This window comes from Diceros bicornis, chromosome 27 (assembly GCF_020826845.1).
Source record: "Diceros bicornis minor isolate mBicDic1 chromosome 27, mDicBic1.mat.cur, whole genome shotgun sequence".
NCBI lineage: Eukaryota > Metazoa > Chordata > Mammalia > Perissodactyla > Rhinocerotidae > Diceros > Diceros bicornis.
Window position 1 is genome coordinate 28,066,262 of NC_080766.1, and position 72,089 is coordinate 28,138,350.

The 72,089-nt window shown below is 39.6% G+C and overlaps 1 protein-coding gene across 1 annotated transcript; it reads right to left on the bottom strand.

The window, feature by feature from the left end:
* Positions 1-10,650: 10,650 nt before the first annotated feature.
* Positions 10,651-56,408, bottom strand: ADAMTS5 (ADAM metallopeptidase with thrombospondin type 1 motif 5). Its single transcript, XM_058522967.1, has 8 exons — positions 54,590-56,408; positions 43,427-43,559; positions 32,058-32,225; positions 23,293-23,576; positions 21,391-21,574; positions 20,840-21,015; positions 19,084-19,259; positions 10,651-14,133 (listed from the first exon to the last, which is right to left on the bottom strand). Exons 1-8 carry the CDS (start codon positions 55,691-55,693, stop codon positions 13,566-13,568), a joined length of 2,793 nt encoding a protein of 930 aa, XP_058378950.1. The 5' UTR covers positions 55,694-56,408; the 3' UTR covers positions 10,651-13,565.
* Positions 56,409-72,089: the final 15,681 nt, after the last annotated feature.

A 72,089-nucleotide genomic window follows, 5' to 3' on the forward strand; every position in this document is an offset into this window, starting at 1 on the left:
GATGGAAATGAGAACTTGAATCAATTAGAAATGCTTTTGTCTGCAAAAAAGAGAAAATCCAATTTTTTATAAAAATATTCTTGTGGGCCAGTCCAGTGGCCTGGTGGTTAAGTTCAGTGTGCTCCATTTCGGCAGCCTGGGTTTGGTTCCTGGGAGCGGACCTACACCTCTCGTCTGTCAGTGGCCATGCTGTGGTGGCAGCTCACATACAAAAAGAGGAAGATAGGCAGTGGACATTAGCTCAGGCGAATCTTCCTCAGCAAAAAATAAATAAACAAATAAATAATAAAAAACAAAAAAATGTTCTCACTAAACAAGAATTCCAAAGATGGTTGATTGTTGGCATTGGTTCAGTTGCTCAAGGACCTAGTCTCTAGCTGAGCATCTGCCCTACCATTGTTAATACGGAGCAAGGAGAGAAGGTGGAATGGATGTTAGCATTAGCAGCATCTGCGACATCACTATCAATGCAGAAAAGGAACAGAATCACTGTGTATAACTGTATCAATGCAATTCAAGAGCCTAGCTGCTTCTTTGGCAACTATATTACGTGACTGACACCACCATAGAAACTATTGCACTGCAATATAATTTCTTGTCACCTATATATGCATCTCCCTGGCCTTAGGTCCTTGAATAGTGGAATTGTTATTATTTACTATTGCACTCTAATATTATTACAGTCCATATTACTTAATTAATCATTAAATGTTTTTAAAAATCATCAATGTATACTAAATATGTCTTAATCTTCAGAGCAAAATGTTCACTTGCAAGAAGCCGTTTATTAGAAAATTTCCATTTACAACATATGTATTTTTCTTTCTGTTACATTGGAATTCCCTGTTTGGCTTCAGAGGTCCACAACTTCTCTAGAAATTGTACATGACATTTTGTGTGCATGTGCATTTATTAAGTGAACCACAGCTTTAATCAAATTCTTAAAGTGCTATTTGGCTTAAGAACTTTTAACTCCTTATACAATATAGAGTTTTCAAAATAAGGGTAAATGGAAGATCAAAGGAAAAGTATTCTGAAAAAAGATTTATTTTCAAGAAAATAAGACAACCAGAAACACCTATTTTGGAGAGATTTCTGTTTCTTCCTATGACCCCGAAATTAAAAAAAAAGTCACCTGCATGACAGTCTTGGATTTCTTGTCAAATTCTGTCAGCGAGCTCACATACTGGAGACCAATCAATGACAAAATTCAAAAGAGGTTTAGGGGTCTATCTCTATTGGATTGTCGGAATAAAAATAATGGGCTGCAGAAACACTCTACCAATATTAAAATGGTTTTGTTCTTTCAATAGGAGAAAGATGCAGCATATAAGCTGTCCTTTCTATAGGCTCCTGACCCGTTTTAAGCAGTAGATGCCTTTTAAAGTCTATGTTGACGGATTTATATTGATTCGTCCATAATCTCTGACTGGCCCCCTGTAGGACCAATGGCAGGGGAACTGGTAGGAATTAGGAGAGAGGCCTATCACTTTAAAGGAACTGGAACTTGATTATGGCTTCATTATATAGCATCAATTAAGGTGCTGTATATAATTCCTAAATAGTGCATTTCCAAAGTCTTCATCTTCCTAATTAGAGGGATTTTAGTTCATGAAATGACCTGCAGATGATCGAGCAATTTAAGATGCTATTGTATACATCTGGCTTAATATATTTTGGAAAATAAGGATATCCAACTCCATATGTACAACTGATACCAAAAACTTTCTTTGCAATCTTAAATTTGAGGCCTCCTTAAGTCAGACCCTCTTGGTCCACAGAATGACAATAGCAACTTTTTAGACATGTTGAAATGTTTTTCCAGGGAAACTCATGCAGACTGGGAAAACAAAACAAAACAAAACAAAAAACAATAAAAATCAACTCATCTTCCCCACCCAATGAGGAAGATTCCCCAGAGTCAGGGCTGGTGCACCAAGTTAATTACAAGACTGTGTGACTTACTGTCTGAAGCTTGCTTGTTTTATACTGAAATGAACATAAAGGGTAATGATTTCCTCTTAATTGTTAACTATTATGCCTTTGTAATTCTAGACATTATTGTTTCTGAAATGGAAACCTCCATTTATTTGTGTGTAGAAATGACATGGTTGCAAAAAAAATTAAATTTAAAAGGTTGATAACTAAACTATAAAGAACGACATATTGTAAAATCTTTCAACTTCTGGAAGAATCAAGAAAGGATCCTTGAGTGTTGCTGATTCACACATAGTGAAATTTTTAATTAGTTGTATTAAAAAGGGATGCTCTGGAACTTCCAAGTCTCAGCCATGAGAAACCTTGTAGTTTCCACTTGGTCCTCTGGAAACACCTGCTCTTGGAACCCTAAGCCACCTTGTGAAAAGACTGACTATAACTTGCTAAAGAGACCACAAGAAAAGGCCCATGGGCCGGCCCCGTGGCTTAGCAGTTAAGTGCATGCGCTCCACTATTGGCGGCCTGGGTTCGGATCCCGGGTGCGCACCGACGCACCTCTTCTCCGGCCATGCTGAGGCCGTGTCCCACATACAGCAGCTAGAAGGATGTGCAACTATGACATACAACTATCTACTGGGGCTTTGGCGAAAAACAAAGGAGGAGGATTGGCAATAGATGTTAGCTCAGAGCTGGTCTTTGTCAGCAAAAAAGAGGAGGATTGGCTTGGATGTTAGCTCAGGGCTGATCTTCCTCAGAAAAAAAAAAAAAAGAAAAGAAAAGGCCCAAGACTACATGAAAAATGAAGAGACCAGCTGAGACTCACCTTCTAACTGTCTCTGCCAAGACACAAGGGATGTGCATGAACCTGTCTGGGATTCTCCACCCCAGTCCAGCCACCAAATGACCCAGGTGATGTGGAGCAGATGTATCACCCAACTGAGCCCTGACTCACGAAATCACGAAGTTCAATAAACTGCTGTCTTAAATCACTAAATTTTGGGATGGTTTGTTAATAGCAATATATAATCAGAATATCCCTGTTAGATTTTTAACTTATTTGATCAAAACCTTTATTCATTTGCTTATTGCCAACAAAGGATTTCTTAGCTGCGTTTTGGAAACCATTGTTCCAGGCAATAGATTTCGCCATCCATCCATCAACTCCTATCCGCTTTGCCCTTATTTTCAGCCTGTTTCTGCTTGTTCTTATCACTGTGGCTACAGATTCTCGCTTCCCACCAAGCTTTTAGCTAATCCTGTCTTGAGTCAGAGTGTATGTGTGGACCTCTTGTCTAGCAGCCCAAGTGACTCCATATCAAAGTAGCTTAGATGAGGGTCTTATCCCAAACCTTGTGCCAGTTCTAGTAAATCTGATTCTGTGTTTTTCTTGTGTTCTCTCCTTGTACTGTAACCCCAATCACTGGGTCTTAACCTTGTTCATTCTGCTTAAGGGTCTAACCTGATAGCCTTTCTGACACTCCACTCTAGACTGGGATCCTTCCTTGTTTTCATTTTCTATAAGTACCATAACAAATTGTTTCACATTTAGCAGCTTAAAACAATGCCAACTTATTATCTCACAGTTCTATAGATGTCTAGGCTCAGCATGGCTTAGCTGGGTCTCTGCTCTGGGTATTACCAGGTAGGAATAAGGTGGCAACAGGACTGTGTCTTTTATGGAGGCTCTGAGGATGAATCTGATTTGAAGCTCCTTCATGTTGTTGCTAGAATCCAGCGTCTTTCAGTTGTAGAATTGAGACCCCTGTTTCCTTGCCAGCTGTCAACTGGGAGTCATTCTCAGCTTCTAGACACTGCCTTCATTCCTTGGCTTGTGGCTCCCTTTCTCCATTTTCAAAGCTAGCAATGGTGCATGGAATCCTACTCATGCTTGAAATTTCTCTGACTTCCCCTTCTGCCTTTCTCTTCTGCTTTTAAGAGTTCTTGTGATTACATTGGGCCCTCCAGTTAATCCAGGTTAATCTTCCTATTATAAGGTTTATGAGTTAGTAACATTAATTCCATCTGCAAAATACTTTCATAGCAGTATCTGGATTAGTATTTGATTGAATAATCAAGGGATAGGAATTATGGAGGGACATCTTGAGAATTTTGCCTTCCACAACATGTTATCTCAGGAATGAAAGATCTGTCTTAGAACCAAGGAGCTGAGTTCTTGTTACCATCCATCTACCTTGGCTCTTCTACTTCCCTGGCCTAACCTTGGCTTGCTTTTTCTCTAAAATGTGTGTTACCTGTTAAAATATTTCCATTACCATGTTTTTCCCACTTGCTGAGACACCATTGACCATTTTCAGAATCCTCTTATTGAGGATTATCTGCCTGGATTGTCATCTATTCATTCATTCATTCATTCATTCATTCATTCAATAAGTACTTATTGAGTACTTGTTATATGCCAGGCACCTTCCTAGGAGCTGGTGATATGGTTGTAGGGAAAAAAAACAAAGACTATGCCCTCGAAGTATGCACATTTATATCCATATATATATATCCATATATATATATCCGACATATACAAATGAGTATATAATGAAAATCTCAAGTGTTGATAAGTGCCATGAGAAAAAATGAAGGAGGAATGCTTCTATTTGATTTAGGGTGATCAGGGGTGGCCTCTCTGAGAGTTAACGTTTAAACAGAGACTTGAAGGGGGAGAAGAAGCAAGTGTATATCTGGAGAAGAATTTTCTAGGCAAAGGGTTCTGGACAGAGTTCGTGCTTGGTATAGTGAGGACAGCATGGAGGTAAAGCTGCTGGAATAGTGGGCCAAGGTAAGGGGAACAGGAGAGGGAGTCAGAGAGGAGACAAGAACCAGATCTGGGGGACTTTGAAGGTCATGGAAAGGACACTGTTTTTTTGCTTTGAGTGAGCTGGGAAGGCGCTGAAGAATTTTTGGCAAAGGAGTTAAATGATCTGACTTATGGTTCTCCATGATCAGTCTGCCTGGGGAAGGAAGCAGGAGGCACTGTTAGGAGGCATTTGCTGTTGTTCAGGGTGGAAAGGTTGGTGGCTTGGACTAGGGTGCTAGCAGTGGAGAAGCTAAGAAGTGGTTATTCTTAGCATAGTCTTGAAGGAGGAGACATCAATTGCTTGTTCCTGTACACCAACATTCTGTCTGACATTCCCACTGTGGTCACAGCTCCAGGTACTTCCTCAGGGTTCCATCTATGTAGGCTCTTGTGTCTTTTGTATCTTCTTCCTGATCCTATCCAGCTCTAAAGTCTGAGCGCCCATCTTGAAACTGCCTAAAGCAATACGACTAAGATCCAAGGAGAAAGAGAAAACATCTTTGAACAGGCAAAGAGATAATAAAGGGGCTCAAGAGCACAGAAACAATCTGGATAAATTCTTCTCAGGGTCTAGTAGGTACCAGACTTATTTGGAAGATGAGCTTAATAGTTCCCAATACTGTTGTAGATGAAGAATTCTTTTAACCTAAAACTAGTTCAGTCACTGTTTTTGGAATGAGTTTACTTACAAGCAATTAACAAATATACTTCCCTGCTTTCCAAGATTTAGATGCTTTTAATAAGTAACAACAACAATAAAAGGTCTATAACTCCAATTCAAAACAAACCCCAATGGAGGCTCAAATAGGGAGACAAACCACTGTGGGCAGCCAGAAGTGGAAAGAGAAATGTATCTTACAACAAATTTTATGAATTCATGTTGGAGTAAGGTCCTGGTACAGCTTCTTATCTCCCTCCATCCCTGGGAACTGCCCTGGGGTTAATCATTCTGGAAGTTGATTCTCTTCACCTATCCGACGGACGTGGAGGGGAACTGAGAAAAGCAGAGCTACACTCCTCTGCTTGTGTCTACACTGAGACATGTAATCATTTATTCTGTGGGAAAACATGAGTTGAATTGAACAGATAAAACAATATATACCAAGAAAGATTCTCACAGCATCTAGGAATTAAAGATCGTTTGGATTTAGTGCTGTTTCTAACCATCTTCTTTGTTCATTCTACTCCTAATCTAAAAGCTACCCCCAGGAGCTGTTTTACGCCTTGACCTTGTCTGAACCAGCACACTATTAGCTGTGAAGCAGTTTGTAAGGTTAAATACCACATTTTTTTTTTACCCTTCCCAGCAATTTGCCAGTTTTCTAAATCAAATTCTCTCTCCTCAAACAACAGTCCTTTGTACACTCTAAGCTCTTGCCTCTGCTCTCACTGCTTGCCTGATTCTCCCTAGTTTTCTTGCCAACTTTATTGGAATTTTAAGACTGCTCTTTGCTTTTACTCAGGGGGCCCACACATTAGGGCATCTAAATGCCTCCCCCCATTTCTCCAATCTCACACAGTCCTCCATCCACCCTACAATCCCTCCCTCAGACTCACAGTCCATAAGGATTTAAGACTCTCCGTGCTTAAAGAAGCCAATAATTGATAATAAATATCTAAAGTGCTTATAATAGTGTCTGGCATTTGGTGACAGCTAGATCACCATTAACAGTTATTATGATGTGATGGTCGTGTGTAATATTGGGATCTTAAGACCAATGTCACAAGGCTCATGGAGAGAAACGTGGGAGAAAGTTTGTGAGGTGTTTACCGCAGGGCCTGACCCAGAGATGTTCAAACTTCAGCCATATTATGATGTCTGTTTATATATCATGTTTTTAAAAGTATAGGCATTTTAAATTATTTCTTTAAAAAAGTATACATCCTGGGCCAGCCCTGGTGGCCTAGTGGTTAAGTTCTCGCACTCTGTTTTGGTGACCTGGTTTCAGTTCCCGGGTGCAGACCAACACCACTCGTCTGTCAGTGGCTATGTTGTGGTGGCAGCTCTCACACAAAAAGAGGAAGATTGGCAACAGATGTTAGCTCAGGGTGAATCTTCCTCAGCAAAAACAATCTTTTTAAAAATATACATCCTACTAAAAAAAAAATTTAAAGTTCAACAGTTCTGAAATATTATTTGATATGAGAAATTCAATGTTTGCAATGTACAGTAAACTGTAATGATTTTAGGTTAAGAAAGAATTGATGTCCTTAGGAACCTTAATACCATAAATTTGTTAGCAAATAATTAGGCTTTTGCAAGTGAATGTCAATTCTTTTCATATTTCCAGGTCTACCCTATTACCTTGACTCTTTAATTTTGTGTCTAGAATAAGTTTATCTTTAAAAAAGTAAAGATGAAGAAAGTAGATTATGTTTCTTGCTGTTTCTAATTTAACACCAGAAGTTCAATTCTAGACAGACTTATGGGGTGATAGTCTGATAGCACTTTAAGACGGAGAAAGTATTAATTGTCTGCGCCAAAGTGGATGAAAGATGGTAGAAATTATAGAGAGCCTATGGCTTCCTTAAGACCTGGCTTGGTCCTGCGTCTATTATGAGAAAATTAAAAATAAATGGACAATAGTTTCCAACTCTAAAAAATATTATATGCAGTACATTCTTTAACCTAGTTTACAATGAATATTTATTATGCCCACTGAAACCACAAAGCCGATATTTAGTTTTACAGTTTAAAGTCACACATAGGGAAATGCTTTACAAAATAATATATTGTGCCTCCATGAAAAATATTACAGTATAGGTCCCAAACGACTCAGTTCAATTGGTTTACCTGAATAACAGAGCTGTTGTGGAATACAGGCTACAAGACACAGTAATGCTTTCAATAGCTGATTCAGGTTTGAAATTTGCCAAAGCTGAAGAGACATTTTAAACAAGACCCGTCTTAGTTTTCCAAGATTTTTGGTTTTTCAATTGCATTATATTTACCGAAAAATACCATCCCTTCTGGAAAATTGAGGGTAATAAGCAGTTTACATTTTACTGCTTATCTACAGCATGTAAATCCTCAATATTTTACTCTACTTTGAAAGCATGTTTCAAGATTTAAAAATCTCAGTTATACCTACTTGGGTTTATTACCTGACTTTATTCACAGACTCTAATACAGAAATCAAATATTTGTGCCACTGCTTACATCAAACTGAACGTATTTCTGCAATCTGTTTAGTTATCTGCAGTCTATTTACAAAGCACGTGCATGATTTCTGCTGGCTAATACGTCATACTAAAATGTAAGCAGTATTTGTCAATTCCTATGTGTATGTCATGTCTGAGTGTGCAATGCAAAAATACCATCCAGAGACAATGTATATTAATCTGAAGTCTAGCCTCACAAAGTCACACACAGTCTGATCTTGTCTTCTAAATAAACTCTCAGTATGGGTTGAAGTGTTTCTATGTTGTGAATTGTTAAAGAAAAGATTGAGATGTACTAATAGCCAAGGGTTTACTACTGATATAAAACATTGCAAAGCTTAAAAAAGTTAGGCCAAATACACACGAAAGTTTGTTTGTGTATAGGAAATAAAAGTTTGTTTGAGAGGAATGTTTGAAAGGAACTCTGATGGCTTAGTGATGAAATATGTCTCATCTAAAAGTCTGCGATTCCAGCCTGACCCTCTTCAAGTTTTAATGTGACCTTAAATATTTTCGATGTTCCTATACCTTATGCCACTGAACACTGATCAGAATGACCATGAGATGCAATTTCCCAAACTTTGAGTAATAAGTCGTGTCCAGTCTTGACAAAAAACTTAGACCTCTTTCTTGCGAACTGAAAAATCATGTAGAATAAAATAGCAACTCAGAAAGACATTTGACAATTGATTACTGATGTTAGCACCTTGATACAAATGACCATTGTTCATTGGATGTGCCAAAGAGAAATGAAAAAAAAAATGCCCTGTTTTATTTATAAATCACAGTTTTCCTCACAGTGTTAGACTCTGGGTCACTAAATGTGGCAGTGCCTTGTAGGATGATGGGCTAGTCCTTGTTTTTTCATTTGACCTATGGCGGTGCATATGGTGGAGCTCTGGGATAAGGACCACAGATAGCAAACTTACTGCTAAAGTGCTAGTATATTACGAGGGTGCAATTAACTGGGTTAACTAATATGGATGTTTCAGTCTTATTCTCTTTTAAACCAACATCTTCTAACAACATATTCCTTTACTTTTCCACAAAATCTGCACTGAGAATTAGCGTATCATGGCACCAGAAAGACATTTGCCAGATTGAATGCTTTTTTGATCTAAACACCATGTATATTTCCATTTTTTGTATCACTAATACATGGGCTCTTATTTCAGTATGTTCTCATTAATTGACAAGAACACAGTTATGCATTACAGACTGATGTGTTTCGTGGTGATAAAACTTGAGACGTCATTTCTGTAGTTCATGCAAGTAGAAGTCACTTCTGTAGTTCATTTCTTAGGAAGATTGTTTTTTTCATTGGACTAGTCAGTTAAGCTGATCTACCTGTTTGACAATCTAAAATACAAGGTGTTGGCAAATGAGAAAAATAATAGAGAAAATATGCAAGATCCTTTTCTGTATGTCTAAATCATGGATCACCTTGACCTTGCACTTGGTTCTATTATAGCTTTGGATGATCATTTCTGTACTCAGTCTTATTCATTTATTTTGTAGCTTTGAAATGTTCAAAAATAAAAGGTATTTTTATAGCCTCAAGTTTGATTATAAACGTGATATTCACCAATCATGCCAATGGGATTTCACACTCAGCCATAAACAATCAGTAAATTTGGTCATTATTCAATTCAATCTTATTTCACAAACAGTGAACTATAAGTCATAGCACAAGTCCTGGACTTCTTTGAATCTGGCTTCCGTCCTTGCCTTAACCATGACAATGCCCTTGTTAATAAGGAAGGAGGCAATGGGAGAAATGTCAGAGCCAGAGATTGAATTGGAGAATTGTGTATCCAAGGGTGCTCTGCCTTATTGCTGTGACCAGGCTGTCAAACCACAGAGGGAAGTTGATGTCATCAGAGGTGTCCCTGCCTGTCCCAAGTCCTTTGATCACTCCACGAGATTCATTAGTAGTAGCAAAAACTCACACTCTATCAATGGAGACCCCATATTTGTAGAAACAGTTGACTACTAACATTTGAATCATTTAAACCCAATTTGTTTACTCTCATCTATAGAATCCTACAGACACTAGAGACTATATGATACTAATTTTAAGGAGTGTTTCGAAAGCAGCAAAAGACAATATTTGGTTTTATTATGATTGATATCACTCAGAGGTTGTGTGTATACAACTTTCATATAATACATCAATAGCTTTTTGTCTAGGTTTATCAGTGAAGTGAATTGACCTGATTCTTAACTGTATCTTAGCTTCTGTGGGAAGCTTCCAGGCTATCTATGTGCCCAAGTTTAAAACTTGGACTTTAATTGCTTGAGCAAGTGTTTTTCTTATCTGTGACTTGGAAAAATCAGTATTAATGGAACCCAAAAGACCTGTTAATGTAACTACAAGTAATGAACACTACTAGTCATGAAAGATTAAATTTAAATCTGGCTTAGAAAGGAAAACGATACTATCAGAATAAGGATACATGAGGAATATACACAAATACACCTGTTTCACGCAGAAAGCTTTCGGTAAAAAAATACAAAAGCAACCAGTGCTGTATATTATGTAAACTCACAAAGTGTACTTTATACACAAACATGAAGCATAAATTAAAAAGTAGGACAACAGCAAAACATTTTAAATATAGAATTTGCACATATTTTTGTTAAATAAGAATAAATAATCTTATCACACAAATTCACATACAAGTTGCAAAAACAATAAATTACTTTTTTTTCAGTGCTGCAACTTTTTTTTTTTGCCTGTGATTAATCCCTCAATTCTTAGTTTAATGGGATAAAACTGTTTCCACAGGAAGGCAAAGGAAGTTGAATTTGTTGAACAAATTAAAACAGTGCCCTTAAACCTCTAAATAACAAGGTGGGGCTTAATTTGACCTTTTCTGTTCTAGAAGAAATCAATGCTATTTTCTTCTGGGCTCCCTTTGTATTTAATGAAACAATCTGGAGTGTTTAGTTTTGTGAGTGAGATTAAATTCTTACTAACCTGAGCATTTTCAGACAAACTCTTTTTTTGAGGAAGTAGCCCCTAGGTAGCCCCTAAGTAGCCCCTAGACTCTTTATTCAAGGTGCAACTATGGAAAGGTGAATGGCCTAGCCCAAAGTCAAATTGGACTGAATTAGATTTTGTTAAAGACAATTTTCCCTTTGCTTATCATTCTCTATATCTACTGATCACTCCATGTCTCTGAATTTCAGCCTCCAGTCTACATCATTTTTCTCAGGAGTTTAGACATAAATTCCTTAGTCAATCTATTGATCCTCATACAAAAAAACTAAAGAAAACTCCTTGAAAGCATGGAATAGTGGTTTATTTGTTCTATGCTCTCTAGGGTTGTTTCAATGAGAAGTGTAAAACTTCATTATATGTGGAAAAAAACGAATCATGTTAAACCATATTAAAAAAAATCTATGAATACAGTATAGAGAAGCAGAGTAGGAAACAATCATGTTTACTCTTCAATTATTTTTTAATATTGCTGTGAATATAACCACAAAAGATAAAAATAAATTTTGGCATAGTTGCGTTACTTGATTAAAACTATTTTGAAAAGTGGAAAAAATAATGTTGGCCTTGCTATTAATTCTCTCTGCATAGTCAAATGATTGGTGTGATTTAAATTTTTTTTTCTGACTGATGTGAATAGCTTTGTTCCCTGCCCTGATATCTGGTGACCTCCATCAACTGTAGGTTACTAGTCTTACATAGGCCTCATTTCTCTAACTGATAATTTATTGAGAAAAATAATTACGTCTAAAGCAAAGTCAGTCTATGAAAATCCAAAGGATGACTATCAGTTCTGTAAAACAATTATTTGTCTTACCAAATAATTTCTTAAGAAAATACTTAAAACAGTGAGACATCCATTCTCCTGTCCCACTGAAATGAAAGTGATGTAGCAAGATCAATTACATAATTTTTCTATATTAAAAATATCTTTTAATAAAAATAAACTCTCATGAGTTTAAGGGAACTCAAACAATGGTCCCCTAACATCCTTATATGCAAATCTTTAGCAATAGGCACATTTGGTATGATTATTAAAAATTTTTATAAAAACAATGGGCTTTGTGATATTTCACAAAGAAAAAGACATCTCAATGAAATGAAACACCTTAGGTTTTCTGAGTTATGGGGTGAAGGAATGCAGTTTACTGTCTAAAAAGAGATTTTTGTGCATATGACTGTCAAAATTTTCCATGTCTAACTATTCTAACATACAACCTACCTAGACAGGCTTTGGAAATAAACGCAATGAACTTCTCAAAAATCATCACATTTCATCACTCAAACACTTACTGGTACAACCAAATGCTTTCCAATTGGGAAAAATCTTAAGTACAGTGTCGGTATACTTGAATTTCAAAAAACAAAGCAATGCAGGAATTATTGCCTCTGTAGTGTGGAAACAGTCTTATTAATATTAACCACTTTTTTTGCACTAGCCACATAAATGATAACCACGTCTAGATGTGGCTAACTACAAAGTGATCTTTAATATTCCTATTAAACTAAGTCAGCAAGAAGTACAAAACATTGTAGGTCTTACAGAACCCTTGAACAAAATGAACAACAAGCAAAAACAAAGTACATTTTAAAGGCTTGCTGGTAAGAGGTATACCAGTGTTGAAGGTGATAGAAAACTCTTTGCTGTGTGTTTTTGTCTGTATGTGACACATTGTGAGATATCAGATGGGAGCCACAGAAAGGAAAAGCAGTTGTGAAAATATAACCTGAAAATATGGTGAAGTATTTTTTTTTTTGCCTTTTAATTTCTAACAGGAGGAAACTGATTTTTAGGCTCTTGAAAACTGATAACATACACACACACACACAAACATACTTCTAAATCCTAATTATGCATTAATTTGGCTGGCTCCTTGAAAAAATACAGGCAGTCAAAGGTTTAAATAAATGGACCCGTGTATGTATTGCAATGATTAGATACACTGAGATCCTTTTGTTTTTCAGAATTCTCAGAAGATGCTTGCTGTCAAAATGGTTTTTGACTCAAATTTTATCTCCTGTAGTCTCAAAGTATACTAAATCTTATTAAAACAGCAGCAAGTTCTTAATTTCCAGTAAAACATCCACAGCTCTTTCTGGAAACTGGAAGGTGTTGAAATAGCTGCAGACCTACTTTGGTCAAGCACTTCTTTATAGAAATATATATATATACATATATATATATATTTTAATAGAACCAAGTGATATAAAGTGACATATCAAGGGAGAATGTATTTACAAACAGTAAAAATAAGCTACTGTGTATTACGGGTGAAAATGATTATGATGCCTTTGAAGACATTCTATAAGAGGTAGGTGACATGGGGGAGACTGTTGTTCTGCCATCTTCAAATGTGCCCTGATTCTACATTCATCAGTGTTTTTTCATTCTTGTAGGCCCAGGTGATGTTCAATAACTCCCAAGTTTTCTATATTCAAAGGTCACCACTGTCACATGAAACAGTGCACATCTTCATCTGGTCACGGAGAGCAGATTCTGCCCATAATTGGACTCCTGTTGACAATGACACTGTTGAAGAGTGACTTTCTGTGCTTTAGGTGACCTCTAGTTCACCACGACCGATCACCACTGTTCATCATGACTGACCAGTGATGAATCATCCAGCTATCTCTGCATAAGATCATGACCACAGGCTAACATTTCTTGAGGAAACATTGCTTAAAGGCAGAAGGCCTCTGAGAAAGAATACATCCCTTGGCTAACTTGCGGTTTCCATCCTGGCACTGCACCGTCCTGGTGTGCCAGCCTGTGTCACAGGTCCTAGAACAGGCGAGCCATGGGCCTGTCACCCACTGCAGCTGCGGCGTTTGCGATCCCACTTTATTGCTGCCATGGCTAGTGACGGAGTTTGCTTTTTGAGTGGACTTCTTGGGAACGAAAAAACTGTAGCGGACATCTAAGGCTTTCGTTGGGTCTGTTGCAAGAATCTGCACTATTAGAATCTCCTTTGTGGCCGAGTAGCCCATCCCGTGCAAGAAGTCATCCCTGTGGCTCCAACCACTGTAGTTCATGACTGTCCCGTTGATGTCAATGATGGTTTCCGAAGTGGAGATCATGTACTTCCCATTGATAAGGTACTCACCATTTTTCTTCTTCAAGGCTAAGTAGGCAGTGAACCGAGTCTGGTCTTTGGCTTTGAACTGTCGGACTTTTATGTGGGTTGCCCCTTCTGGAATCCTCACAACATCAGTGTAACCCTTACTGGAAGCAAGAATATCCACAGGGGAGAGAGGGAGAGAGAGAGAGAAGGAAAAATAAGTCAACACTTAACAAACGGACAAAGAAATAGAAATCCTCTAAAAGTCCTATCTTCACACAAAGTTTTAATGTATTTAGGAGATTAGTTTACAATTGGCCTCAAAAATTAATTTTCTTATAACAAAATAAAATTGTGGTTAGACTCTCATATGGTATCATTTTTATGATGATGTTCAAAATTAGGATGACGTTAGCAACAAGCTTGTGTTTTAAAAATTTATACTAACTTTATTTAAAGATTTACAAAAACGTTACACATCCTTATCAAATCCTATCGTCTTTACAGAGCTACTTATTTTTTCCTGGCACAAAATGCGAGAGACATAAACACGAGCTAACAAAAATCTGCCCTCAATCTCATACAAATCTTTACTGTTTCTCAAACTAGTTTGCATATTAGAATCACGTGGAGATCTTTTAAAAATTTAAATCCCCAGACCCCAGACCAATTAAATCGCCATCTTTCAAGATGGGCATAGGCAGCAGTACGTCTGGGGCGCCTCATGTTCTTCCAAATGTGCAGACCAGCTGGGGAACCAGGAATTTAACTGTCGGTTGAACTAGAGATAGTAGAGGCTCTGCTTCCCTTTCTGCTAGAACTCTGGATTCCCTGGGCAGGACACAAATGGAACATAAAATTCTGTAACTGGGTGACCATAGCTTACTAGTATCATCAAAAGAAAAAAAAAATGAATCTTTCATGCCTTAGCAAGTTTCCCCGAATGCTTAGTATTTATGAGGCATGATGAAGAGTGGGGCTTTATGGTGGGTGACAAATAAGATAGGTCTCTAATGATCCATCAACTGCTCAGGAAAATGGGCAAAGCTGTAGATATCTCTAATATCCATAGCTTGTAGAAAATTCTGGGACAGAAATGCTAATTAAGCACCAAGGGACTACAACAGTGAGAAGGAGTCACCTTTTGTGAAAATCTTTGCCTCAATAAGTAATTTCATAATAGAGTCCCCATATGTTTTACTTTCCCAGTAATTTGAATTGACATAAATTGCCTGTGTAATTTGATGGATGTGTGTAAAGCTGAATTATCTACTCTCAAATTCCTACTCAGATTTAGAGGTTATGGGGCAATTGATTCATATACTGAAAACCCATGTGTGTTTCCCCCACTCAAGCATTTCCTCTGGATTGGAGAGGAAGCTCAACCCCAGGGAAGGCCCCTGTTTGTTGGGCATATGACCTTCAGTGACTACCAGAAAGGTGTCAGAGCCTCCGACTGTGCTGAGGAGAGAAGATACAATGCTGACGATGTTGCTGATCCCTTCAACTTGATTCATTATTTTTATTTTTTTAATACATTTTGGATTACATTCTGGTACAAGAGTTTTTCTTGAAGGATCTAATATCAAGAGATAATATGCAAACCTGCAGTGGCTTCAAACAAAGCCAGGAGGGATGCTGTAGAAAATATCCCATCTTACATAAAAAGCATATAAAGTGGGGAGAGTATTTGAACAAGTTCACTCCAGAGCTAATTAGTGGCTGTGTTAGGCTTGAAAGCCAGGCCTCTTGACTTCCAATTTGTGCTTCTTTCACTATATTCCCATGCACGAAACCCTTACCTCTGCCTGTTATACTTTATAACAGTTAAATGAAAATAAGTTCTGGTTATATTGAGAGTTTAAATGATGCCAAACGTGTGTAAAGATAATAAAGAATGAATGATGAGCCAGTGCTGATGGCCTAGCGGTTAAAGTTTGGGGTGCTCTGCTTTGGCTGCCCAGGTTCGGTTCCCAGGTGCAGAACCACACCACTTGTCTGTCAGTAGCCATGCTGTGGCGGCAGCTCACATAGAAGAACTAGAAGAGTTTAGAACTATACACAACTATGTACTGGGGTTTTGGGGGCGGTGGAGGGGAAGGAGGAAGATTGGCAACAGATGTTAGTGTAGGGCAAATCTTCCCCTGTGAAAAAAAAAAGAATGAAGGGTAAGGAAATCGGGCAGGAGAGTGTTTTGTTTTGTTTTTAGTCTTATTTCTTACAGCCTGTCTCATATTTACTAGAATCAGTGGGGATTTTCAGCATTGCAGCAGATCTTCAAACTGAGTTTCACAAGGCACTGGGGAATATGAGGATTAGCCTTGATTTCTTAGTACCTTAGTAAGATATGATTCTCTTTGTACTCATTCACTTTCTTTGCACCCTGCTTGGTATCATTTAAGCTCCGGACATTAACCAGCTTCCCTGGCTACCATGAATGAATGCAGTTATTTCTATATAACTATTGTGACGTAGAGCTGGCAGGGCAAGGGAATCTTCTTTTGTTCAGGGCTGTCTCCACAGTACTAAGAGCAGTGCCTCCCTTGGAGGAATACATTCATTCACACATGCTAAGCATGCTGCCCTGGAAGTGACATTCCAGTGGGGGTCTGTGAGACCTCCCCACCACGCCCCCCAAACAAAATCTGTGATGATATCCATTGATAGGAGCTGTGAAGAAACACAGAGCAGGGTAAGAAGATAGAGAGTAATGATGGGGATACAGGAAAGATCCTCCTATTCATTTAGTAGCTATCACCTGGGGAGGTGACATATGACAGAGATCTAAAGGAATTATAGAGGAAGCATTGCTTATTAATTGGAGAAAAGTATTCCAGGCAAAGGAAATAGTGTACATGCGCCTGTTGGTCATGTTTGAGGAGCGATGGGAAGTCCAGTGTGGTTAGAGCAGAGCAAGAGAAAGGAACGGTGCAGAAGGGACAGAGCGGGGCAAATCTTTCAGCACCTCATAGGCAACAAAACAGTCTCGGACATTGACTCTAAGGGAGATGGAAGCCATTGGAGGCTGTTGAGCCAAGGAATGCCACGATTTCACTTAAGTAATAAAGCGATGGGTCTCCCTGTTTCATGAAGAAGAGACCATGAGGGGTAAGGGGCCAGGAGACCAGCGGGAAGACTACTGGATTGGTCTAGACAAGCGATGATGATCACTGGATTAGGGTGGTAGTGCTCGTGGTGGTGAGGGGCACCCAGATGCTGGACATATGTTGGAAGCATGATGACAGGATTTGCAGATGGAGGGATGTGGGGTGTGAGAGAAAATAAGGAGTGAAAGATGACTCCGAAGTTTTGAGTCTAAGCAGTAGGATTGAGTTACTGTTTACCGACATGAAGAAAATTGAGGGAGGAGTGAGTTAAGATTAGGGTCATATTTGTGAAGAGGTTTGAACTTAATGAAATATTTTAACATGCATTATCTCATTTAATCTTCACAGCAACATTAATTTGCAAGATAATTACTATTATTTCCATTCTACTCTCAAGAATTCTGATAAGAAATTAAGTGACTCTTCAAAGATCACATGGCTAATAAATTACTGAGCCAGGGGTTGACTGCAAATATTCCAGCTCCAAGATCAATGTTCTTTTTTATAAATCACATTAGTCCAAGGTAATTTATTTGGGATACTTAAATAGGTCATTTGTTCCACAGAATATAATCTTGGTCAAATTCATTTGCAAGTGGTTATGTGGCACACCACTTGTTACTATCATGAATTTCATTTTTTTATGTGACATCAAATATGCAGATATTAGTTGTCAATACAAAAAACTTAAAATGCTAAATTTAGCATTATAAAATGTGGTTTATATGTTTATGTAGGAAGAATACATAGCATACAGTACATATTATTTTTTTTAAATAATTTTATTTTGCATTTGGTCCTTGAATTTCTTTCCCTTTCTTTTTTCCTTTTTTTCTTTTTTACAAATGGCCTATGCATCCTCTGACCTCAGTTACAGCCTCTACTCTAGCATTCACCAGCCATGTAAAATTGGGTAAGTCCTAAACTTTCAGAGTCCCGGTTCCCTCATTTGTAAAACAAAAGGTTAGACTTGATCATTTTTAAGGTTTCTAGCACCTTTGGAATATATAAAAATGCAGGATATAATTGGACTTGCAGGATTTTCGACCTCATGGCCCAACACAATTAAATGAATAATTATTATATCCCTAGCAAGTAAGATTAGTAATGCATATTTGAATTCAAAATAAATTCTTCAGCCATGCAATTTTTTATCATATCAAAAACAATTTCCAGTTTTTTACATTAACATGGCAAGTAATTGTTTTAATAAATCCTTATTTAACTTGGATTTTAAATTGTAAGCTTGGTTTGTATATTACTCCCCATTTAAAGACAACACAGCACATACATCAAGAATACAGGTGCGCTTGGCCAATGCCACTCAGCACAAGAGTGGTCTGGGGAAAAGAAAAACAATCCTGTGTTCCAGCAGACTCTGGCTGATTCAGCCATCCTAGCTGATAGCATATTTTGTGCCAGAAACGAGTACTTCATAAACTTACATACTTAAAGCAAGAGTGTAATCAAGGACCATGAGAGGAAGCAAGAAACAGATATTACTCTTTATAGAGTAGATATAAACCAGGATAGTTTACTATAAAATGAGTCTGTTGTCTACACCACTGCAATTAACTTACATTTTGCAATGACAAATGTTTTCTCAAGAAAAATACAGCCTCATGAGAAGCCGTTTGTAAAAAAAAGTAGTTAAGATGGAAACCAGCCATCCTTTCCTAAATTATGTTTCAGGAATAATAGATCTGCAAGATATCACTAAAGTGAAATGTCACTGACTTTTTCTTTTCAGTTTTCCTAGTCTGCAACACCTTGACTCCTTGGCCATCGCAGTTTATCTGCTTCCAGAGGTGCCACAAATTTCCAGTTGACAACCAGAGCCTTTCCATCTCCTCTCCTTCCCGTCTCATCTTCATGTGTTACTAGGGCCATGCTAGACCCCCTCCCATAGAGAGCTTATGATGTAATACGAATCCCCTTTATCAATTTTGCAAGAGTCTAACGCTTTGTTCAATTCATATAAGGGCAGTTGTTCTATCATCACGTTACCTTTTTTTATTGAAGGTTCCAACAACCTTTGTACAACTGGAGTTGTCTCCTCCACAGACTCCACACTTGTCATACTGCAGCTTTGAGCCAATGATGCCGTCACAGCCGGTTCGCACACACTTCCCCCGGACGCAAACGGAATTACTGTATGGCCTGCATTCGGTCCCATCCGTCACCTGAATGGTGAGCAGCACATTAGCAGTGGGAAATACTTGTGCCTAGGCACTTGGTTTCTTTGGTAAAATAGCAAGTTCTAATTTGTGAGTTTTGAGTTTGATTGGAATAGATAGTACCTTGAAAAATAAACAACCAACCAAAAAAATCTCCAGTTTCCAGGAGCATCTAACTGAAAAATCCTTGCTGTATTGGCAGAAAGAAGATCTGGGATAAATCTAGGTTACACACCTTCTCTCTCGAGCTTAATTCCGAATGAATTAGGAGACCCAAGATACTCATCTCTATTTCTGTATGCATAACACGTTCCCGTGGTACAGTCTTGTCTTTTTACATTAATAGAAACAATCTTTTCACTTAGTGTGTGGGACTGTCTCTCACTTGCGTGGAGAGCAGAATATGAGCAGGCTCAAGAACGCAGAGATCCTTCTTTGTTGAGAATTGTTATTACAGTAATAAATTTGAAAATCTAAACCTGACATTCAAAACCTTGTGATGGTTGGAAAGTGTTCCCTATTGTGTTGGACTGTCAGATGCTGAAATAGTGACAAACAAATGAGGGTAGGAAAAGGAGTCTGGGGAAGTTGGGGAAAAGTACTTACTGAAAAAGACTGAACATTTTTGAATAAAAGAATTAGTATAGATTTAAGAAGCTAGCTATAAAATAGTACGTATATGGACTGTTAGTGGTTTGTACGTGTGAGTGTATATAAATAACATATCACGTATACAAATATACATATTTCCTATTTGTATATATACAAAACTCTTTTTATATGTGTGTGTGCATATGTGGGTGTGTATGTACATAAACTGAGGTAAGGTATACTTCAACAGGTTGACAGCTCTCCAGATGGTTATATTTCCAGGTGATATTTTTGTTTTTACTTATCTATAATATTTTTTAAATGAAAACATTATTTTTCAATAAAAAGATAAAATATGTTTATATTACATAAGTTGGACATTAACTTTTTTGTCAATAATATGTCATAAATATCTGAAGGCCAGGTTCAGAGGTGGTTTAAAATGTAGCCTTTGTGTACAAATTAGATAAACAGTATTTTAAATTGCTGCATAACACTGATTATAAGAAATAAAAATGCAGTAATTTAGAAAATGCTCGTCTGTGAAAAATAAGGGAATATTTCACATGCATATGTTATAATGTATACAACTAGAAGGACATTAATTCATACTAAGGTGCAAGATACTTAAAAGTCTAGGTCAGAGATGATGATCTTGAAATAGAAAGTTTTCTTGCTTATAGTCCTTTTTACAAATGTGTCTAGAAATACAAATTGTTTTCATGGCTGTTTTGAGTTAAGGCCATACCTCATCTTCCTTGACAGAGAGTTACATTTTTCAAAAAACAGCTTTTAAAACACTTACTTGCTCTGTTTACAAAATAATTTTTATTCATTGTATAAAGTCTGAAAATGTGGTACTAGAGAGATGAAAATAAAACCCTCCAAAATCTAGTCACCCCAAAAAATAATGACCATTTACATTTGGTATCTGTAACCTTCGTTCTAGCAAATAATTTCCACCAAGGACAGTCTGGCAGTTGGTGTGCAGTTACCTTTGGAGAGAATACCACATAGTAGCCGGTGCCCTTAGCTCTGCAGGTCAGTTTGCACACGTCCCCGGGCAGGACGCCTGCATATTTGGGAATCCATTCCACAAATGTTTTGACTCCTTTTGCATCAGACTGATATCCGTTTTTGGCCTCACACTGCTCCTGGCGAAAAGATTTACCTAAAAAACAAACGTGTCACATTATTACTTTATCTGTTCTGAAACTTAGATATATTCTTGTGCATTTAAATAATTAATTTTAAGGAGAAGATGCTAACTTTTTTTTTTTGCAGAGCCTCTTTACACACCAGTGCTGAAGGATTTTATCGATACACAGAGTTGAAAACAGCAATTATTTTCTTCCCACTTCCTGGATACTCAATTGTTTATAGTAATAATTTAAAAATCACTCACATATCTGTCTTTGATTTGCACGCTGGTGAAACCATGCAGTATAAGATTAATAGGCTGTTTCTCCAGCTTCCCCTACTTATTACTGCTAGAATACAAATGACACATGGCACATGGTGGTTGCCGAATGTGGGAGCAGCGTACCATTAGCCGGGCAGGGTGTGACACTGCAGGAGCGGTAGATAGCCCTCTTCCCTGTGCAGTAGCGGCCATTGTTTCTGGGTGCAGGGTTATTGCAGTGGCGATAGGCAAACTGAACTCCTCCCCCACACGAGCGAGAACACTGGCCCCAGGACCCCCAGGACCCCCAGTTGCCATGGCTTGATGTCTGAAATAGAAAAGGGAAGATATTTTAACTCAGAAGGGAGGAAAAGGTTCAAAACGTACATTTGGAAATCAGTTGCATTCAATGACTGGAAACTTCATCACAGATAGAGTTAAATTTTCACTGAATTTAACATGGTCATAGGTATTGAATGTTCTGGAATTACAATGCATTTCCAATTTCATCTTTTCAGGCCCTCCTGGCACTAGAGGATCTGACTGTGTCACCCTAAGTACTGAGCACACAGCAAGCATTACCTCCTGGTTTCTCTGGGCCTTCTGATATTGTACATTTCTGTTAATAACTGCTGAACCGTGGTTAACTGTTTGTCCACTCTGATCTTGAATCTTTAATGAAATGTACGATGCTAAAGGTTTTGCGTGACGCCAGGCATTACTTAATTGCGCTGACATCTTTTCTCCCTCTTTAGCACTAAAGCTCTCTAGTCCCTTTGTTGACATCACACGTCCCTTCTGTGACAGACTCTCTGCCACATGCATTAACGCATTTGACTTGGGCTTGGCTTAATTCCTAATTAGAGCCTTACCCTGTAGAGAGGAAATGTGACAGATATCGTGTGCACCCACACCATGTGCACATAACCACAGGGAATGAAGAGCCCTGTTCTGACACCGCAGGTCTATCACCCTGGAAACACTGCAGCAGGAAGCGAGAGACTCCAAAAGGAAGAATATTATAAACTCCTGTGCCCAGGGAACACGTGAAGAACTTCCTCTGGCTGCCTGTGTCAGGGTATCTGAGAATGCACGGTTGTGGGACAGCCTTGAAAGACAAAGGCAGCGTGCATAGGGCAACACTCTTCCAGGGACTTTGCAAATCTTGTGAGAGTCAACAAATACTTTGCTTGGGCCTAGAAAATGAAGGTGGCAGTTGCTGATCTGAAGGTAGATCATGTATAAGGGGAGGGAGAAGGGGTTACCCTAGCATAGACATAGGTTTCTTGAGCTCCTCAAGTTAGGTTAACTTGCTATGAGGGGAAAAACACAACCATTTTGGAGCTCAGCACATACGTATGTGGACCACGTATCAGCTCTACTGCTATTTCCTTATCGAATTTAAAGAAATGTATTCTTACAACTTTACTCAGAGAAGTCTGAAAGTAAATGTCCAAAAAGTGATTTTGGAGCCAGCCCTGATGGCCTAGTGGTTAAAGTTCGGCGTGCTCCGCTTCCTCGGCCCGAGATCGTTCCCGGGCACAGAACCGCACCACGCGTCTGTCAGTAGCCATGCTGTGGTGGTGGCTCAGACAGAAGAACTAGAAGGACTTACAACTATGAAATACAACCATGTACTGGGGCTTTGAGGAGGAAAAAGCAAAAAAAGAAAACAAAAAAGAGAGGAAGATTGGCAACAGATGTTAGCTCGGGGCAAATCTTTCCCAGCCAAAAGAAAAAGAGTCAGACAAAAAAGATGAAGTGATTTTGGGGTTCTACTTGGGGTCTCAAGTAGGCAGAGTCTGCACTATACATTTATTTGTTACAGGACATGACCTGGGAGCAGCAGCTATGGTCTGCATTTTCTCCAGCTTTTGATCACCAAGAATGGCTACTGGAGGTAAAGAAGGAAGCTGCAAGTAGATGTCCAAAGGAAAAATATTTAACTAGGAAATAAGGCTTGCTGGTGACAGTACCCACACATGTCACTGGAATGTGTTTCAGGTCTTGGGTCTCCAGGCATTGCGTGACAAGAAAATCACTTACTGAATAATATTTTTTCTTGGTTTTGTCCACACACTTGCCCTGCAGGCAGATCCTCCCTTTCCCACATGGGGTCCCCTCCACGGCTGGCAGCTTCTTGGTCAGACACACCATCTGGCCCTGGCGCACCACGGCACACCACAGGCGCGCGCAGACGTCCATGCCGGGACACACCGAGTACTCGGGCCCAAATGTCAGGTTGCACTGCTGGGTGGCATCGTAGGTCTGACCTGGGAGTTCTTCAGGGCCCAGGATCTGCTTTCGCGGCAGGTCTAGCAAACAGTTACCTAAAAAAGAACCAAGATCGACCACTGTTCTGCGTGTAGGTTTCAAACCACTAAAGTCACAGATCTAAAAATGAAACGCTCCAGCTGGTGCTGAAGCACGACGCAGCCACGAGTCTGCAGTGTGATGCCCTGGAGAAGGGACTCTGCGGGGGACCAGGCTGGGCGGTGCCTCCTTGCGCTCAACAACACCCTCCAGGATTATCAGTGGGTAATGTGCTCTGGGGTATCGATAATGATGGCAGCGGTATGATTAAATAAAATTATTTTGTAGTAATTAGTTGTGAAAATAGCCATTGTGCTGAGGGACAAAAAGAAATTGGGATGGACTTAGAGGAAATAAGATAATGGACATAACAACAACAATAACAACAGCAATAATAATAAACAAGCATTTACAACCTTGAGAAACAGAGTTTGTCCTTGGCACTCTAAACCCCCTTCTCCACTTCCAACTTACCTCTTCCTCATGTGCCTATTCATGTCCCTTTCCACTAATTCCATAAATAATAAACTAGGTGATACCTCACTCATTCTTGCACTCACTCAACAAGCATTTGCTTAGCACACACAAAGTTCTAGCAAACATACTAGATACTGGGAAAACACACAAATGAGCTAGATCCACCCCTCAAGGTCTCCCAATAAAGAGAAGGAAATAGACTAAATAAAGTATTTCTCCCAGACTGATAAGAATTTTAATAAAGGGCTTTCAAGAGTCACAGAATAAAGGGACAATGGGAGAAGAAATAATCTTTGATAATTTGGGTCTAGGCTCATCTTTTTACTCCCATTTGTGTCTACTATGTAACACAACCGATGTTTGTTGAGTGCTTGGACTGTGTCTGTCACAAACAAGTTGGTGCTTTCATTCCATAGTAATATGAGGAGTATGGGAGATCAGTAGAAGCTGGCACACACACACAGGATGCAAATTCAGAAGCTGAAACATGCCTCATCTCCCCTCAAAAAGCTACCCTAAGAATCCCTGCCCAGTGAGTTAACACCATTAATTTCCTTCCTTTATATGGGAGCATGCACATTCCCCATCAATTTCTGCATTTTTTTGTTTTCTTGATTTAAGGATTTATTCACTGGTTATTAATAGTACAAAAATAACAAATATTTGTTACACACTTGAACTATTCTCAGTTTGCTAAATGTATTAGCTTATTTAGTCCTCACAAGAACTCTAGGAAGCAGATTCTATTATTTCACAGATGGGGAAACTGAAGAACATAAAGAAAGATCACTTACCCCAAGGTCACACAGCTATTAGGGTTTTATACTCAGAGCCTGCCCTCCTCATCATATACCATCTTGCCTCTGCTTAGCATGTGGATGGATTTCTTGTTTTATTGCTGAAGGGCAGGCGTGTGTAGGGATCCTTTAAATGATAGATATCGTGCCTAATGGTAGAAACACCCGGTCTAAAGTCTAATCCTGGCAAAACACTAAATGGCTGAGTGTTCTTGGCCAAGTTAGTTAACCTCTCTCTAATTTATTTTCAAGACCTGTGAAATGTTTCTTTACTCACTGTGACACTGTTAGGGTAAAATGAGCTAACAGAGATAGAAGGGGTGACCAGAAAAATATGAAATAATGATAGTTGCTACTATGGCCAACATATTTAACAACTTTTTAGATGTATTCGAGTTATTCTTTTTACTCAACAAAAGAAAATCATCCTTAAATCCTACTTTCCACTGAGAAACGGAACATTCAGCACATTTATAGTACACTGCAAATGTTTTTACAATGACATTCAAGTTTCTTCAAAGTGAATACCTTAGAGTTTGTCAATCTGTGATGGAGGCATTATATGAAAATGAATAATGAGGGAAGTTCCTATTTAACTTCTGAGCCAGAACGTTTGAAGAGGGGTAAATCTTCTTAAGGCAAGCCAGAAAAAGCATTAAAAGTAAACATCCAGCCAAAGAGAACTTTGGGAAAAACATTAAGTTAAAAGAAAAACATCAACATCAAGTCAATAGGAAAGAATGATAGTAAAACTTCATCAAGATTTGTTTAGAAGACAGAGGGAGAATAGGTATTTCAGAACTTCATGAAAAGGGTTATCTTCATTGCTACATAAAAAAAGAGCATTGTGTAAACCAGGGAAGGCTTAGCAGATCGCTGATGCTAGAAGACCATCAATACATCTCCGAGACAGCAGGAATGCTTTCCAATTCTTCAAAAGTGCAGTTTTAGGAAACTTTTTTATTTTACTAAAAAGCACAGACCATAAGACTGGGTAACTAAATATTAGTTGCGAAGTCTTTAACGTGGGTGGGTGCGTGTGGCATGGATCTGCCTAGTTTTACTTGAGCTAAAGTAACTGACCACCTCTCCGTGGGCACGTAGTCACTGACATGCTTTCTCCCTCACTAGTAGATGAGGCGTGAACAGAAATGTCTAACACAAACAATTTGAAATTAGCTCACAACAAAGAGACTTCAAGATGTAGCATCTCTTCTCTTTACAAAGCTTAATAAGAAAGTGTAAGTTTTAAATATGCATAACACATTTGCTTTGCTATTAAAAATATGGTATCTCAGCTCTCTGATTTTCCCTTACCGGTCATCTGGAGATGACCTTTTCTTGCTTAAAATGATTTATTTCAGAATTGCCATTAATTTCTTACTCCAATGTTCTCAATATTAGGATTTGTTGCTGCATTAGTTTCTGCTTACCCTGAAATATATAGTCGATCGATTTCATCTATATGTTAGATTATGTCCTTTTGCAATAAAATAGGTACAGACATCTCTACCAAATGGCAGATTTGTGCAAGGGAACGTCAATAAAAGAATCAATCTAGAGCCTGATTCTGAATCTCATGGCATAAAATATTTAAAATCTAATAGTGGATTAGATATACATTTTCCATTTAAAAAAATGCGTACAGTTTGGGGGAGGGATGAAAGAGGAAATTGATCAATCTTTTAGTACCATTTATATTGACCTCTAAAAGCATCCAATCTACTGATGACTTTTCTTAATCTGTTTTACTTTTATTCTCAACCACTGCTTCACATCCACTTCACATATTCTTGAATTTACCCTAGTCTGAAATCCTATCTGGGCTTTGCTGTCAACATTTTGTCTGTTTGTTCTGTTCCACAAATTGCTAGGTTGCTTTTTCCTTTCTTCCTCCTTTCTCTCCCTCCCTCCTTTTTTTCCCTCCTTCCTTTTGTTTTAACATTTTGTGCACATAAATGGATCATTTCTAAAAGAAAGAGAACAGAAATGTGTGCATATTGCTTTTTTTGTTTTTACCATCCATGTCAAGTTAAATGCATAAAGATGAAAAATTAAAAAGAAAAATGTAGTAAAGTTTGTGATGGACAAATAAAGGAAAGAATGTGGTAGTCTTTCCAGGGCCACAAACTACACTAAGGGACAAGGGGAGGTATGTCATGCATCCAGTCAATGGAATAGAAAAATCTTTGGTTTTTTATATCTGACTTCCAGCACTGTTTGTCTTTCGTATCAAAGACTAATGGAAATTATCGAATTAAGATTGATCTTTTCATTTTTTGTTCCCTATGTCTAGCACTGTAGTTATTTCTGTCTTCTCTTCCTTTGGCATGATATTAAGCTATCGGCCCAAATATCGATGGCGTAGGAGAAATCAGTTAATATTCATAAAGAAACTCATTCAAAGAAGCCTCACAGCACTGCAAACTCTCCCCTTTTATTGCCTAACATCATCTTCCTGGCCCTGCAACTCTTCATTCAGGTCTTTATTTGAATGTCTAACATTCAAAGAAAGACTGATGTATTATGGGCCCAATGACAGATAAACTAACAAGGTCACTGACAAAGGCAATTGTTGCTGACCAAAAGTAATTCAAGGGGTCTGTTTGTGAAACTGTTAGAAGCGTTAAGTACACTGTTTAGCAAATGTAATGCCAAGGAAATTAGATTAAAAATTCTTTGTGTTACAGGATGAAGCATAGCTTTTTAAACATATAGGTCACCGTGGACTTAAAATATGTCTCATTTGCAGACTTTTAAAGAACATATTTATTGTGAAAATCAAGATACTACCATAATGGGTTTTGAATTTTATGAATACTACCTTAAAAACTGAATGTTAAGGTCATATGACTAGCTTTAGAGTCCACACTTACAAAAGATTCCAAGAATTGGCTTTCTAACATGATTTTATCTCCAAAGTCCCGTGTTCAGTGAGTGGCTATAAAGTCAGATCGTTAAATACGCTACATGTTAATTTTTCAAAGCTGTCTGTAGATTTTCCCCAGCAGCTTGTGTCGTGGGTGTTCTTGAGCTGTATAACTAAGGTGATGGCCTTTCTCATCACCTGGCACTGGTGACTTAGGGATACAGTGGACACACCTATCATTTCTGGCTTCAAGATTATTGAGCATCTGAGAAAGGAAATTCAATAACCTGCTTTCACTGCAGAATTTCTCTGCCAGTGCTTACCTTTATTTTTGAGGATCTTACTCCTAGCCAGCTAGCTTAGAGCTAATTTGTATAAACACTGCAGAATGTCTGCAAGTATCTTGGCCATGCTGGCAAGGGGCGTCCCCAGGAGACATAGCTTCTCCGTTTCTGAATCACAGATCTGCAGGCACAGTTATTTCAGAGCGTGCATATTGACTTTTGAACCATAACGTAATTGCCACATATTTCTTGCTGGAACTAAATCAGGAAACATTCAGCATTAATGAATTTAAATTTGCCAGTGGTTGAGTGCTACAAATGTCCGCTACTTTGGCTAATAATTTTAAAAACAAATCAAAGAATTTGTATTTAATTGTACTGCAAGATCTCATTTCTCCAGCAATCCTGAAGGTGGGAGGGAGACAGATGAGCTATTACACATAAATGGATTTTCCAGATGATGTACCCTTTAGGTACCATCTAAAAAGTGTACAAATTTTGTAGGACTATCTACTTAAAAATAGCAATTGTTTTGCTGCCTTTATATTAGGGTCACAATTGAATCTTCCCAAATAACTGAAAATGACTTTTTCCTGAGTATTGACTGTTGTATCATGCCGAAATACAAAGATACTTTCAGCGATCCTGATGGCCTGATGGGGTTTTTGACCTTTTGGAAAATGGTGTCCGACCACTGTGCTTTTAAAGTTTTAGGGCTGCATTTGACAGCTTTTCTGGTTTCTCCTTTATTGTCAAATGATATCACTTCTTGCCCTCAGTTTACCTGTCTGAAGTGCCCCCCACCCCCGCCATGACTATCTTATTCCTTAAAATTGTTAGTGGCCTAGAAACTTAGAACAGAAAAATAGTAGACCTATTTCTACTAAATATGAATAAATGAGCTCAGAATGGAAGCCTGAGTAGCTCCCTACAAGTGAAGCAAAAGGGGTTTATGATATGGTTTCATGACATCAGTTTAGTCTTCCAACAAAGATGTATTTGTTTGTTTTTCCACCGTTTTGGACTTTGACTTTCTTCTTGGTTCTCTTCTAAGCTCTGAAGTTGAAATGTCAGAACCCCAATCATCTCAAAATCTCATTTACTAGTTCCCATGGCCACACTTTCACTCAAACTGACTTATGTCAATTTTTTGGTCACCATTTGGAAGTTATTAAATTATTATTATTATTGTTGCTGAGGAAGATTCGCCCTGAGCTAACATCTGTGCCAATCTTCCTCTATTTTGTACGTGGATTGCCGCCACAGCATGGCTGATGAGTGGTGTAGGTCCTCACCTGGGATCTGAATCTGCGAACCGAGGCCACTGAAGCAGAGTGCACCGAAATTTAACCACTATGCCACGGGGCTGGCCCCTAAAAGTTATTAAATTATTTGAGTTCCCATTTAAATGACAGTGCTACAGAGAGTATTGCTGTTTCAATTCCGTATCTGTGCATGCTGTGTTGAAACAAACATAACCGAGCTTTGCCACTGCGTCACAGTGACTTCCTCTGATTCTCCTTATTCTGAAATTACTTTATTCATTAAAAGCTACTGATAAAATTGAAGTGTTTTTTTGGCTAAAACATAAGACCACCTAACCAACATATTCAAAAGTGAGAGAGTCTAGGTTTGATGAAATGAATTAATTAACACATAAATTATGAGAATTTTTTGCCTAAAGAATTTTGGTATTTGAATTTATTTATTTAACACATATGTGGGAAATTCAGATAAGATTTTATCAGTGCAAATGAATAAAGTATATTTCAACAAAAAGTTATGTTCTTGGTTGTTATCCACCACGAGGTCCTTTGGGATAGATGTAGAGAGATGTATGAAATATGTAAATTTGTTGTAAAATTTTTAAAAATCTGAGTGTGGACTCTTTTAAATATAGAAATAATGTTAAAAAATGAAGACAATACTAAAAGCCTATTTACTGCACAGAAAGTAAGATCATGAATTCCACAAACATGAAATAAATGAATCATTCCAAAATTACGGCAGTAAGGAACAAAATTCTGCATAGCGTTGTAATTAGCTGACCTAATACTTGCACAGGAAAAGAAAATTTGGTCCCATTTTAGCCATAAGTATTTGCTGCCTTAGCAACTAAATCTGTTCATTTAGTGATTCAAAGTTTAGCTCAACCATTTGGAATGTGTAATGTGTGATTTTGAAATAAAATATTAGTCATTTCATTTTCAGAAAACCTGGAAAAAAAAAAAACAGCAAAAGCAATATTAAGAGTGGAGACTAAGGGGCTGACTCAGTGGTGTAGTGGCTAGGTTCGAGCACTCCGCTTCAGAGGCCCCGGGTTCGCAGGTTCGGATCCCTGCGTAGGCACGGACCTAAGCACAGCTTATCAAGTCATTCTGTGGCAGGCGTCCCACTTATAAAGTAGAGGAAGATGGGCACAGATGTTAGCCCAGGGCTAATCTTCCTCAGCAAAAAGAGGAGGATTGGCAACAGATGTTAGCTCAGGGCTAATCTTCTTCACAACAAAAAAAAAAGAAAAAGAGTGGAGACTAAGATTCCACCCAAGAAGGACTTTATTAGATATGGACTTGATCAATGTAGACAGGCAGATGATTAGATAAGCGTTCATTTCAGGACATTATCAGCATTTAATCAGCCTTGTAAACTGAGCTACACAGAAAATTACCACTCTATGATGTAGTTGTCTAAAGGAAAAGCCAATTACATTGATTTTTAGTATTGTTTCTAAATCTTTAAGATATTGGGATGTCCTTTCAACCAACAAAGAAACATTTATTTTGTATTGAGGGGAATTTTAAAACCAAGCTGAGCACGGATTGTTTTCAGGAATAGGAAATTGAAGTAGTAGCAAGTAGCTAAAGTATTACCAGTTCACCACTAACATACGAAAGAATCGTAGTGGAATTTCTTTTTCTCTGAAAAGAACTAAATTGACCAATTGTTTTGATATTATGTAGCCAAGTTCAAGATGGCCAAGTCAATAAGAAACTGTGACAATATCAAGCTATAAACTTTGTGAGACTAGAAAAAAACAGTTATCCCAGATTCTCCTTTATCCAACTTTGAACCATGCATCGTGAGATAACTTTATGGACAGTTATTATAATAAGGAATGTCTATAATATTCAATTCAACCACCAGTTTTAGAAAAAGACAAATTTTAAGGGAAAAAAAAGGGAATGAGAGTATGTTTGTTTCTGTAATATGAGAAACTTGAAGCAAGTGGTCTCTGATGATCTCTTTCAATTCTAATTAGTCTATCCTCCTGTGTTTCTAGTGTTTTAAAGTAATAAGGAATCCTTGGAAATTTCTAACCACTTGTTTCAAAGATTACTTAAGGGTCAGAATTTATTATTTCTAAAAATTGTGACTTCCTTAGTATTTTTACATAATTTATAGCACTAATCCTAGATTTACAGAATTTAATAAAGTATGCTGTGCGCTCTTGAACTGTACCTGAAAGATAAAGCCAAACATTTCCTTTTGAAGTTCTTAAAATGTTTTCTCACCATTCAGATTGCTTTTTTATTTCTGTTCGGCAGTTTTTACTTCACTTTCAGAAGAACCTGCTGTCAGGATGAAACCAAATTCTTCCACGTGCAAATCTAAAGAGCCTCCTTTCCTGGCTTTACATTGCCATAAACAGAATCCGACAGAATTGTCACCTACATCTTAACCACACCCCTGTAATAGGCATGTAACAAATAATTCTGAGAGTCTTATTAATAGCAGGGAAACAAGATGTCTGCCAGCATTCTCACAGGAAGCTAGTGGTGAAAGTGGGAATAAAAGCCAGGTTTTCAGGGCACTAGTGAGGCATTCTGTGTGGTCTCCCACACTGCTTCTCTTTTGAACTTTTCAATTCAAAAGCAAAAATACCATGGCTACAATCCCACCAAGGATGTTGGCATTACACACCCACAGACAGTCCCTTGCTCCTTTTTTGGACACTATCTAAACAACCATTGTCTTAGAGGGCAAGGTAAAGGTCATAAGGATATAATGAAATAAAACTCATAATTTCCCAAGCTTTGTTTCTGAGCCTATGTTGTCCTTACTGATACATACCATGGCCATCGTCCAGGAACTCTGTGATGGTGGCCGAGGTGCATTTGGACCACGGCTTGGACGCATCGATGCTGGTTAGAATGGAAGACATTAAGCGCTTATCTTCTGTTGAACCAAAGTTCTCTTCACAGAATTTGGAATCGTCATGGGAGAGGCCAAGTAGATGTCCTAAGGGACAGAATATAGGAAGTACAAATGAAGAGTGATTTTGCATTTCTACTTTTCCATGACAATTATATTAGTACTTGATTTTTTTCCCCCCAATTGTACATGAGTTCATTTTAACCGCCTTCTCATGCAGAGACTAGACCCCCAGGGAAATTAAAGCTGCCTGTAGTTAGAGCAGTCACTTTTGGTGAACATTTAGAGGAAAACTGAAAAATTACACTAAGGAGTAGATGTTCCCATAATCCATCTGGATCACACATGCTCAATGATACGTAAAAACAAGGCCTTATTTAGAATCTAGAATTTGCAAGGCAACTGTGGGATTATGTCATAGCCCTCACTACATACTATTTTGATTACTTGTCTAATTTTCCGCCTTCTCTGATCATCCATAAGCCCCATGAAATCGGAGAGCATCTCCCCCTACCCACTGTTGAAACCTCTGTATTTAACTCAATGTTCTGCAAGTTGCAAACACTTAATAGATGGTTGTTGAATGTCAATGACTTTTATTTTCTTGGCCAAGTAAATAGGTAGCGATACAAAAAATGACTGGAGAGAAAAAGAAAACAGAAGAGAAATTAGTAACTTTCCAGTTCCATGCCAATGTAAGCTTGCTTTGCCTTATTTCCTTTAGCTATTTGGTGAGTTGTGAATGTTTACTGGTCCCACAAATAAATGGCATATTTTGAAAAGATACCCATTTACACTTAAGAAATGTCTAAAATATCAAGACGTCCATCATGGAGTGTTAGAGCTTGAAGAGAAAACAAATACTGAGAAGGTAAGTGATTGCCCAAAACCACTCAGCTAGGTGGTGTTCAGGTTAAGCCTACCATACATGTTGTCTGCAATCCCATCCTGCCATTTCCCATCTACCAAGCTAGGCATTATTTCACAGAGTACATAACCACATTCTTATAATCTGACAAAATTGTTTTTTATTCCATAATATTAATTTTCACATAATCTAAGGCTAAAAGCACATTCTCCAACAAAACTAAAGTGCTGCTAAAAAAAAATCCAGGACAACAGTTTGTAGAGACTCTAAAAAGTAGACAAGGCAGCCTAGTAGTGTTTTCTACCAGGTTTTATAGAATCATACACAAACCACTAAAAAAGAATTTAGGAAATACTACAGAATGTGACTACTACATTCTCTGTAGGTTTCTGAATGCCAAAGGCAGCAACTTTAGTCATTCTGCCAAAAAGTCCAGTGTGCAGCAGTAAAACCCAACAGAGATGAAACCTTTCACACTGCATTCCAGCTACTTTTGGCCAACTTGTTAAATCACCAACACCTCATAACAAAATTGTCCACTGAGCAGCTGTTGTTGTTGTGGCTGGAATTAAGTGGCTAGGGCTCAGTGACCTTCCAAGGCACCACAGTTTTATGCTATTTATGTAGTTATTTACTTCAATAGCTTTTACTAGGTTAGCAAGTTTTCTTTGAGAAACCATCCCACCACCATTCACGTTTTATTTGGTCAAAGGCATGAACGTGCATCATAGCCTATAAAATATGTCCCAAATGACATGCAAAAGAAGATTGGCAGGATCTTGCCCAACTTTGGAGTGGTATGTTGAATTTTTCAGGGAATCCAAAGCTCACAGAAAAACAGAACCTTTCATTCATGTAGTAGTCAAAACAGCTTCAAGTTACTTAGTACATCAAACGCTTGTTGAGAATGCACTCTGTGCTTCTTGAACTTTTCCAGGGTAGAATCTTTATCAGCTGACACAGTGGGATTTGTGTGGAAATTTCACACTTGAGTTTTTTCCCTGGCATAGAGCAGAGAGAGGGAAAGTGGCCTACAGTGACCTCTGCAACATGATGTTTAGTTGATCCACATTTCATATTTACAAAAATGTGATTTTTGCATTCTATTTCATAAGATATTCATATTTATTTAATGGAGTAATGGCCTTTTTCCTTAAAACCTATATAAATAAATAGCACTTTCCACATGCGTTTTTATTATTGCATCAAGGGATTTATGCTTCATTTGGAGGGTAGATTTTAGATTTCTGATTTAAAGTATAGGCCATGTGGCAAACACCAAATTCACTTGGAGGGGCCCAGGAGAGTACCTCGATTTTTTCGTCCATACAGAGTGGCAAGGCAAGTAATTTTAAAGATTTCAATTATGTAAGCAAAGCAGTTTATTTAAAAAATATTTTGGCATAATTTTATGAATCTTTTGGCATGCTATTTGGCATAATACTGTGAATGTTATGCCCTCTAAATTTACTAATTTATCAATGTAACTTAATTGCTGTTGAAGATACATACAAGAAACTCTTTACAGCTATCAGAAAAGATTGCCATTCTGTGCATGAACAGATGTTAGTTCTACTCCAGCAAAAGCTAAAAGGAGATGTGAATTTCATAAGATCTCCAAAAGTCAGCCAGGAATGGACTGCGTGAGGGTCAGTTGAGAGTGATGGACTCCTTGGAGGGCAGAGGAATGTTCTGGTTTCCGTGAGAAAAGTCTGTGGCTGGCTGAGAGAGGCATGCTCTCTCAAGGGCAATGAGAGTCATGGGCAGTGTGAACAGTTAAGCACCCAAAGAGATGGGCGGCCAGTTCCACAGTAGCTGGAGCCAGGATACAGCAAGAGAGACTCACGTGACTTCCCTTCAAGTGCTGGACAGGGATTGAAATAGATCAGTGTGAGGATGTTTGGATGCTCTTCAGGAAAGATGTGACAGACATAGTAAAGGCTGTGAAGAGCAAAAGAAGTGTTTTTTTTTTTCAAATGTGAGCCCCCATCAGTTATGCTAAGACAGCTAATGTCAGTCTGAAATTTGTCGATACCTTTGGGCCCTGAAATGGCAAGATATGTCTAAAAGCATAAACTATTTTTTTGTGTGTGTGTGAGGAAGATTAGCCCTGAGCTAACATCTGTGGCCAATCCTCCTCTTTTTTTGCTGAGGAAGATCGGCCCTGGGCTGACATCCATGCCCATCTTCCTCTACTTTATATGGGACGCCGCCACAGCATGGCTTGACAAGCGGTGCATCAGTCCGCGCCCGGGATCCGAACCTGAGAACCCCGGGCCACCGCAGTGTAGCACGTGCACTTAACCACTACGCCACTGGGCAGCCCCAAGCATAAGCTATTTTAAAGGGACATTCACAGGAGAGACAACAGACTATGATACTAAAAGTTTACTGACAGAGAAAAATCCAGAATCTAGGAAATTTAAAATGCAATGTCACAAGTGACAATGATATATTTAGGGGTACATGTTGTGCAAGGGAATTAGAATTTACCATGATGTCACTGATCGCCTAGGATATCTGCCTTTTCCAGTGAGAAGTTGTTCATAAATCATCCACACAGATATTTAAACCTACAGATGTGGATTGGAGATGAAGCATTTCTCTGACAAACAGCCTCCAGCAGGATTAGCACAGCTGGGATTTACACATATATGCCCCAAAGAGTAAGACAGCAAATGAAAAATATAAAGAAGTGTTGGAGAAAATGTTTATAACTCCTAAAGTAACTTGCTATTATTTTCATCAAAATGTACAACTGAGCTCCCTCAGTAAAAGAGGACGTGAAAACTCTTAGTGAGTGGCTGGCCCCATGGCGCAGTGGTTAAGTTCTGCACTCCACTTCCACGGCCTGGGTTTGTATCCTAGGCACAGACCTACACCACTCGTCAGCCACGATGTGGCAGTGACCCACATACAAAATAGAGGGAGACTGGCACAGATGTTAGCTCAGGGTTAATCTTCCTCAAGCCAAAAAAAAAGAGTAAGATTGGCAACAGATGTTAGCTCAGGGCGTGAATCTTCCTCAATAAAAAAAAAAAAAAAAAAAAACCCTCATAGCGAGAGAGACAAGGCAGATATGGATTTAGGGCGACAATGCACTGTTAGGGTTTAAAGTTGAGGTCCCGAAGTCTCTCCTTGAGGAAGAATTAGTATTTGTATTGGGAACCATTTGTAATCAGTAGACATGCAAAAGATTGAAGATCAGTTTGTTGGCTTTCACTAAGTTAAGCCATCTTGTTTCCAATACTATTTTTCTTAGTGAATCTTTAATTCTAGAGTGATGTAATTGGTACCTTCTCACCTAAAATCCAGGGGCAATTAAGGACCAAACACACTTATGTAGTGGGTGCACTTGTGAATGGCATTTGTATTTATACACTAAATAAGAAAAAAAAAACAGTATTACAGAAGTCAGAGCGAATTTAGAGAATAATGCAATGGTCTATTCCAGCATTTTCCCAAGTGATGCAGACCACAGAATTGTATCCTGCTGTTTGAAATCATTAGTAAAAACCAAGGTGTAAACCATAAGTGCTTTTGTAGAAAATACTGATCTATTTTTAATCAATATTAAATCACGTCATAAATACAACAGTCCTGCTAACGAGTGCCCATCACACAAAGTAACATCAGGAAGTGGTCTGTTTATTTAAATTATGCTAAGGAAATGGATTTCACGGTAAATTACATCAAAGCAAAGTCTATAAGGCAAAAGTCTGAGTTGTAGTGTTAGCTCAGAAATAGCAGTCACCTGATAATTTTTCTAGTATGGTAATTGTCTTTTTAAATTGGCAAATGGGTGACATGTTATTAAATTTCATCTTTTATATTCACAATATAGGCTTAAAAAGCATTTTGCCTCCTTAAATTCACAAATGAATCTGGTGTTAGAAAATCTGAGATAATGTACACCCAGGGGAAGACACATTACTTTAAAGGAAAATGTTGGTTCAGCTTCTTATTCAACTCAGGTATTACTGTACAACTAGGGCTGACTTATAACATTAACCTCAGGAAGGAAATTGGTTGTTTTTTTAAACTTTGGTCTGCAAATTAAACAGAATTTCAACCTCTTGTCTCCTGACCCCAGACTGACCAATGGACAAGGGGACACAGCACCACATTCTAAAAAAATGTCACAAGAAGCTCTGTAATGTGTTTACTTAAGAAAGCTCTGCTTAGATGAAGCATCTGTTTCTTAATGAGGTCATATTTTTATTTCACCTAATTTTCCAGCTGGGATTATTAAAGTGCAAGAAGGTCTTGCCAGGGGTTGAAAAGTGAGTCAATAGCTCACAGGAGATCAGAATCTAGAATCCTTGAAGAAGGGAAACAGGAGCTCCAAAAATTGGATCAGACCTGTCTATTCAAAAGCAAATCCTTGTGGAGAAGTGGTAAAACTCTTCAACTCCCATTTCAGAACACTGAACATAAATGGTAAATGTTGTATCAACTATGTAATTTGGAAAGGAGAAAATTTTTTTGTCAATATCCTTTTGAGTCAAATTTAGGACTATCTCCCTCAAAATGAACACTAATAAACCATTATAGGACAGTATCAAAATCTTGGGCTCTGGAGCCAGAAGAATTGGGTTCCAAGTTTACCCTAGCAGTATACTGTTGTTACCTTAGATACATTTAGAAACTTCTCTGTGTGTCAGTTTCCTCCTTTCTTGGGTGACCCATTAATGGTACTGACCTCATGGCATTTTGTGAGCCTTAAATGAAAAAAGAGATGCGAAGTGCCTAGAATATGTGCTTGACAACTATCAAAGGCCGAGTGATTGTGAGGGTGTGAAGTCAGGGAGGACCTAAGTCGCTGCCATCTTGGTGACGTCACTCTCCACCCAGCGAATGGCAGCTAACTTTATTGTTTTCACTGATATCCTGGGTTTGTTATGCTTTTACTGCTGAGTATTCTAGTCTTCAGTGGTTTTGTTAAATTTTGATATTAATAGACACTCTTGATTTGGCAGAGAAGGGGAAGTTTTCTAATCATAAGAGGAAAAAAAATCACGCATTAAGTGTGAGATATATTTACTTCTTATGCCACCTTCAACTTGTTGTGTTTCCACACATGTGGCAGACAATCTATTGGTCTCCCCTAGAGAAATGCAAATTGAGATTTGATTAAAAAACAAAAAAAACTGACATTAAACACTAAATCTCTCAACGCTCCTGGATATATAGCAAAGACCTATTTCCATCTTTTATCTGGGGGCCAAGAAAGACACAGCGTGGCATTGCTCCAAACTGGAGAGAAAAAGTGCTCAGTTCATGTTGATTAAAGCTATGGCTTTGGGAGTGAATACCAAGTTTAATCCTAGCTTCCTTTCACTTCACATCTCACAGCCAGTCCTGACATTTGATTCTGTGCACTTGGCTTTGGTCTATGGTGTTTTGTGGGCCTCTGCAGCTTTTCAAAACACAGCCTTGTTTAATCTAATCATCTGTGGGGGCACAGTCATACACAGATCAGCACAACCAGAGAACTCCCTCTAACCACAGCAAAACACAGGCAGCCATGCTGTTGTGTCTCAACCACTTCCCAAGCCTCCATCGGAATATTTGCATTTGACTTTTTAAGTTGCCTGACTTTAGCTTAGAAAGCATTTTGGAGTCTTTTACGGCGGAGAGATTCACTTAGCACATTTTATAATTAACTACTATAAAGCAAAGCTTCGGTGAGTTTGCAAATCATGGATTTCATTAGTCTAAATAAAATCAGATTGTTCCCCCTAGTATATTAGAAGCTGGTTCAACATCAATAAAATTATTATTTTGAAGAACCATGTGGGCAGCAGGTGAAATCTTTATTATTACAAGCCGATAATAAAAGTTAGACAAGTTAAAAATATAAACTCAAAATGTAAACTTACATTCACTTGAAAACTTTCTACAGTTCACATTTGGATTATAAAATAGCTGTAACCACATTCTTGCCTCCACTCAAGGCACAGGAATGGGGACTGTGTTCTTGATAGTTTAAAGAAACTTTCTTAAATGTCCTAACAATGTAGTCAATGTTTACATGCACATAACATAGCAAGGAGGCAGGCAAATTATTACTGCCTGTGTAGAGTCTATACACATCAAAACCTCTTTTTCAGAAGGCTGTATTGGCGTCAGTTGACTACGTACCTCCAAAATCTAGCTTTTTTTGGGAAAGAATTAGCAGGAAAAGAAAAGTGTTCCAGTTAACATGTGGTACACGAAAAGAGTCATTTTTCAGAATTGTTCATTAAGTCACTGCATTGTGACTTTAACACTTTAACAATGGATAAAAAAGGTGTAAGATAGGGACTTCAGGCTTGCCTTTATTTACCTTAAATGTTAATTCTCAATGTAGGGAATTATGTAGATGGAGGGGTAAAAGAGCAAAGGAAAGTTTGATTCCAATACAATGACTTTGTATTTTAAACCACTGTGTATAGAAAGAGGAAGCGGTGGGGCATTCCAGGAGAAACTTTAAGTAGGTTAATGAAAGTGTCGTTAATGTTAGTGCCCTTGAGTCGATTCCGACTCCTAGCGACTCTGACTCTGCGTAGAGCAGGGCGGAACCCTGGCTGGTCTTTTTGCGCCATCCTCTCACCTTCCGGTGCTACATCACACAATGCCCTGCTGCTGTTTACAGGGTTTTCATGGCCAATGTTTTTGGAAGTGGGTGGCCAGGTCCTTCTTCCTAGTCTGTCTTAGTCTGGAAGCTCTGTTCAAACCTGTCCACCATGGGTGACCCTGCTGGTATTTGATACACCAGTGGCACAGCTTTCAGCATCACAGCAACACGCAGCCACCACAGTGTGACAACCACTGGTGGGTGGCGTAGTTCTCTGACCAGAAACAAACCCAGCCACGGCGATGAGAGAAATGCATCTTAACCACTTGACCTCAAAGGCTGGCTAATGAAAGTGTTATTCTTAATCAAATATATCTTTTTACTGCTTATAGAAGAAATAAAGTAGAAAAATTATGGGAACAGCCTGGAAACTTTCTTCACAGTTTATGTTTTGAGCATAGTAACATATTTATGCTGTGTGCATGAAGCAAATTGCACATTTTGGAATGGACTCAAGCAAATTCAAAACACTGTAGCAAAACCGAGGTTTCACAACATCATTTTCATCCCCATATGAAGCCTGTATATATAACTTCCAAATCTGGAAGGTAGTAAATGTCTAATAAAAGGTAAGGGAGGAAATTACATGAGAAGAATGGAGTAGAATTAGAACCCAGAGCATGTTAGCTTGGACTAACGGCTTCATGCAACAATCTAAAAATAAAGCATTGGAAACAGATCAGCCAGAGGCATTACCCAAGATCTCATTGGCTGCAGAGGCAAGACTCTGTAATCATATACAGATGATTAGGAAATATTTTGTAAGGTTATCTTCTCTAAATTTTTTAAGGCTTATACTTTAGAACACATGTTCACAATATTTAGGCAAAAAGTGAAATTAAAGAATAATAAAGCAATTAGAAAACAAAGGGAATGAAAGCCAGATCTCTTTATGAAAGGGAAATTAAATCCATATCCCCCTTTCCCCAGACCTTAAATTTCTCAGTTAGGCCATATGTAATGCAAAAAGCGAAATTAAGTAGGCAGTGTTTGGTTGCAGAATGAATTATAGAGAATTCTAAAGAAGTAAAGAGAGATGATCTAACCAAGAAATTAAAGTGAACACAGGTGTAATCATATATCAAAGATGCAGGTTTCATTCTTCGCATAGAAGCCCATGTTTATCCTACATTGTTCTCTTGTAAAACTGTGTCCAACATTCTTGTACTATTAAGAAAAGTTCTTATTGTACATATATAATTTAAATAAAACATTCGTTCTCATCAGCATCTGGTTCCTATCTTTCAGACTGCTGCATCTGCCTGTGTAAACCCTTGGTTTAGGGATTCAGGAGGCTGGGAAAGGTGGTGCTGGAAGGTTCTTCATTCAATCCTAGCTTCCTTGAGAGTCATTGCAGCCCCAAAGAAGCTGCATTTACTGCCACAGGGTTCCCTTATGGGGAAACCTTCCAGACGCTGTCAATGTGTTAAAAGAGATCACTACAGTAGTGGAGGAAGAAATAGCCCTTCTTTTAAGAAATTTGTAATCTCTCCTTTAGAAGATCAGAAAGAAGATCGGTATTTAGGACTCACAATCTTATGGATGGATGATGCCACAATTCAACTCTGTTGCTTATTCCTCATCATTTCTCCACCCAATCTGAGACGAACCAGCCTCTGCCTACCCACGGATTTAGAACCTTTTATGGGACTTCTCTTACTCTGAATAATGATGATTAATTACTGGTGTACTTTTTAAATAATCTCTGCTTAATTATAATCCTCTTGAGTATTTGGATTAATTTCTGTTAGTTTCTGCTGCAAAATTAGAATGTTGCCTTGGGCAGCTCTTGTGTTTCTCCTGCTTATGTGCACATATAGACATGTAATAAATATTGATTAAGGATCTATATTAGGCTGTATTTTTATCAGGTAGTTTCACAGGCATGAGTGAGAAACGGGTGAAGACATAATCTCAACTCTGAAGCTCAAATGGCATGTGTATTTTAAAAACATTTTCCAGCATACCTGTTTTTCTAGTGTAGCACACAGAGAGCCATGCCTCATTATGAGTCCACCTTACAGGGAAGAAACAGAGACTCTGAGGATCTAAATCACTTGCCTGAGATAAAACAGGGAACATAGAAACAGAACTGGGACTCCATCTCAGAACTTTGGCTCCCAAAGCGAAAGATGCTCAATTAGTAAACCGTTAAATCGAATTATTATCTCAATTAATAAAGTGTTGAACTGAATTACTATAACAATGATGCTGTTGGACAATTATTTATGTTAAGGCTTTATGTTTGTGTTTTTTTTGCTTACATGGTAAGAAGAGTGTCAGTTAAGAAAATTAAGGTCATAATTAATACTTAAGAACTGAAATTTAACTACTGATTTGTATTTTACTGCTGCAATATATTGACTTATGTAATTATACCTTTGATTTGAAGTTATTTTAACTCCTCCCCCAAAAACATAGCAGCTAGAAAGCCACATCTTGCGAAATGTTCTCTGCCTACTATAAATGTGAAAAAAATGTTTTAATTTCTATTTAAAAATTATGGGCTTTAGCTTAAAAAAAACTAAATCTGTTTAATAAAATATAGCAAAATTACAGTAATTATTAAACCATACTTTGCCCCCCAAAAGATGATGCTAAAAGGTGATACACACATTAAAAAGTCAATGAACTATTTAAAAAGCCAAACAGAAGTGTACGTGGATATAAATAACAGCTAGTATCTATAACCTACCCAATTTGATCCTTAAAATAATCCATGAAATAGGCACTATTATTCCTATATTTCAGATATGAAAACTGAAGCTTAGAGAGTTTAAATAATGAGATCAATGTGACACAGGTAGAAAGTAATTTAGCAAGAATCGAGCCCAGATGTGTCTAATTCTAACATCTAGTCCTAAGTACTAAACTAACTTCTCATACACCTCGTAGCCTAGGTCAATGATTAGGAAACACATATTCCTATTTGCTAGGATATTTCTCAACAATTAATTCAGTCCTAAATTTCTAGATTTAGGATTTAGATGTGTTTCTTATGACAAACAAATAGGGTAAGTGACATTTGAAAACAAACCCTATTGACTTTGGGGCTTGGTTTCATTGGCTTTGCTACTAAAAATGAGACAGAGGGGGCCGGCCTGGTGGCACAAGCGGTTAAGTGCGCGAGCTCCGCTCCAGCGCCCACGGTTCTCCGGTTCAGATCCTGGCATGCACCGACGCACCGTTTGGCAAGCCGTGCTGTGGCGGCGTCCCATATAAAGTGGAGGAAGGTGGGCACCGATGTTAGCCCAGGGCCAGTCTTCCTCAGCAAAAAAAGGGGAGGATTGGCAGATATTAGCTCAGGGCTGATCTTCCTCATAAAAAAAAAAAATTAAAAAAAAAAATGAGACAGAAATGTTTACCACAAGCTATTGATTACCTTTGACAGGAGTCGCCTATTATCACTCACAATAGAATAAAACATGATCAATTTCTGTGCAAACAGATTAGTTCTGGATGAGTCAATATCGTCTTGACCAACTTCTAAGAGGAACATCTCTGCGTTCCACAGTCGACTGTGACAAATTCCATCTAAGAGTCATTTATGGATGCTTAAAAAGACAGTAGCAGTAGCAAATTTCTCTTAAACTTTTAAAATGACACTGTCTACTATGTGCCTGACTTTGCCTTCCTCCTCCCTTATTAGTTAACCCTAAAAGTGCAAATATAAACAAATTTAATCCCCAACGGGACATCTGAACCAGGAAAAATCTGGAATTAATTGCCAAGAATTTTGGTTCCTGTTGCAGCTGTTACAAGTGTTTGATTTGGCAAGGGAAGAGAAAAGGCGTCGCATACCAATTTCGTGAGCCACAGTGAAAGCTGCATGGAGGCCATCGTCTTCAATCACAGCACAGCTGCGCTCCGGAGAACATATGGTCCCAACGTCTGCCATTCCCAGGGTGTCACATGAATGATGCCCACATAAATCCTGCCCGGGAGAAAGAAAGAAATCATTAAAATCAATTTACATCCAGAAGGAGCCACCTTGTAGAGCCACTTGCTCACTCCACACAGTGAGACGGGGATATGTTTATGGTGTCACCTGTTCAACTCTGGAAATGTTCCAAAGACGAACTAATGGCATTGACTTTTCTAAGCTTCTCTGGGCCCCAGAAGCACGGAAGGATGATGGGACTCAATTACATTTAAAGAGATCTCATAGGATAGTAGCTTGTCCCTTACAATAGCAGCCACAGCCTTAACAAAGCTGTCCCGCATATATGCAGCGACATATGTCCTGGATCACTTTCACATACGGTCATGCTTAAGACAGCCCTAATATTCTGACCTAAATTCATGCTAAATTTATCAGAAGCCTGGCCTAATATCTTATTTTCCATCACAGGGATGAAGTGCAACCACAGATTTGTGGCAGAATGTAAATATATCAGTAATTCGGATGGAAAACTAAATTTTAACCCAAAAGCCTAATTCCTCCAAAGATCATGTCTTAATTTCCAAATTGAGTTGTAAATTCACAGGTTGTGTCTTCAGAAATTTATGCACTCTTACTCATAGCATTTCATGTAGTGTTTCTCAACCTGATCAATTCTCAGGAAAAATATGTAATCTGTTGAGTTTATATAAGTGAGTATATGCATTTTTCAGGTGAGAAGTTGCATCACTTTTAAGAAATTCTGAAATGGAAACATGGTCACACCCCACTCATGCTTAAAAATTATTGATTTAGATGAAAGAGATATTACAAGACAATTTTAAGTTGTGAAGCATAAAGAGAAAATATAAGCCAAAAATTTTTACAAGGCAGATTTGTAATAATAAACTTTCTCTCAATTGCTATTTGAGTATTGATGGACATTAGACTTTCTTGTGCTTGACTAATGTTTTCAATGAAAGTTAATTAACAGTGTGTACATTTAATTAATTAACAGTGTGTACATTTATATCCAAAAAAGCAAGAGAGTATCTGAGTAAGCCAGAAGTGAATAATTGTAGAAGGAAAGGACTTTTTAAAAATACTAATTACTATGAAAGATGACTATTTACTAGTGGAAATAGTGTTGTTTCTATTACAGCTGTCATCTTTGTATCCCCAACTACCACAAAGTCTGGCTTATGATAGGAACTCAACAAACATTTGCTTAACTGGGGTGAATTGCAACATACAGTCAGATGCAATGTACACCTCATACACCTTTAATATGCTGTATACTAGCAAGACCCTCAATAAGACTCCAGGAAGACAGGGCAAATGTTATTACTACATAACCAATGCCACCTATTCAGTGTCAACATATTCTTCTAACTCTTCTCTATCGTGCTGCACAAAAACCCAACCAAGGTGAAGAATATTTAAAAGATACACCCTATGATCTTCTCTCTAGTACATTTTCAGGTCCTTATTGTGTTCCACATATGATGAGATCCCAGCTGTGATGAATTACACTGTGGCCACCATGTTATTATAGCTTCAGACAGTGGAAACCTTGGCCCAGCAGGCTTGGTGAATCAAGTCACCAAATCAACAATAGCCTCCCTAAGTTTCCTGTGTATCCTCATATGTCATCCAGTGGGATCTCAAATTACAGCTGCTGAGAACAAATTAGTAGTCTTTAAAGTTGAAACTGGAACACACTTTTGCATAATACTCAGTCTTTGAGATAATAATATAGTACAATACATTTTTAATCCATTTTTTTCTCCAATCATTTTAGTAGCTTTAAGATCAAAGTGACAGTTTAAGTGAATTGCTACACACCGTAGGTTATTTCTGCACGCACATATTTTTTAAACTAAGATTTATGTCTATCTGCATAATTTGGGGTCCGTTATCTTAAACAATAAAATCCAAGAATTGTTTCCCCTTCTTATACCTCGCTTCATTAATAAGTTTGGATGAAGAGCCACAGCAAGTGGAAATGGCCCTCTTTTCTGACCGGAGTTTAAACTGGATTCTTAATATTTCTCTGTTTACTGATAATCAATTGCTCATTAGAGGCTATCAATTCTCCTTGTCATCCTTGAATTGCATTAAATGCATCTGGCCCTTTGCTATGGAAGTGTGTGCATGTGACAAAATTATGAACAGAAGTACTTGTTATTTTTTTTAACCACACTGATTAAACCCCTTGACTACATAGCCACGCTCTATACATTTCTGTAACTATAATTATGTAAACTAGCAACCTTTCCATTTCATTCAAGCTATTTCAATCTTGGCAGCCCAGTTATGATTTCATCCTCAAGACTGACAATGAATGCCTGAATTTCTTTGTGATCTGATGTTCCTTCCAATGTATTAAAACTCAACTTGTGCATCAAATTATTAAGAATAAAGTACATCACACTCATGACTATTTCCTGGTGATAATTTATAACAACACTTGCAGATGCAAATCTTTTTCTTCTTTCTTTTCTTTTTTTTTTGGGGGGGGTGAGGAAGATTAGCCCTGGGCTAACATCCATTCTGTGCCCATCTTCCTCTACTTTATATGTGGGACGTCTGCCACAGCATGCCTTGACAAGCAGTGTGTATGTCCGCACCTGGGATCCAAACCTGTGAACCCGGGGCCACTGAAGCAGAGCACATGAACTTAACCACTATGCCACGGGGCCAGCTCCTGCAGATGCAAATCTTATTTGAAGTTTATAGGAATTTTTTTTTTTAATTCAAGGCAGGAGTAAGGATGCTACTGGGGCAATAGCATCTTTCTATCTGTCTTTCTTTCTTTCTATCTATCTATCTATCTATCTATCTATCTATCTATCTATCTATCTGTACCTACCTACCTACCTACCTATCTATCTATCTATACCTATCTTCTGGATCTGGAGGCAGGATATACTGAAGAAATGTAAATCATATACAGTATCCACATAAGAGGTAAATGAATTAAAGGTACTGAGAAGAGTTTTTCTGCCTGGTCAATGCAGATCTGAAAGTAAGTTATATCTTAGTTATATTATAGATATAATTATATCTTAGTTATATTATATATTATATCTTAGTTATCTGAAAGTAAGTTATATCTTAGTTATAGATATATTATATCTTAGTTATATTAAAGATGGTTCTTTTCATTCAAGATCAACATCTTATCTTATGGTGTAGATGACAATGCAATGGAAGATTTAGTAAAATATGAGTCGCCAGTATGCAGAGATTTAATCTGTGGGCTTGTGGTGTGGTGTTGGCCAGAAGACATGATGAGAACATTGCATCTAACTGAAAAATAGAGCTGAGATGATCAGCAAGATCAATGAAGACTTGACAGGGAGGTCATTGACATGGTGACATTCACTGGGTATAGACATTTAGAGGATTATGAATATGACAAGATCTGTGATTTATCACGGAATTTAGAAGGACTAATAGTACCCCAGACTTGTGGCTGGAGTAGGGGGCAGTAAGCTAGCAAAGCACGCTACCTTGAAAAGCAGATGCCCAGGGGATAGTATGACTTGGAAAATCTGAGTGGTCAGTGCTGAGTGAACCAAACAGACATGAATGTGCAAAGTAGAATGAACAACAGGAGTTTTAGGATTTCTAGCCTTGACTGGGAGTTTGGTCTCTCAAGCAGCGTAGTGTGCTGAGGGAAGGAGCTAAAGAAATACAAATGCTGACAAAAGCAGACACCATTACAACTGCAGCAAGAGCACCAAAATTCTCCTTATAGAGGAAATCTGGAAATAACAGCAACTTCCGTTTCTATAGATAGTACAACCTGGTAAGGGCAAGCGTGGAGCTCAAGGGAAGGGCATAGAAGAAGGTTTAACTAGGTAGAGGGATGTCTACCTATCTAACTACCCAATTCCTATGAAGAAGGATTAGTGATAGAAGAATTAATCTGGTGTGGTACATATTTTAGTCATAACTATTACACAAACATACACTTACACACTGTAATTCATTTTTGTCCTGTGGATCTGATTCTTGAGGTGTCATGTGCCTTTCTGCCTACCTCTATAGCAATCCCCAACAATAGAGGTCTTGATTTAGACCTCAGCAGAGAATACATTAATTGGGTCAGTTAGGTCGACCATTACAATGACCCATGTTACATATAATCTCTATCCATGCTTCTGGGTACAACTAGGTAATACCAAACATATGAGCCTAGCTGGATTTTAGCGGCCAAAAGATCCAGGTGATACATTCCTAAAACAATTATCGTGTGCCCACAAACTGCCAGACACTGCTAAGTGCAGACACTGTGGTAAGTATATAAAATAAGATCTGATCCTAACACTTCAGAAACATAACCTAGTGAGCAAAATAGATATGTCAAGAGGGGAGCAGATTGCAACAAGTTATTATGAACAGATTGCTGAGGGCGTGCAGAAGAGGAATTGATGTGCTCTCCTTGGGGGAATCAATAAAGGTGTCTCAGAGGAGATGACTGCATCTTGAGGGATGAACAGAAGTCTGACGGTCTTAGAGGAAGGGTATTCTAACAAGGAAAGACTATTGAAAACATTAGGGAATGGTCAAAGGTAGGATCTGTTTTGAGAATAAGAAGATTGTTGTGGCTGCAGTATGGGATTCGTTGGGTAGAGGGCGAGGAGAGGAAGTTGGAAAGACAGTCTGGGCCCAGAGTTCCAAGATAGGAAACTTTCTCTGATAAATGTGAGGGAAGAAGAAGGGGAAGAAGAGATGGAGTAAATTGGATATTGAGGGGAGTAGGTGCTCAGAAGAGTCATTTTGGAGAATGAGAGCAGAAGCTGATTAATGAATAGAAGGCAGATTGCTCTTAAAAACTCTGTTAGGAAGAATCATTATATAAATCATTTATAAGCTTTGAGACAAAGTTCCTTCATCATTAACATAGGGAGTTTGGACCAGGTGATCTCTAGGGTTTGTTAGTATTAAAAGAAAACTCTCCGATTTATAGATGGAAAATTAAAACTCAGTGGCATTGTGTCCAAAGTTGCAAGCTTGAGACTGGCGAAGCTGAAATTCAAACCTACCTCTAAACACGCCGATTCCTGAACTTACTTCACCATGGTACTGTTAAATCATCACCTATGTTATTCTTGACATTACTCTTACCTTTTACATTTATAATGTGTGCTTCATCAAGCAAATTCTTTTTTTGCAAGAATTGCAACACAGCATGGTTTTTATCTTTACGGTGTGTTCGGTAAAACTCAATAATTTAGACATACTAAATATACAAAATGCACTGAGGAAGATATTCCAGAAAACAAGAAGATGGAAACACTGGATAAGAATCCTGGTGACACTATTAACTTGCCTCTCTCTGTTACTTGCCACATCTGATCAGTCACTGTAAGTCACGGATTCCATCTACCAAATGTCTCATTTGGCTGTCCTCTCTTTCTCATTCCTTCCATTATTCCTTCCTGCCTGGACTGTCACCTGAGGCTTCTAACTGGTCCCTTTGTCTCCTATAACTTCCCAATCTATATGCTGCAGCCAGTTACCTTCTTAGAGCCCAGATCTTGTAAGATTCCTCCAGTCCTCCAAAACTTAAAATACACACCAACCTTAGCTGGCATTCCCACCCTTGCACAATGCAAACAGGGCTTCCCGTTAGCCTCCACAGCACTGTCCTGATCTATCCTGTCCACTGTTTCCCGTATATCTCCTCAACATTTTGGCCCCAAGCCTTAGCCCAAATATTTTTTCTCTTGAAAGGACTAATTTACTCACGTCCACTTCTTTTAAACATTTATTGACTCAATCCCTGCCTCTTCATTTCTAATGCCACTGCTTTAGTTTAGACCATCTAGAAGATTACTGAAATAGCCTGCACAGGCTCCCCCTGGATCCAGTCCAACTACTGAGGCCAGAAGGTTCATTCCAGAACACACTGCTGTTTTCCTGCTGGATGTCCTTTCCACAGATTCTCGTTGAATTTAGTTTACAATTTAAACTCTTGAGCATAACGCTATGGGCTGACTTGTGTCCCCCACCAAATTCATACGTTGATGCCTTCATTCTGAATGTGACTGTATTTGGAGAAGAGGCCTATAGGGATGTAATTAAGGTTAAATGAGGTCATAAAGGTGGGGCTCTATCCCATAGGATTAGTGTCCTTATAAGAAGAGACCAGAGCTCTCTCTCTCTTTCTCTCTCTCGCCCACCCCCAGGCCCATCCACCTAGGAAAGGCCATGTGAGCACACAGCGAGAAGGTGGCAGTCTACAAGCGAGGAAGAGAGTTCTCACCAGAAACCAAATAGGGTGGAAACTTGATCTTAGACTTTTCAGCCTCCAGAACTAAGAGAAAATATTTTTCTGTTCTTTAAGCCACTCAGTCTCTAGTATTTTGTTATGACAGCCCAAGCAGACTAATACACATGGCATACAATTTTTTCTATAATCTGGTTATTTTCCTCCCTAGACTAATCTATCACCCTCCCATCCTCATATTGTCCGTCCTATCATATCTAACTCCCTGCATTTCACCGGATCACCATGATGCCTCTGGGCCACTGCACATGATAATCTGAGGTGTCTGCAATGCCTATTTCTCCTTTTGGGTCTAACTCCTCCTCTTTCTTCCAAACTGACGGATTAGGCAACTTTCTTATGTACTTCCATGACATCTAATGACAACATCTATCATAAAAATGATCTTGCTGTACAGCAATTATCCATTTCCTTGTCTGTTTCCTGAATAGATTCTTAGGAAAGGGGCCACTCTTTAAACCTCTGAATTCCTCTTTACCTGTTAGGAACATATTGAATGTCTGAATAAATTAGTTATAATATTTTTAGTTTAGAGAGCACTAGACAGGACTACCTTCTCTCCCTGCCATTTGCCAGATATATTATTCCGAGAAGATTATCTCTTTTTCTTTTTGTATGAACGTCCTTATCTGTCTAATTATGATAATGATACTACGGTTGCAGATTGTTGAAAGGATTAATCGTAAAGTGGTTTATGATTATGGATAGTGCATAAGAAATGCTCAGTAACAGCTGGCTGAAACCAAATCAAATCGGTCCATCCTTTGAGGGCCAATTCAATTCTACGTTTGCAATAAAGCCTGTAAAAAGATCGATAGGCAGAATGGATTGTATCTTCCCCTCTCCTTTCGCAGACTTTGTTTATAGCTCAGTTATGGCATTTATCAGAATTTTCCTAACGTTAGAGTGATTTGTGTATGTATCTGCTTCCTCTCCCTTGGTGACAAGCCCCGATGGGCAGAGACCAGGTATTTTCCATCTTGCTGCCTTCAGCTGCCTAAATGAGTGGTTCATACATAGAAGGCACCCAGAGGCATGAGCTGAATGTGAGAAAGACAATAATGAAATAGGTCCTGTGTGGTGTGGTATATTGTCTCTAATAGACTTTAGATTTTTCAGAATATTCTTCACAATTTACTTTTTAACTGAGATATAATTGACTTACAACATTGTATTAGTTTCACGTGCACAACAAAATGATGTGATATATGTATATACTGTGACATCATCACCACAATAAGTCTGGTTAACATCCATCACCACACAGTTACAAATTTTTTTCTTGTGATGAGAACTTTTAAGATCTACTCCTTTAGCAACTTTCAACTCACAATCTATTTTTAAAATGTCAACTAGAGCTGCTTAATCTGCTCCTGGCTTCCCATTTCTGAGTTACTTAGCCTTTTATTCATTGGGATTGACCTATAGGCTTTGACTTCTTGCTAAGGGTTCACATGACTTTGAATGGGATTTGAACTCAAATGTGTGATTGAATGAGTCAATCCTGTCAGCAAGCAAGAAACAGCACACCCTCCTCCCTCCTCCAAGCTTCTGGTCTCCCTCTAGGGCCCTGTATTGTTAGACCCTAAGAAGGAGCCAGCTGGTAAAGAAGAAATGCTGTCTGTGGACTTCCCGCCTGGCATTACAAGGCAGAACAGAGAGAAGTGTTAGCTGACTGACAGTTGCCCATTAATGGGCACATTGGTAATTAATGAAAGCAAATGAACCTTTTACATTGTATATTCTTGTAGCTGGTTCAGTTTCAATCTGATGCTTTCAATCCATGAAATTGTGAAGCTTTCATCGGTGTTTTCCAGGGTAAAGAGATGTCAAACAATTTCCAATTTTGTTATCAAGCAGGTAGGGCTTTTGTTTCTAAGGAAGGGTGCATTGTCTCCAAGATGGGTTTAAGAGTTTGTCTTTGAAGAAACTATTTTAAAATAAAAGAGTAAGCCAGGAAGAAGGAAAGGATTCTGGAAAGCAAAATTAAATCCTGGGGAGATCGGATTTCTACTGTTTAATGGCAGAAGTGGTGTGAATTCCAGCCTAAGTGCCATTCCAGAACGAAAATGGCTTCCTATGCCAGAAAACGTCCTGGTGCTCGGTTTCTCTAACTAGAACAGTCCCGAGTGCTGGAGTACAGTCCTGAGGGTAAAGCGTGTTAGTGTGATAAATGAATTACCAGCACTATTTTGCTGACTCTCAGACACAACGTTCAAGGTGGCCTCGGCTAGTAAACAGAGGTGGAAAACATATCCTCATACATTTGCTTCTTGCCTGAAAAACAAGCAATTTAGGAGAAGACATCTGGACATAAAATTTGAACAGGGCTCAGAGCCCATCAAAACACGGGTTTGATGGCTTGGCGTCTGTCTGCTAAGCAACGTACTCCTTACGTTCAAAACACAGTTGTAAAAGTAGGGCCCTGGTGCCAACTCCCGGGATTTCTCACTGAAACAAAACCCCAGATATTTGAGTTCCATGAGATAGAAGAGCTCAGATCATTTCTCCTCTAGCCCTCTGGTTTTCTACATTCTGCATATTAGGTGGAGATAACTTATTCATAATACACATGCTTTTCAAATATTTGGTTCTCATCAAGTTAGATGTATATACCAGAGGACCAACCACAAACTACATGAGATTTGCTTTACTAAAGGTCTGCTTCTCCTCGGCAAGGAGGTCAGGCAGGAGCCTTGTAAAATATTTTCCATGTGTAGACTAGTTTGAAAAATGTGTGTTATTATAACACTTACTAAAATTAAGATAGATTGTTAATTTATTTCTCCCTTTTATCTATTTAAAATGTACTCATCCATTCCAGAGCTTGGAAAATAGGAATTATTAACTACCCAAACAAAAACCAAATTCAGGAAAAGCAATAGACAGATCATTTAAAATCACTGACTTAGTTTTCCTTTCCTCTGAAAAGCAATTAGGAAAATTATGGGGCAAGGGGGGAATAGGGTCTTCTATTAATTTTTATTTATTTAAAAAATGATGGAATGGGCATTTGTATTTAAAAATGAAAATGAACTATGAAAATGACCTCCTCTTTGGAGCAGTATGTCTACAAAAGCATTTTTTTCCTGTGCCTTTAGAGAACTTCCTTCCATAAACTCTCTGAAGCCTCCTTCTTGGCAGCCTCTTGTGATGTAGCAAAGCAAGGAATTCAGACATGGAAAGTTGCTTCCAAAAAAAAAAAAAGGACTTGGAAACCAAATAAGAAAGGGATAGTTTTGCAGGAGAACTTCACTTCATACGGAAGGCTACGAAATGAATGTTCTTCCGTTTCAAAGATTAATGTAGTGCAGAGAAATTAGAGGATGGTTTCCAGAAGGTCACTCAACGAGGAGAAAGATTTTCCATCGTGCATAGCGCCATGTGCTGCCTGGTTCTCCCTAAACCGCTGCCCTCCCGGCGTCTTTGTTTACACGTGGTTTACATTTATGTCCACCCCATGAACCACAAGCGTTTCTCCACTCCAAATGTATCACCCCGCTTCCTTCATACCAGGGCTGGCTTAGTAAAAACAGGAGAATTAGGTAGTGGAGATGGGTGATTCTGAAACGTCCAGCAAGCCATCATTGAATTTCCTATCCTAGCTCTGGTTGTTCCATTTCATACCATGATTTTCCATAATATGTCAAAGTTTCTAATCCTTCGTCTATCCTGGACGGATCTCAAACACCTAAAGAACGAGCTTTAAAAGTCAATTCTTACCAAGCATCTGAGAGGTATGACTTAAAACTGCCAGTCATAGTAGAATTGTGCAAACTGAGGCTAAGAGCTGTGAGCAAGTCAGACTCACAACCAACCCAGACTTTGTGTCTGAATGTCACCCTTACACAATGACATAATAATTGTGCAAATAAGTACTGTGTTCTTCCCAGAACTTCTGGGCCTATAAAGATCAGTTTCTTTCCCTTCCTACAACCATCTTCTTTAAATGAGGGAACTCCTAGGAAAACATTCCTTCCTCATGTCTTGACTCTTTGCCCAGATCTTTCCCCACTGGGGCTTCAGAACATACTCATCCAAAACCCAAACATGCAAGCTGGATGTGACCCTTCAGTGGCAGCTGAGGAGAGGGCAGTGCTTGAGGGCACTGGGTAACTAGGCAAAGGAGTTGCTAAGGAACTTCACAAGATTCTGTTTCTGTGTCCTCCTTGCCCTCCTGCATTCCTTCCTTCCCAGGACCCGAGATTCCACCAGGTGGATATGTAGGAACTCCACTAGGAAACCAGATTGAAAAAAGAGTCCTTCCTTTGGAAAGTCTTCCTTAGCCATGTTTCAGAAGGGGTTCATGTAAGAAGGTATGGACATTTACAAAGGAAGGTCGTGGATAAAAGCAACTACAATGGATGAATCATCAAGCCCTTTCCATTAGGTTGGACGAAGTTATGTTTTTGAGTTCATTGGAAAGTAGAAGATCCCCGATTCTAAAGACAAACTTGCTGTCCCCCTTTGCCCATTTAGCTATGTACATTTTCCCAAGCATTCTAGTGCATCTATGACACCACATCTCAGACTGGAGACATCCTGCCTGATTGATTGGTTGATTGACTGGCTAAGCAGGTCTGGTCATTTAAGGCAGGAGCTGTTGCTGGGGCTACCCTGAATACCAGAGCAGAGTTGGAGGCTGGCTGGGTTTCCTGCAAGGAGCAGTTAGGCAAATCCATAGTGGCCGGGGGTTTTTGGGAGAAGCAGGGCCCTCGGCAAGACTCCCTTTGACCTACCTCCTTATACTGGCGCTCAGACCACCCACCCAGGCTGGACCTACCTCTCGAGTGAACAGGATGGCCGCATCGTAGTGCTCCTCGTGGTCGTCCCCCAGCTGGTTGTGCTGGTGCTGCCACTTGCAGAAGTTCTTGAGCGTGGTGGCTGCGTTCTTGCTCACCTCCAAGCTCTTGTCCTTGTCACCCAGCACCACCACCTTCACCACGGCCAGGCGGATGTGGTTCTCGATGCTGGCGTGGCTGTACAGCCGGTTGGCGATGGAGGCCAGGGTCAGCAGGTAGTGCTGCAGGCCGCGGCCGTACATCCGCGCCATGGACGCGTCAGCCACGAGGAGCAGCTCCACCTGGCGGGCCCGGGAGATGGAGCGGCGCCGCCGCCGCCACGACGTCTGTGGTGCCTGGCCCCCATCGGACGAGGTAGCCGACTTATCTAGGAACTGCGGGGCTAGCGCCCAGTGTGGGTCCGGGCTGCTGTGCGCTGGGGGGCGCTCACGCGGCCCTGGCGGCAACGCGGGGGTCTCGCAGCTGGTGCGCGGCGGCAGGGCCTCAAAGCTGAAGCCTTCGCGGGTGTAGACGTGCAGGATCCGCGCGGATCCGTCCCCGTACACGCGCCCGGATTCTGCCTCGGCCCAGGGCCCGCGCAGCAGAGGCTTCAGGGTGTAACGCGCGTGCTTGACCGCGAAGAAGCCGTCGAGACCACCGCAGAGGTCAAAGACAGCCAGGGAGCGGGGGCTGCCGTCCACCGTGCCCCGGTAGAAGCAGTGGCCCCGGTGGCGCCGAGTCGAGTTCGGCCCGCCTCCTGCGGGCACAAAGCCAGCGGCGCCCACCGAACCATCCCGCTCCAGGTCCAGGAGGAACCTCCGGCCGCCCGCGTAGACGAGGTAGCCCACCTTGCCGCCGCCCGAGTAGATCTGGTCGATGTTCTGCACGAGCCCGCTGCTCCTGCGCTGCGGCGCCAGGGGGTGCGGGTGGCCCGGAGGCTCAGCCCGCTCCTGCGCCTCCTCCCCCTGCCGCCGGCGGGGCTGGGCGGCCGCTGCAGCAGCCCAAGGCTGCCCGGCTTTATCCTGGGCAGGTGCCGCGGCGGGGCCGGCGGCGACCAGGGGCAGGCGGAGCGCGCACAGCAGCAGGGACGCCCACCCGAGCAGCATAGTGCGCTGCCCGCGGGGAGGGGCTGCGCGACGGGGACTTTATGGGTATTTGTTATTCGCTATGGAAGTTACCGGGGCAGGAGGTGGGGGCACACACACACACACACGCTTGCAAGGTTGAGTCAAGTGTCGGAGGGAGGGAGGGGGACCCCGCAGCAGCGCCAGCCTGTCCTGGCCGCGGTGCCAGCGTGCAAACTTTTCTTTGTTGGTTTGGAAAATGTTTGGATTCGTTCTCCGGAAAGAAGAAAAAAATAAAAAGAGAAAAGCCGGGTTGTGGAGATTCAGCAAATACGAGAAAAAGAGAAAAACCCAAATCCAACCCCAAAGGCAGCCACTCTCGCTGCAGCAAGAAAAGGAAGGAAGGTGCCGCGCACCAGGCGGGCTACTGGTGCGCGCTGCCTCCCGCCCCCTTGCTGCTCTGGACCCGGCGGCAGCGGGGGTTCCAAGCTCCGAAGCCCACTTCCTTTCTTATTCTGTGGGTTTCCTTGACTCTACTGGAACCAGGAGGTAGGGAAGAAAGAGAGGGAAAAAGCCATAAAAATTAAAACAAAAATGCCAGCGGCGGCCTGCGGCGAGCCAGTGAAGCGGCGCGTCCGTGTCCCTTCGGATGCAGTGTCCTCCTGCCCACGGTCATCCCCAGTCGGCCGCTGCGAGCGCGGAGAGCAGCGCGAGCGCTGTGAAGATGCGAGGAGGTGGAACAATGAATTTATAGCGGCATGCCATCCTGCAATGGCAATTTCAACAATTCGTCACTGCAAGCTGCCTCTTAAAGGGAGAGCTTCCCCCACCACTCCCACCCTTCCCGGTCCGCGCCTAATCAGATGGGGGAGGGCGGGCGAGCGGGATGATCGAGGAAAGGGAGACCGGGAAGGAGGAAGGGACCGGGCGAGGTGGAAGGAGGGACAAGGGAGGGAGCAAGGACGAGGGGGGAAAAAGTATTTGGGTAAGAAAAACATATTTCCTTGGCCTCATTTAAAGCCACAGCGGCTCTGGGTTTGTATGATGTTTCACAACCAATCGGGGTTGGCTAACCTCGGCTTACCTCATCTCCTGATGGGGTGTTTTGGTGTGTTTTTAAAGTTACTGAGACATTTCAAGTCTCTCCCTGCCTCCTTCTCTCCTGCTTTTCTTTCCCTCTGTAGCAAGTTCTTGCCGCAAGTTTTTCCCCTTTGCACGCCCGTGCGCTTCGGCCCCGCAGAGCCTGCAACTCCATCCACCAGCAAAGGGATTTCAGCTTCCCGTGCGCCCCCTCGCCCCGCGCTCCTCTCTCCTCCTCCCAGCCGTCCGGGTACCGGGTTTCCTCCCTCCCCATTTCCCGGCCTCTTCGCGCTCAGACGCTCGCTGGGTTCGAGCTTCGGGTGACTAACTTCTCCCAGCCACCAGCAGAGGGGCCGGGCAGCCAGAGAGCGGCAGGCGCTTCCTGGCGCGACGCTGCGCCCTGTGGGCTGCGGTGCCCCCCGGCAGAGCCGCCCGCGGCCTGGGAACTCCGCGCCTTTGTGTGCGAGCCGTGGGCTCCCCCCTCTCAAGCGCGCTTTTCATCGGTGCCCACGATCTGTCCCTTAATCCCAGATGACTGGAACTTCCTTTGCTTTGTTTTAAGAAGGCAGGACGGGAAAGAGTTAACTCTTAAAGGGAATTGCGCTCATTTTTTTCCCCATAAGATTTCAAAAATTTGTGCCCACACTTTCTCTTCTTCCTTCTGCTTAAATGATGATTAAATGAGAAATATCCGTCTTTGTATTTATCTCTCCTAAAACAATCACTCCTCGCCTTAGGCCCTGACCTACTATCGGTCTCAAAAATTCCTTTTAGGAGAAAAAGAAGACTGAAGGGGGAGGGGCGCAGATTGGTGCTTATTAGTACGTGAGTGACATTGTCACTGTGACTTGGTTTCTCTTTCTTTGTTTCCTCTAATTCTCAGCTCTAATAGAAAAGAAGGACAATCCAACGACTTTCTAACTTCTGCTTCCTGGTAATGGTTAGAGGATCTACCGTGGGGGCAGGAGCGTCTCCCTCCTTCTTCAGCCTTCAGGCAAATTAATGCATACATCAGTGAGAGATGAATCTGGTATAATTAGCGCATTTCTGTCTTTCTACTTTTGTTTAGCTTACAGGGATACGGAGGATAGCAGGGGCGCCTCAATGTACCCCAAGCTGCTGGTGGTTTTCCCGGATCCTTGCTAAAAGATCTGATCATTTCTTCAGGGAAGGAATCAGGAGGGTCCCGGACTGATTTGAGGTCCTCAGAGTGGTGATGATCCCCAGGAGGAAATTCCAGAGTCTCCCAGCAATGACACCCATTGCCCTATGCCTGGAGCACCCTCTGGATTCTGCTGGAAGGCAGACTGAAGGATATCCTGAGATTTAGTTGCACTTATGAATGGCGTGATCAGTGGGGCCCCCAGAGCACCCACTAACCCCTAGTGGATTCTGAAATATCTCCAGACCTTGCTGAAGCCCATTGCCTTTAATTCTACAGCCCCTCAGTCTCTTAGTGGTCAGTTGCCCAAGGTCAATATTACCAGTTGAATATTTTGAGGAACCAGAGACGTTCAGGATCAGGATATAAAGGAGGAGGACCTAGATTCCAACAGTCTTCTCTGTCCCTCCAATAGCCTTCCAGCATGGCGGTCCTTGTGCCTATAGAGAGCAAACTTTCTTTTTTTTACCAATTTCAATGAAAAGTAGTCCAATATTTGGCACTAAACACCATCTCAAAAACAACTTTGATTCTGTCATTTTCACCATTTCATCATTGTTAATCTCAAAGGATCATTTTGATAGGCGTTTTAGACGACAGTGGTTTAAATTTTTTTAATTACAATTATTTGCCTTCACAGAAAGGAGATTTCTTATTTAGCATTTAAGGAAATTCCAACTGAATTTTCTTCTGGGTGAAAATTTTTTCTCCTTTTTCAAAAATACTACATTTTTCGTGTGAATCGTGCCTCTGAATTTTATGCCTTTAAGTTTAATTACATAAAGACATTTGTACGCAGGTTATTTAAATATTTAGGAATATGTTGAAGAACAAGATAGAAACAGATAAGGCTCCAAGCATGAATATCAACTATTAAATATTTATTAGAACCACATATCAAAAGGAAAGGAACTAATACAGCTTATAAATTTAATGAGTAAGTTCTTATATATTCAGAAAATTTCTACTCGTATATTTTTTTTTCTGTGACAGTAACTTGGATACTTTAGGAAGTTCATTTGGTAATACTTTATAAATATTACCCTTGTGGCTTAGGATGAACTGCTATGTTCCAGAAAAATTAACGTCTGTCAGTCTGAGGAAGTAATTTGTACTGGATAAAAGTAGCCCGAGTTTTTATTTTATTTTTTTTACAGTAGAAAGATAAAATACATTAGCAGTCATTTTAGGTGGATTAATTGCTACTTCATTATTTCATTATTCCAGGTAACAGTTTTATTTTTACATATTTAATGAGAGATTTCCACTGGAGCACATGATCACACTTGATATATAATTTTACGTTTCCCAAAAGGAAGAGAGACTTTCTACTCCAGACTATTACTGTTGGAAGTTATCTTGGAGATCCTCTAAGGCAGCTTCCTCCGTCTACCAATGAGAAACTGAGAGTGGAGACCAACATGACTCGTCTGTGGTTAAAAAGTCCTCAGTGGCCAGCTCCCCTGAAACCTAACTCCCTTACTCCCTTGACTGGTGCTCAATCTACAACACCTCTTAAAATCTATCCACTTTAACAAATATCTGTCAAAGGTCTTCAGCAAAGTGCTCCGTGTGGGTCTCTGGAGGCATATAAAGATGAATAAGCCATGATTAATGACCAAAGAAGCTCCCAGTTCAGAGATGGAGCCAATCATACCAAAAGGTGCTTGGAATACAAGCTGGAAACTACAAATACAGAGGGAAAGAAGCAAGAGAACAGCTCCTGCAGGTGCTGGGAGCTGTGTGTTTCCGGTACAGCTACACCCCATAGGATTGTGTATCCGCATTAGTAGTATTTTCTCAAATTTCCATTTGCTAAAGTGTCATTTCCTCCCCCTCCGCCTCCCCCATCTGTGATTTTAATGGTAAGAATGAGGAAGTAACTGACAATAAATATTCCCCTCCAGCCACACACTTGCTCCTTCCCTCCCATGTAAGAGGATCGCCATCTCTCCACTCTTTCCCACATCAAAATCCTTACCCCAGGTCTTACTGTATTGTGAGCTCCGTTAGGATCATCTCCCTCCATGGCAGGCCAGTGGGTACTGGGAGCAGAACACTCCACTGCTGCTTGAGGCCAGTTATGAATGCCTTAACGACTCTAGGTCAGCCTTTTCCTCCAGTGCCACTCAGCTTTGCAAATTCTAGTTCTCAGAGGACTTGCTTCAAAACAAAAGGTTATTTTAGATACCTCATCTAAGTGCTTTCGTGCAGGATTTGTCCTTCTGTGACTGGATGACTTCACTTAACATAATGTCCTCCAGGCTCACCCATGTTGTTGCACATCAAATAGTCAAACTCATAGAAGCAGAGAGTATCATGATGATTGCAAGAGGCTAGGGGGAGGGGGAAATGGAGAACTGCTATTCAACGGGCATGAAGTTTCAGTTATGCGAGATGAATAAGTTCTGGAGATCTGCTATGCAACATCGTTCCTATTGTTAACAATACTATGTTGTACGCATAAAAAATTAATTGACAGTAGATTTTATGTTAAATATTCTTAGTACAAAACCAAACCAAACCAAAGATTACACTTTGGGTATAGGCAGAGGATTGTATTTACTATGCCAGCTTTAATATGAATCCTAAATTTTTACAGGCTGAAACTATACCTGAACAGTCCCTCTCTCTTTTTCCAGTGCTTTCCTTCCCTCTCTGTCTCCTCTTATATCCCATGACGGTCTAACATGTATCTGGACATGCCAATGCACATGCGCAGTCTTGCACACATTAGGCACACAATGCACATCAGCATGCACAAGCATGCATATACACACACACTCACCCCTAACACATTTTCCCTTCTAGGCTGTGCTAATGGGCAGATAGAAAGTTCTGATCAGAGCTGGGATAAGAAGAGAGGGGCTTATACCAACTCGCCCTTGCCCCTTGCAAAGAAAACTTTCTTGAGACCTGCATTGTAGAAACTTTTTTGGGGGGGGATGTTTACTGTATTCCTGATAAAACTCAAAACCATTTTCTCTGCTATCTATCTAGGCTATATTACAGAACGGTCTATCTGTTGTAATGAATAACATATGCTTCAGAATCAGTTTTACTTAATATTATAAAAAACAAATTCTTGGAAAAGTTGGATTTTCCTTTTTCTTATACACAGAAATCTTATACTGTATAAAAGTCTTCAAATGAATAATGTACATGTGTATTATTTAAGACATACAGGTGTTATCTGTAAAGTAAAACCGACAAGTCAGTTTTTATGCTGACCAGCTGTGAAATGTTGTTTTAGCTTTTCTCACACAATTATGCACATATTACTTGTTTTTATGAGTTACTTGAGTTCTTTTCTTTCCCCTTTATTTTCCGGAAATCATCTCAAAATCAAACCTTACTGGAAACACATGGAAAATCAGGAATTTCCAACCTAGAGTAATTTGAAACATTTGAGGTTTTTTTTTTCCATTATGATGGTAAATTTAAGCAAAGATTTCAAATTTCTTAATAGTGGTAATTGGAGTCGTAATTGTAGTAGGTAGGAGTTGTTGTTCCATAGTTCTAAAATTAAGGTTTTTTTAAAGTTAAGGTTATGTTGTAACAACACCTTGCTCACGCTCCAGAATATTGCAATCTTCCTTGCAACTTTTCAGTCTCTCCGTATGAAATACATTTGCCTTATTCCGATCAGTAAAGTAAGAAGCTGACGTTAGTCCAAACAAGGCTGATAAACATCAATTGGTTACTGCTCACTCACCCATGGCCAGTAAGGAAATGGAGACAGTAGTTGCCTAATCAATAAACTTACCTCCCACTCAGGGTGCTGGGGTCACTGCAGGTTGCTTAGATGGTTTAAGAAAGAGATACACAGTATCATATTTTCATGTATGTCCATAGACTGATACATCCCTCTCTAACACGTACTGTTCCTAATCAGGTACTAACACGTAGGAGAGCGATTATCCAGGTTATGGTCCTACACTAGGATGGGGTTCAGGTAAAGGGATGGCAGCTTTTACTTTCTTTCTTTTACTTAGGAGGTGTCACTCTTCCTATAACCCTCTTCCTAACCCCTGAATCATGTTGGAAACAGGAAGCAGCAATGCCACCATTACTTCCTGCCTGCATGAAGATGTGATTCTAAGTCCCAGAAAGGAACCACCTTACATGACAATCACCTTCAACTCTTCCCCTTTTCTCCCTCCAACTGGCTAGACGTGGACCTGTTGGAAACCCCCTTTTCACCAGTAGCTGAAGCCCTCCAGAGTTCCAACAAGACTGCCCCCTCTGATCTATGAAAATATGAGCAGATGAGCTTCAGGTAGCAGGAAGAGACGAGGAAATGGAATTTGACTGATTCATAGTTCGGGAACTAATCTTTGCCCACATTTTCCTGTATTCTTCCCAAGAGCCAGGCTCCTGCTTTTGCTTCTCTCTTTTCTTCATTTTAGGATCCTCTTCCAATCCATCTACATCCTTTCTAGTTTATGTAAGTGATGAAACAAGATTCCCCTTGTCCTTCAGCCATGTGAGGCATCAAATATTTTGAGAACAGATGGGTAGGAAAGGATGAGGTTGTGGTGCTGTCGTTCATGAGACGAAAACCTACATTCAAAATCATCCTCTAGAAGAAGTCCTAACCAGATCTGGGCTCAAAGGTTATCAGACCATTGGTGGCCCATGTCACTTTGGGTCAACGTTTTAGGTGACTCTGTTGAATGATACCATGAGTCTTTTGACTCAGGACTTTAGAATTAATTACCAATAGTTGGTTGTGAATTACTAAACACATATTTACAATTAACTATGTAATGTCTAGCCTGTTTTTCTGCCTCACTTCTTTCTGCCAAAGCATTAATGGAATAGATAATTCTTTCATTCATCTGTTAGCTTATAAGACGCTTTTCTTTTAGAAAAGTCGAGTGAAGAAAAAGGTGCAGATTGAAACTAAATAAGGCAGAGAAATGACACAGAGAAAGCCTCTCATGTTTATTCCACAGCTAAACTCTACAGAATTTTCAGAAAATCTAAAAATAACTTTGAAAAAAATGTTGGTAGTCAGAGGATTAAAGAGCAAACTATGCCGCCTGGACTCTCTGCTAGCTTCCAGACAAACAATTTACCCTCCAAAAAATGCAAAACAATGTCTTGAGACTATGAGGTGTTTTTTGGGTTTTTTTTACCCCTCTCCCCTCTCTATCATAAACCTTGCTTTTCCCTTTGATCATTGACAAGTCTAATGGTTGGGTCCCTCCTACACAAGTAAACTTTTTACATGCTGAAGATAACTCAATGTCTCAGAATCACTCTTGGCCTCTCTCTTTTCCTTCTTTCATACTCTTTCCCTTTTTTCCTTCTGCTCTCTCTTTATGTCTGTCTTCCCCACTAGAATGTGTGCTCCATGAAAACAGGAACCATGCTTGTTTTCGTCACCATTGTAACTCCAGTTTTTAGTTCAGTAACTGGTGAATAGGAGGCATGAATAGATACATATTAACTACACAAAACATGTATGTTACTTATATTTTTTAAAGTATGTGTGAATGTGTTTATTGCTATCTGTCTGTCATCATTCTTAACCATCTTTTTTCTAATAATAAAACCATACACTTTCAGGGAAACCCAATCCATGAATTTGAGTAAAGCTGATCGCATTTCTGTCCCTTTCACACAAGTCTGGGCACTTGTTACCAAATCTGGCAACTCAGAGCGCCCCATACACCTGACCATATAGCGGTTGGTTCCAGAAAGAGCTCTACCCATTGGAATCCCACTTGGGACGTTTGCCCAAGTCGTTAGCCAAATGTACTTTTTCTCTGTGATCAGAACATAGAAAGACCATGTATTAAAAAGGGAAATCTAACTGCTATAATAAACACCCTCAAATAGTTAGTGGTTTTACACAATCAAATTTTATTCTTGACTCGTGTCACAGTTCATTGTGTGTTGATGGCAGGCAGGGTCCTGCTTCATGCAACCATTTAGGAATTCAAGCTTGTTCCATTCTGTGATCCTACCCCATCCTCCCCCTGTTGCCTGCAAGGTTGACTTTGAAATGGAAGAAAGAGAGAGTATAGAAGGCACCTTCTCTTACTTGCCTCTGCCTACAAGTGGCATACTTCATTTCTTCTTACAGTCCATTGGCAGAACTAGCCATATGGCCCCATCCAGATGTAAGATGAAGGTAGGGAGCCGGGGAATGTAGAGCAAGTGCGAGCCCAAGAAGAAGAAAGGGGGGGAAATCATCTAGTCTGTCTCTGCAAACTGCCATTTATCTTAGAGACACCAACAAATGGAAAAGACTAAGAATGAAGCCAAGCAGCGATGAGAAAGGGAACAAGAAGGAGAGAAAATAGAGGGAGAAAAAACAAAAAAAGAAGATAATATCATTAGAACCCTTGAATCCAACAATATCAATAAATCCTTATTTTTTAAGCTATTTTAATTAGGAATTCTATCACCTAAAACAGAAAGAATCTGAATTAACACACCTCTATTTTGTTTGTCTTGGTATGTCTAGCCCCCAGCTCAATGCTTTGCATGTGGTAGACAGTCTAAATATTTTTTGAATTGAAGATTATAAGAATGAATACTCAATATTAACATATTGGTCTGATGTTAGCTATCAGGCTTATCCCATTACTCCTGAAAATTGTAGTCTCAAGTAACTAATAAACGCATGAAACTTGTTCTATTATGGTATTTTCTGTCCTGTTCTGTATTACTCACTTGTGCATGTCTCGTGCTGGTCTGTATCACAATTGCCAACACCTTTTATCTCCGTTGATATACTAATTGCAGAATTTTCACATTTATGCTTAGTTAAAACTGAGACTTCAACTGTATTGCTGTTATTTTAAGCTTGTTTAATATTATTAAATACTGCAAATGTCTGTGAAATCCTGGAACTTTTTTTTTTTTTTTTTGTGAGGAAGATCAGCCCTGAGCTAACATCCGTGCTAATCCTCCTCTGTTTGCTGAGGAAGACCGGCTCTGAGCTAACATCTATTGCCAATCCTCCTCCTTTTTTTTTTCCCCAAAGCCCCAGTAGATAGTTGTATGTCATAGTTGCACATCCTTCTAGTTGCTGTATGTGGGACGCGGCCTCAGCATGGCCAGACAAGCGGTGCGTCAGTGCGCGCCTGGGATCCGAACCCGGGCCGCCAGTAGTGGAGCACGCGCACTTAACCGCTAACCCACGGGGCCAGCCCCCCGAAATCCTGGAACTTAACGGTCGCCTAACATTCCTCCAACATGTCTTCTGAAGAGATGTTCTGCTTACCTGCCTCCTCTCTGTGCCTGGCCCTGCAGTGTGGAAAGATACTGATCACGTGGCTCTTAGTCGTCAGAGCACACTGCCAGAGTGAACGTTATAGCAAAGTTCTTCCACTAAACTGTGAGGCGGGGGAGTAGCAGAAGATTCACCTTGTGCTGACTTTTTGTAAGGTTGAGAACACCTCTCCAAAAACAACAACAGCAACAAGTCAAAATGACCAGCGCAGACACTCTCTGTGATCCTGGGGACGCTATAGGGACCCTGTGTGTACCCGCTTCCTCAACTGCAGAAGCGTGACTATGGTAACACACCTCACTAAGTTTTTATGAAGATGAAGAGTTTAAATATGTGTGAAGTGCCTGGTACAGAGCAAATAAATAACATTATTACAATTCCTATTGTTCTTGTTATTATTAACCCACTACAGCAGTTGTGGGTTTAGTTTTAAGTCCTTCATGTCCATTTAAATTTTAGCTCAAAGAGTCTATCTCTGACTTTGTCCTGATAGGAGGTTTTGGGAGAGAATCGCTAAAGCTATGAAGAATAAAAATATTTAAGACATTCCAGGTGCTAAAGATGAAGAAAAGCCTGATGCAAAGAAGTAGAAAGTTCAAAAGGGTTTAGAGAGATGCATCTTCTAATGATCCTTCCCTCTGATGTCTACGTGAACTATTAAGAGGAATCTAAAATGACCAATTTATCTTTGTCATTCATGTCCTCTTGTGTTTATACTCTCTCAGAGTATTAAAGTCATTTATGTGCTTGTCTTTTTGTCCCACCTGACGCATACTAGACTGCCATCACAGACTGTATGGACTGTGACCCCTGCCTACACGTGCCTGCAGCACTGAGCACATCAGACCTTTGCTTCATTGATTTCAATTAAATCAATCTTATTTAATCCCACAGGATTTAGGTAAGGCGAGACTAAGCAAAAAAATATTTAATTGCTATTTATTTTTTACCATCTCGGTCTGAGTTGAAAGAAAAGAGAAAGAACTATAGCTTATGAAGTAATCATGACTATCTATAACTCAGTTTGGTCAAAACTCTTGCATTCTAGAGCCCCAAGTCTAGAAGACAAGTCAGGTGGTGACAATATGGTATCGGTTGTTGGTACTTGAGGGAAGACTCTGTCTTTCCCACCACGTGGTGTAGTATAGAAGACCCTGAGAATTAGAGGATACTGTATTCACATTTTTTTTTGTGTGTGTGAGGAGAGCAGCCCTGTGCTAATATCCGCCAATCCTCCTCTTTTTTTTGCTGAGGAAGACGGCCCTGGGCTAACATCTGTGCCCATCTTCCTCCACTTTATATGGGACGCCGCCACAGCATGGCTTGCCAAGCAGTGCGTCGGTGCGCGCCCGGGATCCGCACCAGCGAACCCCGGGCCGCGGCAGCGGAGCACGCGCACCCAACCGCTTGCGCCACCGGGCCGGGCCCTGTATTCACATTTTTAATCACTGTGTCATTCCCTGAGGAATTTAGATATTACACAGCAATTCATAATTTGAGATGTGATCAGCTTCTGCAGTTGCCTGGCCTTTCTGGTTCTGGGTTTTGTTTGCTTGTTTTGTTTTGAATACTCATTTTCATATAACAAGCAGCTGAGGTAAAAAGATGAAGCAAAAACTGAAATCACAACTCTCTGTTTCTTTAAAAGAAACCATCCAGAACCTCAGAACGTGACATCTTTGGAAATAAGGTTGTTGCAGATGTAATTAGTTAAGATGAAGTCAGATGGGATCAGGGTAGGCCCTAAATCCAGTGACTGGTGTCCCTATAAGAGGCAGATACAGACACACATTCACAGAGGGAAGGTGGCCATGTGAACACAGAGCAGAGAGTGGAGTGACACAGCAGCTACAACGCAAGGAGCGCCCAGGCTTGCTAGTAACCACCAGAAGCTAGGAAGATGCAAGAGAGGATTCTTTCCTTGTGCCTTCAGAGGGAAGGTGACCCTGCTGACACCTTGATTCTGGACTTTTAGATTCCAGAATGTGAGAACATAAACTTCTGTTGTTTTAAGCCAAAAAAGAAAAAAACTAAAACTATAACTTTTTGTTTCTCTAAAAAGGACGTTTCTTCAAAGGAGGTTAACTATTGTTGGTGGTGGAAGTAAAGAGAACACAAATAAGTGTAAGACAGTTGTGTTTTAAGATAGAAAATAAAATGGATATATTTAAAAAGGGAACTCAGTAATAGCTCAGATCTACTGTGTGAACAGTTTCACTCACACTGCCCAGACGTATAAGAAAGGGAGGTAGATAGGGTGGCACCTCCAAGATGTTCATGCAATGCAGAGTTCAGTCACCAATGAGATGAACGTAAAAGGTTACAAGATGGTGAGATGCGTCGTTATGCACAAAAAAGCACACAACAGTGAGTCTCCGTTAAAATGAGTTTGAAGAGAAAGTGAAAAGTGCACACATTTCTACAAAGTTACAGGTGGTGAAGGTGAGACGGAGGCAATTAGACTAAGGACGCTTGGAGTAAATGTTGGTTTGAAACTTCCAGAAGCATTTTATTTCTTGCCACATGTGAAGTCAACAAATGCATTGTTTGACTCATGGCCACACAAGTGTTCTCTTGAGGAGAAGAAGCTCATAGAGGAGAAATAACATGTTCAATAAAGAAAATACCTTCCCAAACATTCATCCATGAGATGGGTAAGAAAACATGAGGACTTAAGGAGGCCAAGGGTAAACTGACTCATCTACTTCTGTGGCAATGGAGCATATTTTGGGATTAAGACTCACTTGTTTTCCTGTTCTGTTATTTCCCAACATTAAGGGACTTGAATAAGAACTCAGTGAATGTTTATTGACATTCCATTAAAAAAGAGTCTAAGGCATAGCCAAGTTCTTTTTTTTTCTTTTAAAAATGTCCACAAGTACTTTGTGCTAAGGTGGTATTTTAAATGTGTGGGTTCTCAATGTTTTCTTGACATATCTATAGAGTAGGGTACTGTCCCTTTCTTCATGTTTCTGCTGAAACAAGAAAAAATAAACTTCCATCCTCTAGTGAATCTCAAATATTTGGGGGATCCTTTACCCCTTTAAAAATTACTGAGGATCCCAAAAAACTATGATTTATTTCGAGTTCTCAATATGTGGTTATATTTACTGATAGTTACCATAATAAAAATTAGAACTGAAAAAACAAATATTTGTTGATTCATTTAGTAATAACAATAATAAACCTATTACATGCCTATGTTGGTAATATATTTTTTATGAAAAATAATTATATTCTTCAAAATAAAAATAATTTAGTGAAATGAGTGTATTCTGTTCTAGTTTTGTAAAACTCTCTATAGAAGATAGCTGGATTCTCATATCTGCTTCTGCGGTCAATTATTGTAAAATCATATGTCATGTACCCTCTGGAAAACTCCACTGTAATGTCTTTGCATTATTGTAACAACAATTTTGACCTTGGAGATTTCCTGAAAGTGTTTGAGAAATGCTGCTCTAGGAACTTGCTCCTCAAAACCAGCATCCGCATGACTTAGGAGCTTGTTAGAAATGCAGAATCTCAGACCCACTGGATCTGCATTTTCACAAGCTCGCCAGATATTTTACACACACACATTAAATTGAGAAACATGCTGTTCTAGGAGGTAAATGGAAGGACAACTTTGCTTTGTTTCCATCTCTGACTGACTTCTTCCAAGCGGAAAAAAATGAATCAGCTGATTGGTGAAAGAAAAAGATAGACAAACACTGGTCCAGATTTCCTAATTGGGTATAATTAATAAAATAAAGATCATCGAGCATATATAGCCTTTTATTCCGGTGTTGGAGGCAGGGGAGGCGGGGGTTTCTCTGTGCTTAAAGCTGCATGGAACAAGCTTGGTGAATGTCTCGTCTATAGCTCTTTCTATAAGAGGGTCTCAAGGCCTGAACAAGGAAGTCGGAGGATAGAGAACCAGGTTCAAGTTATGTTCCAATTAAGCTTTGCCAATCATATTTTGATCCTTATCTGACTCTCAGGCCTATTTCTCAGTCGGTTCAGAAAGGGAGAGTGTTGTGATAATTTTTTGCTCCCGTATCTCTCTAAACCTAGCAAATGCTGAAAGTCTGTACAATGGTTAGCCCAGCATATGTGACCAGTACATACTGCGGCTGCTACTGGAGGTAAAGTGATAATCCAGAACTTAGTACTGGTTCAATTATGCTTTTTCTTTGAAAAATATACTGCAAATATTTTTATTGGTTTAAAGATTATTATCTTTAACAAAGTGTTAAGCTTTATGATCAAGAAAGGACACACAGCGTACATGTGTTACACTTAAGAGCATATAAACTTACAAGTTTATACTTATATAGTTTACATCCCTCTGCTCAAAGAGATAACAAAGATGGATAAGATAAAATAGGAAAAGAGAAATAGGCATTTTCTAAAGAGTATCTCTTTGGATCAGAAATAGAAACTCAGAGTCATCAAGTCACAGGCTTTCTGGACTCTGGGACAAGTAGGCGTTGGCATCTAGGAGTTTGGCTCCTGCAGGGTAACTGGGGAAGGAAAAAGGGATCTGTAAGAAATGGAGGCCCGGAGTCAGCCTCTCTACTTGAAGCCTCAACTTAATTCTCTTACCACCATCCCTAGATCTTGATAGTGAGTTTAAGAAAATGGCAACTACCTGCTGTTTGCAGCAATGGTTTGTAGCAAGCTGTGGCCCATGTTCCTAATAGGACAAAGCCCAGACACACAATCTGAACCAAGGAACTTAGTGGATTAGTGAATATATCTGTGACATCCCCAGTGTCTCCTCTGGCAGGAACACAGAAATATGCAATATCAGGGTGTTATAACTAATGGTCACAAGGCAGGGTTGGGTGAACACAGAGGAAGTAAAGGGAAAAAAACCTCCTTATGTAAGTGTGCGAGTGATGTAGACACAGCAATCAAATGTTGAAATATATAGCCAACAAAATCAACAGTCAAAATAGGAATATAATTTCAGGGGAAATTAATTTCATGGAATAGGTTGATAAAAACTTTAAAATAGAGTTTCTGAGGATATTTGAAGAGATAAATGAAGAAATAACTTCTGTTTAAAAGAATAGGATATTATGAAACAGCATCACGGTAAAATAATAAAAAAAGAAGAGGTAAAGTGTGAAAAAGAACAAATTAGAAATCTTGTAAATAAAATTTTTTTTTAAAATATAGAATAATTTTAATGAATTCCACTGTTCTGTGCCTGGTTGTGACTGACGACACTGAGAGGTCAATGCCATTGAAAACAAAGTTTAATGATACTCACAGTTCCCCTAGAGATGACAGGGACAGCTTGCCTTGTAGGACCACATGGAGAATACCAGAGTTTCATTAGGAAACAGGAGCAGGAGATGGGGAATACTCAGGCCATAGCCTTTATTGGTATTCCACAGAAAGGCTAGGCAGGGCAGGGTAATAGTTCAGGATTAGCTAGTTTAAATAATTTCAGCAAGCTTTAGGCTATAGGTGTGGTCCCTGGTTGCCTGATACCTGGCCCTGGGATGATTAAGGCCTCTGCCTTAATATTGTCTTCTATGGTGCATGGGCCAGAGAGAGGAGGTATGGTTCTGGGTTGGTTATTTTGCATATCAAAGGTGAGCCCTATAAGGGGCAGTATCTCCCCTAGCCAGAAAGATTTTTTAAGATGCCAAAACACCATAGTATACAGAAAATAAAAAATATATACAATACATCTATATACTCCTCATACAGTTGAAGATATTGATTTGGAAGATGATACTGAAGAATTCATCTAGGATGCATCTGTCTTGGTCTGTTTGGTCTGCTATCAAGGAATACCATAGATCTGGCGGCTTTTAAACAACAAACATTTGTTTCTCACAGTTCTAGAGTCTGGAAGTCCAAGACCAGGGTGCCAGCATGGTCAGATGAGGGCCCTCTTCTCAGTTGCAGAAAGAAAGGGGAGTTATAAAGAGCTCAGAAGTCTCTTTGGGGAAACAGAAATGTAAGTATAGAAAAAAATGAGAGAAAATGAAGGCTGATTCAGGCCCAGTTGGAGGAACAGAGAGAACTAGTGAGCTTGTAAAGTGTTAATAGTGAAGAGAGAAGAGACAGAAAATTGTCAAGTAACGTGTGGCAATACCCAAGCAGGATTTAACTTTAATGTTAAAAAGAAAAAATTTAGGGCCAGCCCGTGGTATAGTGATTAAGTTAGGCTCACTCCACTTTGGTGACCCAGGTTTGTGGGTTTGGATCCTGGATGCAGACCTACACCATTTGTCAGCCATGCTGTGGCGGTGACCCACGTCAAAAAGTAGAGGAAGATTGGCACAGATGTTAGCTCAGGGCAAATCCTCCTCAGCAAAAAAAAAAAAAAAGCAATAAAAAAACAATTTGTTGATTGGGGGAAACTGGAGGAAGGTGGTCAAAAGATACAAACTTCCAGTTGTAAGATAAAGTACCAGGGATGTAACGTACAACATGACAACTCTAGTTAACACTGCTGTATGAGATATAAGAAAGTTAAGAGAGTAGATCCTAAGAGTTCTCATCACAAGGAGAAATTTTTTTTCTTTTTATTGTGTCTATATGAGATGATGGATGTTAACTAAATATATTATGATCATTATTTCACGATATATGTAAATCAAACCATCCTGCTGTACACCTTAAACTTGTACAGTGATGTATGTCAATTATTTCTCAATAAAATTGGGAAAAAAAAACAGAGAGATTATTGTCCTTGGTCAAGCTGAAGGGAAAGAGAAAATAAACAAATTTGGTGAATGGTGATGTTGCTTGGTTTAGGAAATTGAATTAAAGTTTGAGTGTTATATGAGGGACAGAAATCAGACTAAGCAGGTAGGACAGAGCTTTCTAGTATATTTTATACAAGAAACTAAAGGAAAATAACTTCCTTTTTAATTTTTATTTATTTGATTTTTTTCCCTTTTTTTTATTTTTTAGAGTAATCCACAATGTTACAAAGAAGACAG

Bases quoted from the DNA above. Each gene is read 5' to 3' on its own strand.
- ADAMTS5 (XM_058522967.1), bottom strand. From the start codon at position 55,693: ATGCTGCTCGGGTGGGCGTCCCTGCTGCTGTGCGCGCTCCGCCTGCCC. The intron at 21,575-23,292 runs GTAAGTGATTTT...TTTCTATTTCAG, and splicing joins CCAAGAAAAAATATTATTCA to ACATCAAGCCATGGCAACTG. The intron at 19,260-20,839 runs GTAACTGCACAC...CTCACCATTCAG, and splicing joins ATGTGGTATTCTCTCCAAAG to GTGACGGATGGGACCGAATG.